Here is a 72,089-nt window from a genome sequence, read left to right on the forward strand (position 1 = left end):
AATAGAACTTCCATCTGATTTTTATGCATTTGACATAATGAGCTTTTCCTTACCACCAACTTCAAAAGATTGTTTTGTAGTTGGAATCGAAAGGTGTGGATTTGGATTTGGTATTATTAGACGTGGTGAAGAGAGTTGGAACATTTTCGATTTCAAACAGCCTCTTCCAAAAGACATTTTTATATCTTATAACAGTCCTGTATTATATAAAGGGCGGTGCTACTATTTGTGCATGAGTGGTGAGTTGGGAGTATTTGATCTTAATGAATACTTGAGAAATCCTGAAGGCCAAAACTTGTTTCGTTGGATTCATATTATTCCTAGAGGATTTTCAGAAGAGTTGGTTGATTCAATCATACAGTGTTACTCGGTGGAAAGCAATGGGCAGTTGTATTCAGTGTTTGAGTTTGAGGATTTTAATCCATGTTTTCTTGTTTTCTCATTGAACCCGAACAAGTCTCAATTGAAATGGCATGCAGTAGAAAACCTGAGAAGCCAAATTTTCTATGTAGGTGTTGTGGGTTCCATTTCAGAACCGGCTATGGCGGGAGGAGTTGGCAATAAGATTTACCTACCGAATGTCCAAGGCAACAGATGTGTATTCTACAATCTTAAAACCAAGAGGTGCCAATCATTTTACAGTGATTACTCGACCAATGTTTCACCCCATGGAAAGGAACATAGCAACTACGTTTGGATTAAACGCCCGCTAGCAAACTCTGGATGAAGAATTGAAGACTTCAGATGGTGACATAGAATTTGAGAGATTTAATTGTTTTGCATATATATATATATATATATTGTTCATCCCAACTTTTCACAGTTTAAGATTTTATTAATTGTTCATTCTGTGTCAACATATTTGATTCATTGTTCGTAAGTTGTAAACTCCATGATTTACTAGTTTAAATTTAAGTACTTGCTTTTTGACTTCTTTTTCGCAATATTTTCTTTTAATTAATACTAATTGTCAAAGCAAATCAAGAATTGTATCTTTCGAGTTAAAATAGGGTGCATAATAAAGAATAAATTCATTTGTCTCACTCACACATAGTATTCCATTTTATGTTCCACTTCCACCAACTATAATATGTCACATGTTGAATTTTTTTTTTTTTTTCATATTTTGAACTTTAATTAAATTAGAACATCTGATAATAGGCATAGTTGATAGTTCTATAGATTGGATAGAAGCGCATAAAGTGTGCAAATTTAATTCAGGATCCAATTAATGGCTGCACAAAGTGCAATGACTCTACCTACTAAAGGAAAAGAGAAAAGTATGAGCAAATGGGTGTCATTTAGAGCACTTTCAGGATGGGTTCATTTTATCACCAAGCAAGGAAGCAACTCTCTCTCCCTCTCTGAGTTTACGTATCCGTTTTTTTCTTCTTTCTTTTTGGGGGGTTTCAATTGAAGAAAAAAAAAAAAAAAAAAAAAAGTTGGTTGATTCAATCATACAGTGTTACTCGGTGGAAAGCAATGGGCAGTTGTATTCAGTGTTTGAGTTTGAGGATTTTAATCCATGTTTTCTTGTTTTCTCATTGAACCCGAACAAGTCTCAATTGAAATGGCATGCAGTAGAAAACCTGAGAAGCCAAATTTTCTATGTAGGTGTTGTGGGTTCCATTTCAGAACCGGCTATGGCGGGAGGAGTTGGCAATAAGATTTACCTACCGAATGTCCAAGGCAACAGATGTGTATTCTACAATCTTAAAACCAAGAGGTGCCAATCATTTTACAGTGATTACTCGACCAATGTTTCACCCCATGGAAAGGAACATAGCAACTACGTTTGGATTAAACGCCCGCTAGCAAACTCTGGATGAAGAATTGAAGACTTCAGATGGTGACATAGAATTTGAGAGATTTAATTGTTTTGCATATATATATATATATATATTGTTCATCCCAACTTTTCACAGTTTAAGATTTTATTAATTGTTCATTCTGTGTCAACATATTTGATTCATTGTTCGTAAGTTGTAAACTCCATGATTTACTAGTTTAAATTTAAGTACTTGCTTTTTGACTTCTTTTTCGCAATATTTTCTTTTAATTAATACTAATTGTCAAAGCAAATCAAGAATTGTATCTTTCGAGTTAAAATAGGGTGCATAATAAAGAATAAATTCATTTGTCTCACTCACACATAGTATTCCATTTTATGTTCCACTTCCACCAACTATAATATGTCACATGTTGAATTTTTTTTTTTTTTTCATATTTTGAACTTTAATTAAATTAGAACATCTGATAATAGGCATAGTTGATAGTTCTATAGATTGGATAGAAGCGCATAAAGTGTGCAAATTTAATTCAGGATCCAATTAATGGCTGCACAAAGTGCAATGACTCTACCTACTAAAGGAAAAGAGAAAAGTATGAGCAAATGGGTGTCATTTAGAGCACTTTCAGGATGGGTTCATTTTATCACCAAGCAAGGAAGCAACTCTCTCTCCCTCTCTGAGTTTACGTATCCGTTTTTTTCTTCTTTCTTTTTGGGGGGTTTCAATTGAAGAAAAAAAAAAAAAAAAAAAAACTCTGCAGTTCTTCTAATGTATTTTCCATCTTAATCTCACAAGTTGGAAATGAAACCTTAAAAAAGGGAAAGTTTACATATGGAGGAAAATTCTCTCAACCCATTACATGAGACATCAATACCCAGGCCATGGATGGTTTTATTAAAAGCACATCCGGGAAGAAGGAAAAAAAAGAATACTTATGAAAGATAAATGCATATATGAGTAACAAAGGCCCGCCTACATCAATATTGAAAATAAAATACTATATTATTGCAAAACCAAATGAATTTTTATATTAAAATAAAGCATACTGGAAGTAGAATCTGTGAAGCACCGACGCGGCTCCAGAGGAGCCGAACCGAAGTCGGACATGGCCGGACGCGGGGACGCAGCAGGGACGCCGCTGACCGCGAGTCCGTGCCGCGTTAGGACGCGTCCTGCCATGTGGCATCGCCAACTCGCGCCGACGCGGCGCGAATCGGGCCGTATCGGCCGATTCGGCAGAAATCCGAAATTTCCGGTTCAGGCCAAAATTTAAAAAAAAAAAAAAACGCACCGTTTGAACCTAACCTAAAAATCCCTCAGACCCTCACAGTCTCACGCACTCTTCACTTCTCAAAAATACTCCCTCACTCCGTCCCTCTTCTCTCTTTCTCTCTGCGCTCTCCGCGGCTCGCCTCCGGCCTCTCCCTCTCTGCCGTGTTCTCTCCTTCAGGTGTGCTCTCTCTTCACAGCTTCCCTTAGTCTTTGTTTTCTAGTATTTCAGTATTTCTCTCTTCTTTGTGTTGTGTTTGTGTGCTTGCTAAAAACTGATTTCGTCCAAACTCCAAACACTCTCTCTTCTCTGTGCTGTGTTTGCTAATATCTTAAACGCCCACATGGAATTAATTGATCCTAATATATTTAGATTCAGAATATTCATAAAATTTTGCCCACTTGCTGTTTTTAGTTTTTTTTATTAGCCTTTTGTATTTTGCTTTTTGTTTTGAGTGTGGACTAGTTACTGAATTTTCTGTCGTGCCTACTGTAATACTAATATCTTTTTGATTGAATGAATAAAACGATGGTGGGATTTGTGTGTATTGTTATTCTACTTATAAAGTATGCTTAGCAATATATTAAAAATATAAATAAAAATATTTTTAATAATTTTTTAATCGCCGAGTCCTGCCGCACCCGCACCCACCTTTTTTAAAAATTGCCGAGTCCCGCACCCGCACCCAAGTCCCGAAACGCACCCGTACTTCCTAGAGTAGAATCAGCAAAAGCTACAAACCTCAAAGTAGAGAACAGGAAACATACCAGTGACCAGTGCAGAAAAACAGACACTGCCAAAAGGTTCGATTGTGTTACAAGAAGTGGATTGACAGCCAAAACATCACCAGTTCCATCCTATTTTATATTGTCTAGCCTCATTATGCAATAACCTGAAAAGCCTGAAAGACACATTCTTGTATTTGTATATACCAAATTCTATGAAAAGGAACACTAGAGTTGCAAGGCTCATGATATCTAATATGTGCACCAGTATAATACTATAATCCACTGATAGAACGTGTTTGACTAAACAAATACCAAAAAAAAAAAAAAAAACGCACCGTTTGAACCTAACCTAAAAATCCCTCAGACCCTCACAGTCTCACGCACTCTTCACTTCTCAAAAATACTCCCTCACTCCGTCCCTCTTCTCTCTTTCTCTCTGCGCTCTCCGCGGCTCGCCTCCGGCCTCTCCCTCTCTGCCGTGTTCTCTCCTTCAGGTGTGCTCTCTCTTCACAGCTTCCCTTAGTCTTTGTTTTCTAGTATTTCAGTATTTCTCTCTTCTTTGTGTTGTGTTTGTGTGCTTGCTAAAAACTGATTTCGTCCAAACTCCAAACACTCTCTCTTCTCTGTGCTGTGTTTGCTAATATCTTAAACGCCCACATGGAATTAATTGATCCTAATATATTTAGATTCAGAATATTCATAAAATTTTGCCCACTTGCTGTTTTTAGTTTTTTTTATTAGCCTTTTGTATTTTGCTTTTTGTTTTGAGTGTGGACTAGTTACTGAATTTTCTGTCGTGCCTACTGTAATACTAATATCTTTTTGATTGAATGAATAAAACGATGGTGGGATTTGTGTGTATTGTTATTCTACTTATAAAGTATGCTTAGCAATATATTAAAAATATAAATAAAAATATTTTTAATAATTTTTTAATCGCCGAGTCCTGCCGCACCCGCACCCACCTTTTTTAAAAATTGCCGAGTCCCGCACCCGCACCCAAGTCCCGAAACGCACCCGTACTTCCTAGAGTAGAATCAGCAAAAGCTACAAACCTCAAAGTAGAGAACAGGAAACATACCAGTGACCAGTGCAGAAAAACAGACACTGCCAAAAGGTTCGATTGTGTTACAAGAAGTGGATTGACAGCCAAAACATCACCAGTTCCATCCTATTTTATATTGTCTAGCCTCATTATGCAATAACCTGAAAAGCCTGAAAGACACATTCTTGTATTTGTATATACCAAATTCTATGAAAAGGAACACTAGAGTTGCAAGGCTCATGATATCTAATATGTGCACCAGTATAATACTATAATCCACTGATAGAACGTGTTTGACTAAACAAATACCAATGCTATAATCTCAAATGAGTGGAAAACGCTCAAGAAAATACTTTCCCTTAATGCGTATAATAACTAAAATAATCGTGCCCCAATGCAATTTATAAAAAGATATAGATCTCTACGCATTTTGAAGATATTATGTGCAATTCTTGCTAAAAATTAAATGTTCCATCAATTTTTTAACATTCCTCCTATCTCACGCCAAAGGTTCCAGGTGACTGGAAAATGCTTATAAGACATGCTAATGGCTTGCAAAAATTGAGATTAAGTGCCAATCAAAACAATCCAATACTTAAAAGTAGGGGGGAAGAGCTCAGTTTTGATATTGAATCAAAGGTCTCTTAGGTGTGTAGTTCATGCACCACAGAGGTGGTTGAGAACGAATTTGGTACCTCGGAAGCATGATGATGAAATCATGGGATGCTGGGAAATAGAAGTGCCAAAATATCAGCCCTCATAAATTTGCTATAATAAATGGTCGTAGTGATTTTTTTTATAAAGTTTTACAGTTACAAGTGGGAGATGAAGGGCACATGACTTTCTTGAAGAAGTGCAGATACTTGGAGAGCAAAAGGTGAAAACTCCCAACAGGGAGAAGTTACAAGATCTTTCTGAAATCTCAGAGGATAAAGAAGCTTGGGTGAGAAATAACAACAAAGTTGGCGGAGGGAGGATAAGTTTTGTCAGCACCTTTTTCAATATAATTTCAATTCCTGGAATTAGAAATTGTGCTATATTTCTTCAAAACTCTTTCTTGAAAGTCATGTTAAAGCCCAGCGCCACGATCACATGTTTATATAAAACACTGAAGTAAATGAAAAGGCGATGAACCATGAGATATTTGTTAATGATCTAAGCCCAAGAAGACATATACCTGCCAAAAATTGATAAGAGTACATTGACATAATTTTGCATCTATTTTTCCAATTTTGAATGATTTTGGCAATTTTTAAAATTAGCATCTTCCAAGTGCAATGTACCAGCACCTAAAGCATATAAATAGCCATTAACAAGCCCAGTGCTGGATAAAAAAAGCCATTAGTGTTGATCCTAAAGGAAATTTTCTAGAATAACATGAAAGAAAAATAATGAGATGATGGAAAAGGAGGGCGTTAATGTTAATAATACATTGATTATGTCATATACATAATACATGAACAAGCTTTTTGAGCAATACGAGAAAACCAAGATAAATTAATAATCAAATGTATATTTTTTATCCTACTTCCACAAATATTTCGAATTGGGTCAGCCAGGGTAACCCTCAAAGAATTGTCTCCCCAGGCACAAACTAAATACCATATTAAAACATATAACCCTCATAAAATAAACTATTTTGGACAAACTCCTTATGGGTGACTCAGCTGAACTTAAAAGAATCATGGTAAAATGCAATTCCACACATACATGGATATCATATCATAGAATTTCGCTACAGATTTGTATCATTTGAAATTTTGAATATAAAAGGCACTTTGCAATTTAAAAAATGAGAGCGAATGCTATTTTGAGTATTAGCATTAAGGTTCTCATTAAGATAAATCTTTGAAGAACAGAAAAAAAAAAAAAAAACAATATGAAGGGAACTGATTTTCCTTCATGGACTATTTTTTAGAATATAGGATTATCTATAACAAACTCCTTTATTTCCCTGACATTGCAAAAGCAGGAACCTTGTGCACGACATATGACCTTTTAATCTCAGGACATTCTATGGATAATAGTATCCCACTAACATTATTGACTTTAAGATGGGCAATGTTGCCAACAACCTATTGAAGACTATTGAGAGATCAACTAGGGCTAGTCCCATTGCTAAAATGTCTGATTGCCTCTTTTCCTAGGTGCAATTGCTTAGGAAACCTGGGACTAATTATCTGAGGCTTTTATTTTATCTGTCCTTTTCTTTTTCCTTTTTCTCGTTTGTTTCACTTTGCTTTTTCCCCTTATTTTCCTTTGAAAACTTAGGTCGGAGCGCGGCTTTCAGCAAATCAGAACTAAACCCAATTAAACTATTCATGAAAATCCATGTTATGTTGAAACTCAACCCCCACCAAATTAAGTGTAAATACCCTGGCCCTTTCTGCATTATACCTAACTTTAAATATTAAATATCCAGTTTATAGTTCTTTAACCAAAGGATCATGTATCACTTAAGAAGTGAGGGAAATACAGAGTTGAACTAGGAAATCTGATCCATTGTAAAAAAATTCATCATAGATGTGTATGAAAATAAGACAAGCATATATAAAAGTCAATATCAACATTATGCTTATATAAAATTCATTAAAGAAATGTCCTAATTTTCACATTCAGCAACAGATTACAGGTATGTATTCTCTAAAACTCTACAGTCTACACACCTTACCACTTCCTTTGTTTTAATCTTTTTCAATTTTCATTGTTTCATTTTTGGCAGAAGAAACATGAGCATAAAAAAGGAGCAACACCAACGATGAAGAAATTTCTAAACTTCCTAAAAGTAGAGAAAGGACAAGAAAGCCAATCAGGGCCAGCTCAATGAATTTGGGGGGCCTAGGCGAAAGTTTTAAATGGCGCCTTTTATTATAAATTCATATTTTTTTTTTCAATTAAAATTTATTTTTCTTGCTTTTTGAGAGGCAAATATACTAATTAAATTTTTGCATTCAAGTTCCGCTAACATATATTCTTTTATTTTTTTTTTTTAGTTTTTCATGTCCGGATGAATATTTTCTAGTAGACATTTGTAATTAAAAAATATTTATGAATAAATGAAATACAATCTATAATAAAAAAAATTACAATTTAACTAGAATAATATAAATTTAATGTATAAAACAATAGAACCTGGTTTATTAAAAGCACAATTGTAGTTTTACTTAATATGATCACTTTACACTTTAAACCTGCATAAAAAAAAAATTAAAATTAATATTAATACAAAGTAAATTATTCTAAATTTATAATTTTGTTATTAATACTCTTTTTTTTTTGTGTAGCAATAAACCTTTTTTTTTTTTTTTTAGCAAAATGTGTAGGACTTAACTTGATTGGATCCACTAAGACTAGCCCACTAGTAAAATATGTAGGACTCAACTTGATTCACTAAGACTAAGTCCATCACACTAAATCTGATTTCTTAAAAAAAAAAAAAAAAAAAGGCAAATTGTGTAAGGCTAAGTCTAAAACGTGTAAGAGTCTAANCTAAGTCTAAAACGTGTAAGAGTCTAAAAACTAAAACGTGTAAGAGTTTAAGTGGCTTCTAGATAAATCTAAAGAAATCTAAGAGTCTAGAGAAATCTAAGAGTCCGGATCATTCCATTGGCTTCTAGAGAAATCTAAGAGTCTCTTTTTCACTTTTTGTAAAGTAAACTCTTTTAGTCTTTTTGTTTGTTCTCTTGCCGGCACTGCTTGTGCTCTTTACTCAGCAGCAATGAGCAATAGCAAAGCAAACTCCTCTTCAAAAAAAAAAAAAAAAAAAAAAAACCCAGACACCCAGCAACAAACCATGAAGAAGACGAAAGAGGCAAAGGAGGAGAAAACAAAAAACAAACCTGAAATAAAGATCTATGAGCACACCAAGTCTATTGCTAACACCAATTGATGAGTAAGTCAACTAAAAAGGGTATTTTTTTTCTTTTTTTTAATCAAAATGGAGACTGGAGAGAGTCAGAGAGTGGGCGTTTTTTCTTCTTTTTGCCTTTTGTAATATTTTCTTCTACAAGCTAAAGATTTCTGCCTTTTGTAATCGTTTCTTCTGCAAGCTAAAGATGTGGTGATGGGATTTCATGTCACTTCAGTGTAAGAAACGGGCCTTTTTTTTTCCCTTCAAGATGAGAAACGGACTTTTTGTAATCTTTTCTTCTGCAAACTAAAGATATGGTGATTGCATTAGCCTTCATGTCACTTTAGTGTGAGAAACGGCCTTTTTTTTTTTTTTTTTCAAATGAGAAACGGGCTTTTTGTAATCTTTTTTTCGGCAAACTAAAGATATGGTGACTTCAGTGTGAGAAACGGGTTTTTTTTTTTTAGACAAGAAAATAATATTATATACTATATATTACTACTTGAGGGCCTCTTACAAGTAGGGGCCTTAGGCGGCTGCCTAAGTCGCCTATAGGTTCAGCCAGCCCTTAGCCAAGCATGAGTAGATGATTTAATAACTGCAAAGCACAATTTGAAAAAGAACATAACACAACATATATATATTACACCTGTTCAAGACTCCCTCACCATCATGATCACCATTGTCCATGGTTATCCGTCACAAGAAGAAACGTATTCTCGTGTAGGGATTGGGAATACCTGAGGCTATCAATGGTGGGCTTGGTCCGACATTGCGAAGAAGAAGAAGAAAGGGCTGAGAGAGTGAAGCTCTCAGTTCGGGTAAGAAGATAAGAAGGCTGTTAGTGAATATGAGAAAATGGCAACGGACCCTAATAAGGTTTTTCTTTTTCATTTTTGAATGGGCCTTTTTGTTGAAATTTTGTTCATTTTGTTGGGCTACTCTTGTTATTGTATGGGCTAATTTTAATTTTTTGGTGGGCCAAGATTATTTTTGTGATTAATGTCATTCAACAAAATAACACAATAATTTTACAATATTTGCATTACCAAGAAAATTTTAATTAAATTATCAAAAGAAAACAAATAAAGCCGAGTTTGCGTTAATAATAAGTGGGTAATAGCTTAAAATATCGCACTTTGTTAATTGTGGGCTTTTAGTATTCGTTTGGAATCCGCTTATTTTGCCGCAATTAAATTTTTTTTGCTGAAAGTATAATAAATAAAGGTAAAAGTTAACTGAAATAGTATATTAGAATCCATAAATAGTATCAAAAAGTGCAGTGCAATGATATATATACTGTTGCAATAAACAATTTACTATTTCGAATATCTTGTAAGTATAGGCTATTACTTCATGAAACTTATTATAATATATTGCAAATAATTGCACAAAATAAGTCGAATTAAATTACTGCAATGATATTTTTATTGTAAAAGATAATTGATTCATTTTGTCACTGCGGTTGACTGTGAAATAATTGATATCAGATTATTACAACGAAATATTCGTTGCAATTACGTGTTTGTCATTGCAATAGATCGTAAAAGAATTAATATCAAATTATTGCAATGGTAACTTCGTTGCAATAAGCTATTAGTTTGAAATTTTCGTTGCAATAGATTGTAAAAACAAGTTATATCAATTTATTGCAATGATTCTTTCATTTTAAGTTATTGCAACAATTTTTCCTAATATATTATAACTTCTATTGCAACTGAAAATTATAAGTTATTGCAACTTATTGTTGTTGATGCAATAGTTTAACACTTTTAAGTTACTATTGCAACCATTTTAACTTGTAGATGGGATATTTTATCTAAAACTACTATATACATATTTTGTTGTATTAACATTTAATGTAATAGACATTTTTTGATGTAGTGGTTATACAATATGAGTCCCGGTAAATGTGTATCAAGAATGAAAGTTTAACGTTTTTAGGAAAAAAAACAAAAAACAAAAAATAAAACGTTAATCACTTAAACTTTCATTCTTCCAGGTGTAACTAACAGCTTACACCTGGAAGTTAGTACACACTAAGACCAACGAGAGGTCTAAACTAACAAAAACAACTATTGTTATTAGTTATTACCAACTTATCAAACAATAAAACCTTTATCTAAGAAAAAAAAAAATCAAACAATAAAACCTCAACCATATAAACACACCAACCAATTACATTAACTCTCTCTGTCTCGATTATTATAACATAAAATCCGACTTTGGGTTTATAATAAAAATTACTTTCTACGTTACCCACTTAACTTTGAATCAATAGTACTTCCTTTAATGACTTAATTAATTCTATTTGCATTTTTTATATTCACTTAACTTATAAGTTATATGGGTTTCATTTAGCTCAATTGGTAAAGTGTCTAATAGTTGAATAAGAAATTTTGGGTTCAATCCCCACATACTTCAAAAACTGATTGGTATTTTGGTTGATAATAAAAAACTATTATCAGGAACGAATGCCATAAGTTGAAAAAAAAAAAAAAAAAAAAAAACTTATGAGTTATAATTTTGATTTATGGTCATATAGAATTGTACAAATATTATTTTTATATATTTAATTTTTTTAATTCTTTGTCCATATTTGATTAAGAATCAAAATACTAAATTAGGGTAGAGTAGAATTTCTATCTTGTATAAAAAAATAGTGTTGATATTTTTATGCATATATATATGCTTATTAGGATTTAATAAGATAATAAGTTTTCTTTAAAAATTATGTATTGAATAAGTTTTTTTGCAATATATTTATAAGTTATGCAATGCTAAGAGTTTTGCATCTCAAATAACGCCTTTAGGTGTTTTTAATGAAGACATTCAGAGTTCAATTCCCCCTATTCCTAACTATTCATATAAGTCATGCAATATGTTCACATGTTAAACCCTATTCTAATTAATTCTATTATTAAAAAGCAAGATATATTTCTTTTAATGTATATTAATGCACGTATGCTATACTTGTGTGTGTTTTTAAGTTCGTTGGATTTAGGACAAATGCTTGTACCTTGGTATATTACGCTCCAAATCCTAGTATTTTCTCTCTTATTTTTTTTTCTCTTTTCAAAAAATAATTTATTCATCAGGAAAAATTAAAAAAGTAGCAAATGATTATTAAACATTACATCAGTTAGTAGTTTGCAAGTAACGTAGGGAAGTCAATAAAACAACTATTATTGATACATAACGAATCTTCCTTTTATCAATGCAGCTAATATTGAACGTCTTCACTCGATTCCAGCTATTATTAAACGTCTTATCTCGAATCCAACTGTTATTAAGCGTCTTGATGACGTAGACAATTATAAAGATTGGAGTCTTCAAGTGAAAACCTATTTGACGGATCAACAACTCTGGGACATTGTGGAAGGAACCAATGAACCTTCCAAAGCAGAAAATGATGAAGATGCTTTTAAGGCTTGGTCCTAAAAGAATGCCTTGGCTTTTCGAGTGATCGTGTTTTCATGCGGATACCGCTTACGTTTCACGATTTGGTGGATTACTTTGGCCAAAATTGCTTGGGATACTTTGGCAGAAATATGCAAATTCCCTAAAAGTAGTTACATAGGTATTTCTAGATCTCTCTCTAAAAAATGCACATGCTCATAGTCAAACATTTTTAAGGTTGGATATGTAGTCTATATATATATCAAGAAAGAAAGAAAACTTTTTATAAAAAAGAAAGAAAGAAAAGAAAACTTGGCAGCTAGCTCACCTTGGCCAACCCGATCTAAACCAAGCAAAACAATTGTAGTTATTACAAACCAAACAACAAAACCTCAACTATATATATACACACCCTCCAAATTAAACTAACTACATTTTCTAGGGTTCCTACTTAATTTTGAATAAGTAGTACTTGTTATAATGACTAAATTAATTTTATTGGCATTTTTTTATGGAAAAAGTTAACGGATGTCTTTAAAGTATAAGTTTAGAAACTTTTTCTAGAAATTTTTTACGAAAAAAAAAAAGTTATTAATTTTAGAGAAATGATATATCCATTTTCACAAAAAAATTTATGCAGCAAATTGTTACTAATAGTTACTAGTGGGCGAAAAAATAATTTTAGGGGTGGATTCATATTAGAATCATTAATAGCTTACCACTTAAAATTTGTTGTAAAAATGTTGTAATCATAGCACTTCTCTTTATTTTTTATACAGCGTTTTTATATTTTTTCTATAAAAATGATATTAAAATTTTACTAAAATTGTTCATTAACAAATATTCTAAAAGCATCCGCGCGTTAACCAAACTTTTTTTTTTAATTAATTCACTTATTAAGTTTTTTTTTTTTTAAAGAGAATTTCGACCTATAACGTTCACTTTTGATGATAGCTCTTTATTAAGTTTGATGAATGGACATATAGAATTGTACAAATATTTTATCTCCACTAAAATTTTTAATTGCTTGTCTATATTTGATTGAGAACCAAAATATTAAATTAATTATAGTTAATGATCAAAGGAATAACTAAATTGGTCTAATTTAATGTTACAATAAAATAGTATTGATATTTTTGTGCATGTATATGCTCATTAGGATTTAATAAGATAATAAGTTCTCTCCGACATTATGTATCAAAAAAAAATTGTTTGCAATATATTTATAAGTTATGTAATACAAAGTTTTGTGATTTAACTAGCATTTTTTAGTGTTTTCAATGAAAACATTCAGGATTCAATTCTCTTCATCCCAACTAATAAGTAATGCAATGTGTTTACAAGTTATGACCTATTCTAATATTAAAAATTAAGATATATTTTTTCTAGTATTTGCACATGCACTAATGCATGTTTGTATATTTATGTGAGGTTTTTTTTTTTTTTCCTAAGTATCTTGCAAAAGATAGATAGCAAAAGTTTCGTATATGTACATAATACATCTAATTGCTTCTACCAAAAAAAGAATATATAGATATAATTGCTGTTCTTTTACTTTTAGTTCATGTGGAATATGATTATGTGGCTTGGAGTGTCCGGATGGAAGCTTATTTGAAGGCCTACGTTCTTTGGGACATTGTTGAAGCAACCACCAAACCTCCTAAACCCAAAGATGATGAAAATGCCTTTAATGCTTGGAGAAAGAAGAATGCCATAGCTTTATATTTGATCTGGGAATCGTCAGATGCTTTTTTTAGCTTTAAGAAAAGTACAAGCACTGCCCACATTGCTTGGGATACCTTGGCAGAATTTTACAACTCAGGAGGTAGGGCCAAAATGGGTAACTAGCAATAATTTTCCAATTATATAGTTAGCAGTCAATATTTGCAAACTATATTTTTTACTAGTATCTCGAGTCTAAGAGAGTCAATTTTGGCATATAAATCGAGTCTCAAAGACTCAATTTTCATGGTCTGATCACGTCTGATGTGGCATCTTTTTCCATGTGATGACCACTTGAAAATTGAGTCTCTAAGACTCGATTTATAATCCAAAACTAATTACAAAATATACTCAGAAGACCCAAAAGACAGACACAGCAAAAATGTGGAAAGAAAGAAAAAGAGAGAGAGAGAGAGAGAAGAAGAAGAAGAAGAAGAAATGGAAATGAAGAAGAAGAAGAAGAAATCAGATGCAGCGCAACCCAGGTCGGCGCATGACCCAGGTCGTTGCGCGTGACCCAAGCCTCTCTGATGAACACATATTTTCTCTGATGAACACACATTTCTATTTCTGGGTTTTTTTTTTCCTCTGATGAGCATCTGATTGTATTTCCGGTGAGGTGAGCTTTAGATTCTTCCTCCCTCTCTCTGATCTTCTGATCTGATTGAAATTTTTTTTGGGTATTTCAGCTTGTACATGGGCGACTTGAAACTTAAAATTTTTTTAAATTTTTTTGGTTTAAAAATCGAGTTTTAGAGACTCGAATTTCAAGTGGTCGCCATGTGGAAAAAGATGTCATATCAGAGGTGATTAGACCATGAAAATCGAGTCATTGAGACTCGATTTATAGGCCAAAATAGAGTCTCTTAGACTCAAGATGCTAGTAAAAAATATACTTTGCAAACATTGACTGCTAACTATATGGTTGAAAAATTATTGCTAGTTACCCATTTTGGCCAGGAGGTAGCTATCCCTCTTTTAATTTCTTGTTGTACTGAATAGTAGCTATCTCTCTTCTCTCTCTAGAAAGTGAACGTGATCAAACATTCTAAAATATACTTAATCTGTAGGACAACGACAAACTTATATATAGACTGCAAATTCATGAAGACAAAGATATAACTCACAATATTTTAAATTTTAATTTATTAATAAAATCATTTTTTATCTGACTTTGGTAAAATTATGGGTGCATTATTTTAATCTATAAAAAAATTAAATTTGAACAATTAATCAATGACATAACTATTGATCTTTAACTACCACGAAATCTTGCAATGACAGAGAATATAGGAAGATAATATAATCCAACCGTAGATTTATCAAAAATTGCATTCAATTGAAAAATATTAAGTGATGTACCACCGCACGCCTTTGGTGCGATGGTCACTTTACAAGTATAAGTGCTTGTGGGATGCAAGGGGTAAAAGTTGGAGTTCAAGTCTCCAGGAGGGAGTTTCACACACATATATGCTTAGATTAGGCTAAAATAGAATTTGTATCTTGTATAAAAAAAAAAATATTGAGTGATGTAATATTCCTTAAAGTTACATCATGTGTAATTCTATAATCGATGACATAACTATTGTTCTTTGATAAATAAAAATCTTCTGTACCATTTTTTGTGTACAATTCTATATTCCACCAATTATAACTTGCTACATGTATAATTTTTTCCATTTTTAACCCCAGTTATTTTATAAGGAACGTAAAATCAATACATAACAAATTGTAATTTGTGGAACATAGATGGTACACAAGAAAAGGTACAATGGATTTGTATTCATCTTTAATCACCACGAAATAAAATGGAGACGATGTGTGAATAAAATGGAAAGATAATAATTATAGTTATGATTTATTCTAGGTAGATTTTCATTTTTGATAAATATGATGGTATTTGAATCTATGTCGTCCATTCTTAATGATCACTCTTTATCACCAAATTAATTTTTTTTAGTATTGACAAAATTTGAGTCCATGTCTTTTATTATAGTTTGAGAGAAAACATAATACCATCAATAATCCATACTGGTTTGAAACCACGATATTGGGGTGACTTTAAGAGAGAGTGTTTGTGTGTTTGTTTGTTTGTTTCTAAAAAAAAAGGGTAATTGTCTCACATTACTTAAGAAAGTGTGTTGTATGTAGTATAACTTGTCACACCCTCCCTTAAAAGTTACCGTGACTTTGAGTAAAGTTGTGATGTGCCTTTGTATTAAAACCACTTTCCCTCTCCCTTGTGTGTGTGTGTGTGTGTTTGTTTCTTAAAGAAAAGGGTAATTGTCCCACATTACTTAAGAGAGTGTGTTGTGTGTAGTATAACTTGTTTCACCCTCCCTTAAAAGTTACCATGACTTTTGAGTAGAGTTGTGGTGTGCCTTTATGTTAGAACCCATTTTCCTCTCTTTTATTTGTGTGTATTTGTTTCTAAAAAAAAAATAAAAAATAAAAATATTGGGGTGACTCTAGAGATAATATCAAGAAGCCTTTCTCACTCTCTTCTTAATAATTATTTTTATTTTAAATTTTGAGCAAGCATCATAGTGTCCATAATAGGACACCCTATAAAAAAATTAGTTTTCTTTCTAAGTAGAGTTGAAAGCATGAGGCAATTACAACAAATATTCAAATTCCAACCATACAATTAAATATAGCAATATTACTGCAATCTTAATATAATCCTCACAAAATGATAGCTATGTCACTTTCTTTTTTTCTAAGCTGCCACTTTCTTTGTTGTCAAATAAGAAGGAAAAATTACACTTTAACCCTAAACTATACGTCATTTTACACTTATCTTCTTAAACTATCTAAATGTACACTTAACATTCTAAACCGTTATCTATGTAACACTTGCCCCCCTAAATTATGAGAATATATACTTATCCCCCCTAAACTATTACCCATGCAACATTTTACAGCACATCCCATGTGTGACTATGTTAGGGAAATAAATGTGTATTATCATAATTTATAGGGTTATGTGTAAAAAGGAGTATAGTTTAGGTGGGTAAGTGTAAAAAAGTGTATAATTTAGGGGGTAAAGTGTGCATTCTCATAATTTATGAAGGTAAGTGTAAAAGAGGGTATACTTTAGGGGGGGTAAATGTGCATTCTTATAGTTTATGAAGGTATGTGTAAAACAAGGAATAGTTTAGGGGGGTAAGTATGCATTTAGATAGTTTAAGGGGATAAATGTAAAAGAAGAGTATAGTTTAGGGGGGGAGGGGGATAAAGTATAATTGCCCTTAATAAAGAAAGAAGAAAGAGATGCCCCAACCTTTAAATAGACTATTTCATTCTCTATCCATGAGATGACACACTTTAGAAATCTTATGAACCAATTGTGTAGTGGATTGAACCTGTGACCTCCAAGTTTACATTATACCTAGCTTAGACCAATAAACTCGCTGCCCACCACCTAAGTATCCACTTGGGGTTGATCCTTGCTATGACCTTGATTGCTGTTAATAGAAACTATATTTTCATGTCAAGAGTTTTGTAATTGATTGATATCTCTTAATATTTCAATAAAGATATCTAAAGTTCACTGCTCCTCTTCCAACACTAACTATAAAAATCTTTAAAAAGTATATAAATAAAAATTTAAATTAAATTATATTTTCACTTACTTTGCACTATATGTGTTTTGGGTGGAGTTTAGGGTATGACCCCTGTGCAAATATGATTATTCTTTTAGTGTATTTTTTTTTATATATATAATTTGATAATTTAAATCGTAGATATCTCTATTAAAAATACCAAGAGGAGGTATAAGTTGAAATCTAGATAAAAAAAATCTTGTAATTCCTATTGGATACTCTGAATCTTTTAATTTTTAAAGTATTGAAAAACATGGCAGGGATAAAGAATAGTGAACTCCGTAAGTATGTATCATTTAGGCAGAATCTCCGTAATGGTAATTGGTCCGCTGCTAAACAGTTCATTACCTCCTGTCCGAAGGCAAAGAGTGTAATAATCTCAAATACGGGAAGTACGGCTTTACACATTGCTATCCTTGCTGGACATTGGCATGTTGTGAAGGAGTTGGATAACATGTTGCCGACAAAGAAATTAGAAGTGAAAGATAAAGATGATAATACGGTTCTTGGTTATTGTGCTCTTGTTGGAAACACCAAGATGGCAAAATGCATAGTCGAAAAGTGTCCGATCTTACTTGAGATTGCGAATGGACCACATGGACTCATTCCAGTTGTGAATTGTGATGGCCCTTACGCATAACTCCAATTCAATAGCATAACTCCAATTCAATAGCTATGGCTCAATATCTCCTTTCTAAAACAGATCTGAAAATTCTAAGTCCAGGAAAAGGCAGCAAAGGTGCTACGTTTGTTACTCGATGCATTTATTCCAAAGCTTTTGGTAAGAACTTTTTTTTTTTTAAAAAGAAGATGGCAAGAAATTTAATTAGATTTTACTATACACTTGTTATAATTATTATTTGGGTAAAATATAGTTAACACGTTTTAAGTTTGGGTCAATATCAACCAAGTCCAAAATTTTTCAAAACTAACCAACTTGGTTTCTAATCACTGTGAGAGAGGAGAAAAAAGAGTACTGGTTTAGAATCCAAGTGAGTTTAGGAACTTTGTTTTATTCTATTATTATTTTGACAATCACTGATTATTTCTATGCTTTGAAACATTATTTATGATTCCCTTTCAATTAGTTCCTTCTGTTTGTGACTCAATAGATATGGCTTTGTATGCACTGGAAAAATTCCCTACTTTGGTGACTGCTTTAGATATTGAGAACGAGTCCCCTGTGCTAGCATTAGCTAGCATGTCTTTTGCATATACGAGTGGAAATCAGCTCAGACTTTGGACACGATGGATCTATAACTGTGAGTCTCACTCTCTTTTCTCTACCGCCATTAAATTATGGACAAAATTTAAGGACAAACTATGATGTAGCTAATTGTTACAACTCTCACTAAAATCTTTAACATGACTACATATTTTGAAAATCTAATTGTTAGATTTTATGTTTTTTATGATTTTAACATGTATGTCAAATTTTTTGTCAATCAAATGTTATTTACTATTTGATCCATAAATTTATTTTTTATATTTAATTTTAAGAAACTTGAAATTTAAACATTTGACTAATGACATAATTATTAATCTTTGATATTTTGGAAATTTTGCAACCATAAAGGACAAGAAAATGTAATCTAATGGTGAATTTATCAAAGTTCATATTTATCTATAATATATTATAAAAGTTAGATCCCTACAATTGGTAAATGCATAAAATGGTGATACATGTCTCTTTGACAATGCATAAATCACTTACAAGTATCATCTTTTGTAACTTCATCTATCTATTACGTTTGATAAGGTTGTTCCTAACATCATATGGCAAACAACGATCGGAACATGTCATTTTTTTTTTCTATGTATTACCAGTAAATATATAAATAAACATTAAATGCGCATTATAAATTCAACTGTCTATAATAAATATACACTATAATGTCCTTTAAATATCCCTTCAATTTTTTTCCTTTCCTTTTTCTCATGGTCTTTTTTTTTTTTTTTCCCTTTAAGTAATCTAAAGGGCATATTTTTGAAAAAAAAGAAAAAAAGAAAAAAAAAGATCTAAGTAATGTTTGATTTGAGGTCAAAAAACATGTAGGTGAAGAAGCTAAACAGTTAATAATGAACAGCTAAGTACAACACCATTGCATTTGTCAATGCATAAATCATATATATATATATATATATATAAGTTGAATCCCCAAAAATGATGGATACACAAAATGGTAACACGTGTCCCTTTGTCGTGGCACAAACAAAAAAATTTCTTGATCACTGCTTCTATGTCGTGGCACAAACCCAACGGCAATTTGAAACATCCCATGGCATAAGTGGGGATGGCTTGAACTACTGATTTAATCAAAACCTCTATACCTACTCTAGATAGTAATTTACCTTTCCACCCTTGCAATTTTCTTCACACCATTTCTTTTATGTAACTAAAACTTGCTTTTTTCCCCCTACCCACCAAGGCTAGAAGCCCCAAATATTTCTCGTAAAATTTTATTTCTTGAACCCCCTACACTCTTTTAATCTCCTACTAAGTTTCTTATTGAGTGGACTTGCTGAAAAAGAGGGTCGTCTTCTCTCTATTTATTTTCTTACTAGATGAAACTTCATAATTAGATAGAATTTTAGGAACATTACCACACTCTTGGGAGTTTTCCCTGCAAAAAAGGAGGCTATCATCTACAAAACAAAACAAAACAAAAATAAATAAATAAACAAACAAATGGGTTAGCTTTGGGCCTCTCTTGCAAAGAGAGAAGCCATTAATCTCCTTACCTCTTGTTGCTTGCACAATCAGCCCATGTAGTCCTTCAGTACATAATAAGAAGAGGAAGGGAGATAGAGGATCCCCTTGCCTAATCTCCCTAGAAGGGTGAATCATCCCCCTTGGCTCTCTATTGACAAGTATTGAATACGAAACTGTGCGTACACATTCCATGATTAGATCAATCCACCTTGAACAAAACCTCATTCTCCTTGTTAGCATTTCCAAGAAACACTACTCCACATGGTCATACGCTTTGCTCATATCAAGTTTGAGCGCTATAAAATCATGTTTCCCTGAATTATGTCTCTTCAAACTATGTAAAGTCTCAAAAGCCACTAAAATATTGTAAAAAATAAGGTGATTCTTAGCAAAGGCATATGGAAGCCCCATAATGAGCTCTAGCAAGAATTATTTTAGCTTGTTTGCTATTTGAAAAAACCTTATACATTACATTTGCATAGGCTAATTGGGTGATATTCAAAAACTAAAACAGGGCTTTTAACTTTAGGGATAAGGTTGGTAAAAGTATGGTTTATGGGATTAGGTAATCTACTTGAATTCAACCAAGAGAGAATAGATTGTGTTACCTCCTGGTTCATAATTCCCCAAAAATGTTGAAAAAACAAAGGTGCCATTCCGTCCGGCCCCGATGCTTTAAGTAGAGCCATTTGTTTAAGAGCCTTATGAACTTCCCACACCATAAACTCACCTATTAAATGGGAATTTACTTCAATCAAGACCATTTATGGAACATACCCCAAAGTTTTGAGTAGAAGGACTGGACTAGATGTGGTGAAGAGCTCCCCATAAAAATCAATCAGAGTTTGCCCAATCCCATTTGGTTGGTCTTGCCATCGACCCCATTTGTCTCTAATCCCCAAGATAGTGTTTTTTTGGTGTTTGAGTTGCTTTGTTGTGAAAATATTTGGAATTGCTATCACCTTTGCTTAGCCACAAAACCCTTAATCACTGACTCCACATTCTGATTTCTCTGTCCGAAAACACATTAATTTTAGCCTTGAGTTCTCTGACTCGTGTATTGATTCCAATCCTTCCTGCTTCAATCTCAGATCTTTCCAAAATCTTTTTCCTCTCCTCTAGGTCACGTTTAACATTGCCAAAAGAATTCTTATTCCACAACTCTAAATCCTTGCTGCACTGGTCTATTTTTTTAAAACATCATTATCTACTAGTATTTCCCTAGTAGAAGTCCATGCTACCTCCACTGTTTCTGCACACCTTGCATCGGGCAGCCATATCTCTTCCAAGTAAAACACTATTTTCCTTTGTGAAACTTTCAGTCCAGTTGGATTAATGAGGAGTGGAGCGTGGATTGAAGAAACACAATGCAGATGAGTAACCCGAGAGCTTGGAAATTGAAGAAACCAGTTGCTTGTCACCTTGCCAATGTTTTACCTCTCCCAAATGGAATGTCCATCTTCAAAGTGCTTTCTCCAAGTGAATTTAGGACCAACGAATCCTAGGTCCATGAAACCACATTCGTCAATAATGTCTCTGAAGCTTTGTATTTGACTATGGCTTCTTAAAGCACCTCCCAATTTTTCTTTTTACTTTGTTATCTCATTAAAGTCCCCATCACAAAGCCAAGTTATATTTGATATGGAATTCAGACTTCTCAATTTTTTCCAAGCCTCGTGTCTCTTGTGAGTTTCTAGTTCGCCTAGAAACTTGTAAAACGTCACTCTATATCCAAATTCTTATCAATTGTTGTATCTATGAAATACCCCTGCGAATCCTCCACTGTAACATTTACTGTCTTTCCAGAAAAGCACCAAGTCCCCACCCCTTTTTCCTCTTGGCACCTCCCACTTGTGATCAAAATTTACGATATGAAGCATACAGTTTAGCCTTGCTTCATCTATCCATGTTTTGGCTATAAACACAACAGATGGATCTTTTGCCTGAATTTGAAGATGAAAATCCAAGCAACTCCTCTGCCATGATTGCACCTACTGAAGATAAACTTTCATGGTCTCCGAATCCCCGCGGAGTCTTTGATCTCAAATCTGCATATAGTCTAGCCACTAATAATGAGCCTTGCCAGTTTGATGGGGAGTGGATTTGGAAGGTGAAAGTTCTACCTAAAATCAAATTCTTTGCCTGGAAATGCATGCATAACAGTGTCAGGGTTAAAGCCTGCCTCGTGGAATGGGGGATGAGTACAAATATGTTGTGCCCTTTGTGTGGATTGGAGGTGGAAACCATTGTCCATGCTCTTCGGGATTGCAGGACAATGAGAGAAGTGTGGTTCAATTTAGGTGTAGCAAGGAATGATATGGAGTTTTTCAATGGAGAGTTGAAATTGTGGATGACTAAAAACGTCAGGGCAACCCTTCCCCTTCATTGGGATACCACTTTTTCTATTTGCCATTTGGATATTATGGCAGAGAAGGAACTTGGTTTTATTCCAAAACAAACCCGTTTCTCCCAACACGCACATTGAGATTATCCAAAGAGCTCAAGAATTTATTCACTGTGGCATTAATGCTGTGACTGAACACAAACGGGTTCTCAAAGCCATTCGTTAGGAGAGGCCTAATAGAGGATGGGTTAAGCTAAATACTGACGGGTCATCTTCAAGGAATCTAGGACCAACAGGGTGTGGTGGGATTCTTCGTGATGATAATGGAGATTGGTTGCTTGGGTTCTCCAGGAAAATCGGGATTACCACGAGCTTTATGGCAGAATTATGGGCTGTAAGGGAGGGACTATCCCTTTGTCTGCATAGAAACTTCCCTGTTGTAGAATTAGAGTTGGATGCTAGAAGTATTTTTGATGTGCTAACCAACCTAAACCAGTCTAACAATATCATATCTGCCATTCTTGATGACTGCAGGCAGATGAAGGTCCATGTTCCTCAGCTTAGAGTTAGACACTACTATAGAAAGGCGAACCGTTGCGTAGACAAGCTAGCCCAAATGGGAGTGCAGCAGCTTGGTAGTCTTTTGCTTGTATGAAGATTCACCTCAGGAACTTCAATCTGATTTAGAATTTGATAATTCCAAATTGTATGTTAACAGGCGATGCCCTGAGACTTTGTCTTTTGTTTAGTTTAATGAATTTCCATTTTCACCAAAAGAAAAAAGAGATGTTTATATTATTTTATTTTGCTGAAAATTAAAATAAATCTAATTTAGCTTTTTGTAGTGCCAAATAGTTAAAATACAACCACAGAGTTAACAGAGTATTGATATGGACTTGAACAAGCTATTTATTTAAAAAGTTTTGGACATGTGGCACAAAGTTATTGGCACACAAGGGAATGGAAATCTGATGAAATTCTCTCCGCTTAAAGTAGAACCTAACCTTATTCTAGAACCACGCAACCCAACACCCAAACCCCCATAGCGGCAGCCTCAACTGGTGACCCCAATCGGAAACTCTAAGGCGGCGACCATAGTCGGCTATTCCAAGGCGTCAACCCCGACTGGCGACACTAATTTTGGGTGGCTGGTTTGAATCTTTATGTCATTGTGAAAGGTTTGTGTGAAGCTTTAGGAAATTTGTATTTGGACTTTGGCGTGATCTTTTTTTTTTTGAAAACTTTGTTGCTCAGTAACTGAGATGCCATCTTTGTAGGTTGGTATGGGGTTATTTTGTTGAATCTTGAATCTCTGAGATGCCATCAAAGCATCATAAAGTTTTCTTTGTCGTATTTGCATGCACACTTCAAGGACCTACAGTACTAAGCCAAAAGAATTGGAGAACCTGCAAGGCTGCGATTACTTAGATTTGAACTGATTTCAGTTTTTCCTAGTCTTCTTTGATAGATTGACAGCCCAAAGAAAATGAATATGATGGTCCAATTCCATTGGGTAGGGGGCCCGGGCCCCCTTGGACCCCATACTGGATCTATCTCTGCTTGTCAGTATGGTAAATTTTTGTCAAGAATCTTATAATTCATAATTCATCAAGTTGATATCTATTGGTATTTGCAATGTTTAAATCTCGTGTCCCAACCATCGAATTATCAATGACAAAATGTACCGTATAATTTTCCGTTTAATTGGCGCTACTTTTTCTTAAAATTTAAGCATTTTCAAGTGAGACTGCTTCAGCAATGTGGGAACACAAGAAATTATAAACAATGACGTATTATAGTCATTTGACTCAATTTATAGTCCTCTACTGACTGGGAAAATGGGGTTGGTTGTAGAAAGTGGAAAGTGGTTTAAGGCATGTTACGCGTTTAAAGCTTTTACCTTTTACTCGTTGACTGACTCTATGGATTGACTAGATGATGCTCAATGATTTATACATGGCAGTCTCATAATAATAGTTAGTTAATATCATACTTGTTAACTGTTACTCTCACTGTCTTTACTTACCTCTCGGGTTTTGCATTCTGGGATTTCAATTTCATTGAAAAGAATTCCAGAGTTGAACTCGTACTTCTTAACGGTAAATAGAGTGCGTCCAAATCACAGGTCTGTCTCTTCATGTTGGACATCTAATGGGGTGAAGGAAATGTATTCCAAGCGACTTAAATTTTTCAGGTTAGTTTGCTTAAGCCTGAATTTTAGCAGTCCCTCCTTCAGGGGGTTTTTGAGAAATTAACTACAAAACCCAAACAATATTATTAGTTAGGCAACGTTTCAAACATATTGCATTTCTAACAATTCGACTTCAGAGGAGTCGATTTTACTGTTCATATAGCCTATTTTTACTCATTTTTTATACATAAAAATCGACTTCAGTGGAGTCGATTTCAATACAAAGAAAACGACTCCAGTGGAGTCGTTTTCTTTGTATTGAAATCGACTCCACTGAAGTCGATTTGCCCAAATATTAACCTTCAGTTGTGTTGTCACAGAAGAAGCAAACGATCTCAGAAGAAGCAAACGAACCCAGGTGAAGCACGAAGAACCCAGGCGCCGACGAACCCAAACACCGACCAGCAACACCGACGAGCGAACCCAGCAAACGAACCCAGGCGAAGTACGAAGAACCCAGGCGCCGACGAACCCAAACACCGACCAGCAACACCGACGAGCAAGCAGGCGCCGACGAACAAGCAGGCGCCGATGAACCCAGGCGCCGATTTCACCAGACCCCGACGAACCCAGCAACACCGACGGCGAAGCACGAAGAATCCAGGCGCCGATTCTGACCAAACCCCGGCGATCGCATCGGATCAGTGGAGGACTCCGTTTTGGATTTGAGGGTTGTGAGTTTTGGATTTGAAGGTTGTGAGGTTTTTTTTCAGGGAGCAATGACGTGAATGGATTTCTTTGAATTTTTATACAGTAAAATCGACTTGAGTGGAGTCGTTTTCTTTGTGTTGAAAACTGCTCAAGTCGATTTCTATGTATAAAAAATGAGTAAAAATAGGCTATATGAACAGTAAAATCGACTCCTCTGAAGTCGAATTGTTAGAAATGCAATATGTTTGAAACGTTGCCTAACTAATAATATTGTTTGGGTTTTGTAGTTAATTTCTCAAAAACCCCCTCCTTCTGTTGCTTTTATTTCTTGCACACAATTTTGTCAGCATGTCTTTGTTCTTTCTTTGAGTATATGCACGTGTCACGAACATGGTTTTGAAATCCAGACTAGATTGTACGGTCCGATCCAGTTAACCGTGAATTATTTACCAAACAGTTTTTTTAACTTCCAAAACAGGTAATATATGTAAATAAGTCAATGAATCGTGTGAACCGCGGTCGAACCATCTAGTTTTAAAAACCATAAACAGTTCTCACGGTTCAAATCAGAACTTTAAAAGGCAAAAATTAGCCTTAGTAATTAATTACAGCAGCACCTTATTATTACCATTGTTAAGAAAACCCCAAAAGGCAAAAGAATGATCAATTGATACAAAGAACCAAAATTAATATTTGTTATATTTAATTTTTAGTTTTGTTGATATTTGTGTACCACGGTAGCTTTTGACTTCATCAACTTTTACTTTTTTAATATTTTAGTAATATTTTATGTTAGATTTAAATTTGATACCGGTGATTTATTATTTGTTTACTTCAATAGTAGTTTTGATAAATCGATTATGTTTCTTTGAGGGAATAATTATTGGTTTATATTATAGCAGTCATGTGATGCATATTTGTATAAGATGTACAATATTTTACATATTTGTATAAAAATATATAATATTATATATGTTTATTTAGTTTATAATGTAAATTTTACCTGAATATTACAATGTAAAACAATTTTTACTAATTTAATATATATATATATATATATTTTAAATAATTATAAAATTAATTATGACGTCATTATGGTTTGATTTCGGTTCAACCTTCGTCTAGCCTCAAAAATCTTGAACCTCTTTTATGGTTTATTAAACAGTCTAGACTTCAAAACCATGGTCACAAATACTATCATGCAATATTTTTTATTTTTATTTTTTTTGAAAAGTCAGATGGTGTGAAACTATCATAAAATATCCTAATGAAGGAATCTAATTTTATACCATCATTGTATGACATTCTAGTTTAGGAAAAATAAAATAAAAAGCAGAATTGGTGAATTGGTAGTGTTGCAAAAAGCTGAATTACTGAATAATAGTCAGTCGTTCTCTGATATTCAGTTTTAGTGCAGAATTCCATAGTTAGGGACCATTCAGATGTGTCAGTTTATGGAAGAAACTTATTAGTAGACTAAACTGCAATCGGTTATTTGATATTGTGCTACTTAGACTCTCTTTATGCTACTTTAATCTATATATTGTGTTGATCCATGTTTAAGGATCAGAGTTCTGGGCAGAATTATGACTTTGAACGTGGACTATATCCAAGAAAGTTTAGAACAGCAGTTGGCATAGTTTTGGAGAGACTTCGGGAAGGATTTGAGAGGGGTTTCGAGAGGATTAAAAGCTTCAAAAAACTGAAAAGCATCCCTTATGCAGGTGATCGGCCAAAAAAAGAGGCAGGTCCTCCTCCTAAGAAGACAATTCTTGATCCTCAGGGTCAATTTCTTCAAACTTGGAACAAAGTATTTGTGCTCTCTTGTGTGATATCTGTGGCCTTGGACCCTTTGTTCTTTTACATCCCAATGATCAGTGAGGACAATAACGGCGAGTACGAACACAAATGCCTTGGTGCAGACAAAAGACTAGCTAAAATTGCTTGTGTTCTTCGATCACTCTTTGATGCCTTTTATGTACTTCATATAATCTTTCAGTTTCGTACTGGATTTATTGCCCCTTCTTCTCAAGTTTTCGGAAGGGGTGAGGTGATTACTGATCCAGTGGCTATAGCAAAAAGATACTTATCCACATACTTCCTCATTGACATTCTGTCAATTCTTCCATTGCCACAGGTATGCAGGACATTCAGTCAATTTGAAGCATCACAAAATCTTATTTAGTGCATTTTGATGTAGCTTTTTATTGAAAGCTTATTGGTTGAAAAATAGTTAAAGTGTAGTTACACCTTAAAAAAATAAATAAATAAATAAAAGCAAGGCTTGCAAATAAACTATAAAGCGACAGGGGAAAGCTCACGAAACAGACACAAGTTTTTGTGTGTTCATAACAGCATTCAATTCTGTAGTCATAGGTTTTATAGTAAGTGACTTGCTTCCCTAATTGTTACTTTGCAATTAGTGTATTAGTTCGTTTGACAAGGAAATAATGGAAACGAGTCTCTCAAGGGAAATTTACCATATGATGAGTACCACAAGTCTTAAGGTTATATTTCACAGGCCCCAACATATATTTGACCATTATTTTTAATTTTAATTTTCTGATAATTTGATAGTTGAGGAAGGGGGGATTTGAACCATGGACGTCTTCAATGGAAATACCAAGATGTGTTTGTTGATCTCTTAGCAATCTTTGACATTTATTAGTTCAAAATGATACTTTGGACGCACATGGACACATAATGCATCTATCAAATTATATGTAAAAGAATTGGGTGTGCAGGGGAATGTCAATTTTACACTTATGGATGTGTTCTGCTTTTCAGGTGGTATCTCTTGTTAGCATTCCCAAAATCAAAAGCCAAGCTCCATTAATAGTGAAGCAAAGGTTGGAGTTCGTAATATTCGCACAATATGTGCCTAGAATTACTCGACTCTATCCGCTATACATGGAAGTAAAAAGAACCTCAGGGATACTGACTCAGACAGCATGGGCTGGAGCTGCTTATAATCTTTTTCTCTATATGCTAGCCAGTCACGTAAGTTGATTTTGGAGGTGGATTTTAATTTCTTTACATTAATTACTTGCAAGATTTTATGATCAAAAATAAATTTGACAAATTAAGCAGGTTGTTGGAGCTTTTTGGTACTTGTTTGCCATTGAACGAGTGGGTACATGCTGGCAAAAGTACTGTAATAATTCTACCGCTTGTGAACATAAATATCTTTACTGTGATGATGAAGAACGTAAAAGCTTTACAAGTGTATTTGAGAATTGCCGTTTTAAAAAACCTGATGATATTGAAAATCTAACGGACTTCAACTTTGGAATGTTTACTGATGCTCTCAAGTCCGGAATGGTACTAAAGTCAACAAGATTTAGAGTGAAATTGTCTTACTGCTTTTGGTGGGGTTTTCGTAATCTTAGGTAAGTAAATATATAGAATCCTCCAAATATATATAATTTAATTATGTACAACTAAACTATTTAAGTTTCAAATATATTATTTAAATTTCACATTTTCTTAAAAGAGATTATCATTGTAAGGACACAAAAATCAAACAGTCCAATCCCACTTAGGATAGTGAGGATTGTGCAGCTCAACTAGGCCCAAATCAATAGATATTTGTAAGAAACTGGGTTAAACAAAAAAGGAGGGGACTTAGCCCAAGGACAAAAATAGGGAGAGAATAACTAAAAATCAAAGTTTATGGATAAATAAAGCTTATCACACGCTTGCCCAAGGAGGCAATTCTTACACAGAATGATACGCTGTTCACTTTCTTCTCTCAATACTCTTGTTTTGGATTCTCTCTCTTTCCCTCGACCTAGAAGTTCCTTTTCCTTATATACCTCTCAACCCTTTACATCTTAGCCCTCCATCTCCACCTACCCAGGCTCTCACTATGACACTTGTCCCCTTAAATTTTTGTTGAAGGTGGTAGAAGGAGCTGCTTAGCTGTGAATTCCACCATTCAGGTCACTTCCTCATCAATGCAGCTAATAAAGCTGTTGCCAGCTATTTAATGTGGAGGCAATAGGATAACTCTCACTGGAGACTTCCCCTACTTTCCATGATTCTCTCTCTACAACTCATCCTCTTCATCTGAACTTCCTAGAAGTCTTTTATCTCTTCTCATACTATCCTCGAGTAGATCCCCTCTTCTTCTCAATCCTCGAGCCCCCACAATCATTATAATAAAAACTTGTAAAAAAAAACTTTATATTACTCAAATAATTGATAGGCACGTTTGAATATATATCCAAAATTGTATTTTGATATAAATTCAAATTCTCACTTCCAAAATAACTAAATATTATGTTTAACAAAAATCAAGCAAATCCTATAAGAGGGAAAAAGAAGACATGTAATGGAAAACTCAAAAAACACCCCACCAAATNCAATAAGTAACGAGAATAAAACCAGCCCAAAGGTGGAAATTCCGACGGCAAATACTATCTCCCCAATAAAAGTGCTTGTGTTCAAGGTTTTGGCCAGCAGAGCTGAGGAAAAACAAAATGATTCAATATAAAAATGCCTTTAGCTCCTAAGCTGTAACTCGCAATGTGTTAGATCTTGTTATAAGTTGACAAGCCTTGATTATATATAGGAATTTAAGTAGTTAACCCAAATTTTAATAGGAAAATATTCACTCTTGGAATTAAAAACCTATGCAGATGACATTTGAAATAATATTTGAGGCGATACAACTGAGTTAAGGGGAGTAGACACATTTTTCATGAAAAAAAAAGGAAAAAGAAATTAAAAGAAACTAAATATTGCCAAAAATTTGTAGTTCAATTGGTATTGTTTGGTCTCTTTTATCAAAATGAACACATAGAAATAGACTGGAAAGCTGCTACCATCAGGGTTCGAATCTTTTATCCTCATTTATTATAACAAAAAAAAATAATAATAAAAAAAAAAAAGGAAAATATAATGCACCATAACATAACATAGAAAAATGTGTACCACCTAAAAAAAGAATAATATATTCAATAAAAAAAATCCAAATAATAAAATGATGATGATATATTTTTTTAAGATAAATAAAAGAAAAATAATCTTAGAGAATGTTTAATTTTTGGAAAAAAAATTATATTATATTACAACTATAAAATAATTATATATTTTCACGCATTGTTTGGGTTTACTACTAGTAATAATAATAATAATAAAGTTTACATGAGTGTTTAATGCTTGTTTAACTCAGTTTACAACTAAACTTAAAATCCTACACACAACTGTCAGACATTCAAAAATGAGTCTTTCTATTCTCTAGTAGTTCAGGTCTTCCATTATGAAAGAGCAAATTCAAGGGGCTTTGGCAACCCGGGTTATTATGCCTTGAGCTTGCTTGGTCTCGGTTAGGACCTCTTTGAAATCCCCCTCCTTTGCTTGGTATTGGACTTCTCCGACTGCTGTTATTTGGGCATGGACTGTGTTGTATACCTGTAATGAATGCCATCCTTCAAAAAACTAGTTTCCCATATCTACTCTTTGCCTGATGATATGCCCGTGTTTTAGCTTTTATGCACCGCCCGCCCCCCCTCCCCCCTCACACGCAGAGTCAGCATTAATTGCTAATACTCTAAATTCTTGTTGTAGAGCTGTGAAAGTCATCCTTACCATTGCTATCTCCTTCTCCTTCCTTTTAGTGAAATCCTTATACTAGTGATATCCAGAAAACATGCATATTTATTCATCCAATAAATATGCATAATTATTGTATTAATTTCTCTGTGGTGTCTTTTTCTTAAAGATATACTGTTCTATTTTAGCTTCAATAGAAACATGGTGTTGGTCAGTTCTCACTCATTCTATCCAGTCTTATGACTTATGAGTAGAAACCTTTCCACAGATAGTCCTAAGATTTGATTAACTAAAAGTGCTATATTATGAATGTTATAGAGATATCTGCAATCCACAACAATGAGAGTAGAAAAAATGAGAGTGAAAAGGAATGATGCGGAACAGTGGATGTCCCACCGCACGCTCCCTGAGGAATTAAGGGCACGAGTTAGACGATACCAGTAGTATAAATGGCAACTAACCAGAGGTCTTGAAGAAGAGAATCTACTTCAAAGCCTTCCTAAGGACCTTAGAAGGGACATAACACGCCATCTTTGCTTAAATATTCACAAGAGTGTGAGAATTTTTCTTTGATTTCTTTTTTTCCCATACACCTTTTTGTCCAACTTCTAGCTATTGTGTTCATCAAGTAAATTTTATCTTTTAGGTGCCGATGTTTGAAAAAATGGATAGTCAACTATTTGATGCACTTTGTGATCGTCTCAAACCAGTGCTTCACATAGAGAAGAGCTGCATTATCCTTGAGGGGGATCCAGTGGATGAGATGCTCTTTATCATGCGAGGAAACCTGAGAACTATTGATAGGCCAAGAATGTATTGACCTTTTGTGATGAATTAATTAATTAATTAATTAGCCAAGTTTATTAATTAATCAAATTAACTTGCAAGATGCGTGGTAGCACAAACAAATCACCAATTAAACTAAGTATGTAGCGGAAAATAAATTGATATGGTGATTTGTTTACGAATAGGGAAAACTTACTTGGCAAAAATCACACTGGGTGATTTTAAGGTCACCACTCTGAAAATCCACTATTATCAAAACAAGCGGTTACAAGTAAAAGAATTCTAGTACCTTATACCAATCTACAGTTGAACCCTTACCCTAATACCAAATAGACTTGTTCTATAGTGACAATCTCTCCTTTCAATGCACAGCTCCCAGTACATAACTAACTAATTGTGCAGATCCCAGTATGTGACTTAATCACCAACTTAAGAAGAATGTTAGCTGCAAAGTTCTTCAGGTCATCATACGATGAAGATCAAGAAGCTCTTTGGTCACAAAACCCTACGGTGTACAAACACAGCAGGTTTTTCAAGAGAAAGATGAATTATGACAAACTAGGTTTCCGGTCACATTTTTCTTCACACTTATGGAATTGTGCTGTAATGCAACTTGTGTAACCTTTTACAGCCCTCAAAATAATCCTTATATATGTTTAGGGTTGTGAGAAAAGAAAGCCTAAACAAATACCCACAGATTGGATGAAAAACAACTCTGAAAAACCGAGTTTCATAAACCTCGATAGACAGCCATCAATCGAGCTAGCTGTCGAGCCACGGGCTTCAGCAGCTTTTAAACCTTGATAAATGCTAACTGTCCAGCACTTCATTACTTGATTCTTGGACAGACTTGCATGGCTTTTACACTTGTACTTGAAACCTTGTTTCTTGAAGTATTAAACACATCCTAGATCTACCCAATTATAAGTAAAGTGCATTTTGTCAAAAGATTAGCCAATTACATAAAATGTTGACACATGTTCCTAACATTGAATCACATATGTCCTAATAATCTCCTCTTTTGGCAATCCGTGACAAAACCACAACAAACAAATGAGATATGAGAGAAGTCATAAATCACTCAACTCATATTCACTTGTTGAATACAATAAAATCTATCCTAACACAAACTCTTGAAAAACTTTGTAAAAAGAGAGTTTATGGCAAGTAGACTTTGACAACTTGTATTTCTGAAACAGTTTAAACAAAACTCATCATGACATCTTAGTGTCAAACATAAATAGTAGATTGCATAGACTAAATAAGAAACATGTATATAAAGAAAGAAAAGAAACAACACATAGAGAGATAGGTGAATAACATACATCAATATATATAAAAAATCAAACATAAGTACAATGTATATCAAAATGGTCACAAGACCCATATACAAGAGATAATGTATCTAAAATAGAAAGAAGAGAAAAGATACAAGAATCCTCATTACATCCCTCAATATAAACACTCCCTCTATCTCCTAAACTAACCCTCCCCCTATGAGTATGACTACTCTCATCTCAAAACTACTCCTCCTTTTTGTTAAGACTGACAAAGGACAAGTAAATCAAGTAGACATCTCATTATCACTAAACGAGCCATCATCATCATCCTCAGCATCATCAGCACTATCGGAGCCATCGTCACTCTCATCCTCAGATGCCTTGGGAGTGGAAGCCACTATGTAACCACCCATCACAGCCTGTCATCACGCGATACGACTGACATGGGTGTTCACCTAACACAACTCATCGCTGAAAGTGTCAAGGCGAGCATCCATGTGCACAAGATGTGCCATAATGGCCTCAAGTGTCACTCCACCCATTGAAGAAGAAGGAGCGGAGGTGGATAGAGTGGTAGAAGCTGGAGGAGCTACTGTTTCTTTCTGAGGCTGCCTCGAGCGAAGCTGTGCAAGACTCTACTTAACGATTGCAGCGTCAGTGGCACACATATACGGGAAGTGGGGAGACTCGGAATAGGAGATAGAAAAGTGGTGAAGGAGTCTCGTGATATCAGAAGGAAAAATAAGCTTATTACAAGTCGTCGTGTCCTCATAGACATCTATAAGGAAAAGTATAAAGTGTGAGGGGAAGTCAATAGAGAGATCCTCAATGAAGGATAACAAAAACCGAGCATGAGGCTCTGTGATAGTGTTATAGTAAGACAACGGATGAAGAAAAAATGTCATCACCATGTTTAGGATTCTTGGACCTTTAGCTAAGGCTGAGCATGATGTGTTTTGATGGTCACCGCATGAAGAAGGTTCATCTTTGGACACTGTCCTCAAATGCTGACAACCAAGGTAGTCAAGATGCGCCACCTAAAGACGTGTAGTACCTCGGATACAATATTTGGAATAACTACCATGCGTATACCCCAAACGCAAGTAGAAAACTGAGGTATAGAGTAATCAAATCCATGTATATTGGAGTAGAACTCATGTATGATCATAGAAGGACACGTGACTGGGACGCCACAAAGTGACTCCCAACCCCTACTCTGGATGACAGGGGGTAGGTTAGTGTCAGAGAAGTCTGACAAAACGACTTGGCATTTTGAATGAATGCCACGTCGTGAAAAGTTCTCCAAGAAGTCCAATTTGACCTTTTCATCATGGAACCGGACATGAGAAGGAGTGGGGTTAAATGAAGAAGAAGAAGAAGATTCCCCAGAACGAAGAGGGTTCCGGGATGGAATGAATTTACGTTTAGGTGCCATGATGCAACTAATGTAAGAGGGAAAGAAAGAGAGAAAGAGAGAGAGAGACAATCAAAAAAGTACCAAACAAAAAATATATCAAAATATATAAAATTGAAGGTACGTATGCATGAGAGTGCATGAACATGTGACATGCAAATCTAAATTCATCATGGGCTCAGCCCAATCCAAACCTACCAGCACACGACATAGCAACAAAGCAAACACACATCTAAAATGCATAAAACATTGTCATAATGCATATGTGATGCAATGCATGAAGTTTAAAGATCATTTTAACAAAAACCCATCCCAAAATTTTAACAAAAACTCAAAAGTTTTGAAAAATCTCAAACAATTTCAAAAACCCCAAAAGTTAGGTCAAAGATCATGAAAATGCATGATAAGATGAAGAAAGTATCATACTAGATGAGGAACGAAGATCTTGAGACCGAAAATGATGTGAGGAAAATGAAAAGCTTGAGTTTTGGGTGATTGAGAGAAGGAGATAAGCCTGTCTATTGAGAGAGATCGAGGAGAATTGAGAGACAAATCTCGAGAATCCTATTTATAGGAAAATCATAAACCTCGATCGATCGAGATCTATCGAGAAGCTATTTGAACACTTGAAAATGTGTTGAAAACACACGAGCTATTTAGACCCTCAAATTAAAATTACGGTTCGATAGATTTTACACTAAGGCTCCATTTGGTTCTCGTAAAATATTTTCCGAAAAATATTTATTTTCCGAAAATGCTATTTTTGGGAAAGGAAAATATTTTCAAGTGTTTGGTTGCATTATGAAAATTTTTCTAGAAAATATTTTCATGTGTTTGGTTCTATTTTGAAAATGCTATTTTCTTATAAATTTTTCACATTTTCTCAGCTATTTTCTTAGCATCCAAACAAATTTTATTATAAAAAATTTCAAAATCACAGCCAAATCCCAATCCACAGAACAAATCATAGTCAAATACCCATCACTTGCAACCACCAACAACAACCCACAACCACCGAAAGTTATACCCACCACCGAAACAACACCACACACCACCGAAACTCCAATTCAACCCACGACAGCAAACTCTGGCAATCAAAAGCCACAACCGACAGCAAGCAAGCAAAAGCCACGACCCACGGCAAGTGAACTCCAGCGAGCGAAAGCCATAACCCACGACAACAAACCCAAGCAAGCAAAACGTCACCTTCAAGATCGGAGAGGGGTGGATCGGTGATGGCTGGCGATCGATGATGAGAGAAGGGTGGATCGGTGATAAAGGAGAGGCCCGATTGGTGATGAGGGAGGGGTGGATCAGTGACGCTGAGCGGTGACGGCCAGATCACCTAGATCGGGAGAAGAAGCATTGAGGAAGTAGAAAGAAAGAAAGAAAAAAAAAAGCTTGGCCGACGCGTGATCTGGGCGGTGGGGGCGGCACGATTTGGGCTAGCCGAAGGGGTGTGCTCTCTCTTCTTGTTCTCTCCCTCTCTTTTTCTCTTTGTCTGTGTTTTCCAAAATCCATTTGAAGGTAAAATAGCAACTAAAATTGATTTTCAGCTTGAGAGGATATTTTACAGTCAAAGCTGAAATTAATTTCGTTGACTCTATTTTCCTATGCTTACCAAACACACATATTTACAGAAAACCATTTCCAAAAGTGGTTTGAAGCCAAACCAAACGCAGCCTAACTTACTACTAAGTGCAGAATAGTGTAAAAGTGAGCGAATAAACAAATAAGCTACTCTAATCCATACTCTAAGCAACACAGCAGTATAATGGAATATCAAAGAGTAGGGAAGAAGGATGCAAACACAAGATAACACGCCGATGTGTTATCGAAGAGGAAATCGAAGAACTCGGTAAAAAACCTCTCTGCCACCCTCCAAATGGAAATTGATCCATTAAACAATCAGTTGGGATACATGGGTTAGCAAGAGACCCTCCAAGCCTAATCTACCCGATGTACCTAAGCCCTCTAAGCTCCTACTTCAACAAGGCTTCTTAGAACCATGTCTTGTCTAGCTCTCTGAATCTTGCAACAAGCTCCATGTTGCATTTGCCATCCTTGGCTTCTTCCAATTATTTCCCAACAGCACCAAAACGTCACTTGACACTCTCAAAGGGTGTGGTAAGTGTTTGAGCTATCAACCTCTCAAATGTATGGAAATGGAGAGGTAGAAGTTGAAGAGATACCACAAGCAAGTGTGTAGAGAATTGTGGGCATAACAATCTCTAATTCTCAATGTGTTTGGCTAGGGTTTTCTCTCAGAAGCACTCCTCAACATTTGTGGGTAATGTGGGTATAAATAGTGTAGGCACAGAAAGTGTGTGTCAATCTGGACAGGCTAGCAGAATAGAATGCCTCGCGGGAAGGCTTTACCCGTGAGATACTCACGAGACACAGCTGTCTCGCGGGAAGGCCTAACTCTTTGCATTCCAGCATCTGCAGGGCACATGTGTTACTTTGCGGGAAGCTAAGTAGTGGCATACCCGCGAGAAATCTTCAGTCTTCAAATGCTTGAGTCTTCACACTCTCTCTCTATCACACAACCCTTACAATGAAATCTCATAATAAATACAGGTTATAAAAGATTGAAAGCAATTACAATCAAATTTGACATGAAATAAAAGCCAACAAAATACATAGTTGTAAATAACAACTTTACACTATCAAGGTTTAAAACGCGCCTTTTAGCTATCGAAAAGCTAATGAGGAGCTATTGAGGATCAAAAGAGAGGTTTTCTCAACAAAGAAGCTTGATGGATCGAGGTAGCTATTAAGCAGCTATATCAAGCAGCTATCGAGAAGAAAGAAAATTTCTCTATTGATCAAACTAGCTATCGAGAGCTATCGAGAATGCGATAAAAAGAAGCTAAAGGGTCTCGATAGATAGCTTATTTGTCAAGAGCTATCAAGAAGCTATCGAGATTGCTTAAAAACAGTTTTTCAAGGAGCAGAAAAACACATATATGAATGCAATGAAGCATGCTACTTAACCAAAGATCCAAATAACATTTTAAGCTCTCAAAAACATCTCTCAACACACACACACAAAAAAAAAAAAATGTTAAGCATAAAGGTCCCAAAACACACGCGCATACACACAACAGGTCTAACCAATTTTATATTTCAAAAATAAGTTAAGACAGTTTAGTGAGCATACATTAACACAAGTATTCCTTATGATGGCCAAATCAAATTGTACTTGCACATGTATCAAAAGTAGAAAAGAATATTGCATGTTGTGTGTTGTGTGTGAAAAACATCACAAGATTGCATAAGTGTCTACATGCTATAACGATTTGAGATATAAGAAAATCAATTTAACTCACACACAATCATAACTGCTTGATGGAGATAATCACTTTCGAGGTACATCCTATAACTCCCATATCTCCTAGAATACAGGCTTGCAATCATATATAAAGCATTTTGATTCTTTTTGCTTTTTACTTCTCTTTGCATATTTTTCTTTTAAACAAACCATGCATGGGCATATAAGAGATAGAAAAGAAATACTCAATTATGTTAAGCATTTGATATTCCACTTTTGCTATGCCGAAGCATACAAATGTCATTTCATGATTGGTGGGCAACAGTGGTAAGATGGTTATTTATGCCTTTCTCTTAGGATTTTCTAGTCCTTTCCGTCAAAAAGAGTGATATGAGTGTTAAATACAAGAGATTTCTTAACCTTACTCATCACAAACACGAGCCACAAATCTCACTTGCTTAGCTGTGCATAGAGATGCTTATCTAAGCTACAAAAGATACAAAGTTTAGAAAACTTTGTTTCAATGGCCATCCAAGGTACACAAGTACCAATGTACACAAACACACACTGTTTTTGTATTTTTCTGATTTTTTTTTTCAATTTTTATTTTTATTTTTATATGAAAAACAAAATAAAACAAAACTGAATGGTAACCAAACAAAAACATGTTAAACAAGACAAATCAATGCCTAAAACTAGACTGACTCAAAACATGAAGGCAAAACACCCAAGTAATGCACAAGCAAAAACATGAAAGGGAGAGAGAGTATAAGTGATAGAATCACTTGGAACCCTTTTCCTTCCACACCTTGGAAGAACCTTTTTGTTTAGCAAACCCTTGATCCAACGATGAAGGGGATGAGTTAAACTGTTCAAGTTCAAAAGGAACATGAGGGCTTTCAGAAGATCTCCAAGAGAAGCAAAAGAGGATGGAAACTGATTCTGGTCTCCCGAAGCGATCATGCTATTGCTCTTTTGAGTGGCTAATCACTTGTAGCAATTAGGTCGAGTATGTCCAACTGCACCGCAGTGATGACAGAAATGCTGCTTTTTCTGCTTAGACTTTTGAGAGTTTCCTTTCTTAGCCCTAGGGTTCTTACGCTCTATTTGTTTTGATGTAAAATATTTTTAGATGTAAAATATTTTACATTGAAAATATTTTCCGTAAAATATTTTCATTTTACAGTGTTTGGTAGCATTTGTGAAAATGTTTAGGAAATCATTTTGTAAAAATTTTCTAATCATAGAACCCATTGGATCAATATAAGTCCAACTAGAATAGAGCAAGTCAAAGCAAAATTTTGTCTAGTTAGAGCTATTGAAGCATCACCAGCAAATCCAAAGTCACAACCCAGTACAAAAACTGCAACAATCATCAAATCCCACCAAGCTACATAATATACACGAAACCCATCAAACAACCTAAGTCATCCGTGAAGCCACAATCAACCCACCACCATGACAAATGAAACCCATACCTGAAACCCATCAAACAACCCATGCCGTCCGTCAAGGCACCATCACTCCGCCTCCACCTCCGCCACTGTCGACAAACACAAACCATACCCAAAATCCATCAGCACAAAAATCATCCACTCACCAAATCCACCGTAATCTGACCCACCAAAAGTAGCTCCACCACAATCTGACCTCTAGAAACTCAACTCAACAATCTTAGATGAATGGTTTTAGTCTCTTCAATTTGGGTCTTGAAGGGCAATTTTTGAAGCTGAATAATTGGGTCGAATTCGGTAGGGAGTGGCGCCACCGATGGTCTGTTGCTGGTGGGTGTTGTCGCTGGTCTCACTGGTTTGGCTAAGGAGGGAGTTTGAGAGAGGGAGAGAAGAACTGAAAAGAAGAGGGAGATAGGATCAAGTGAGAGGGAGTGAGCGTTTTGTAAAATGTTTTACCATTGATTTTTTGGTAAAATATTTTACAAGTTTTTATGCACAAACTTTGGTTAAACTGAAAATATTTTACGGAAAATATTTTACTTCAAAACAAACGGAGCATTAATCTCTTTCTTATCAAGCTTAGGGGGTGCTCTTAAGATAGATTTACCCTTCTCAGTTTCAACATTATAAGTAGGAGGAACAAAAATAGTAGTACTAGTAGAAGCAATACTAGGAGAAGAGAAATCATACTCTAAACCGTTTTGATCGGAAGTCGATTTCTAAAGACTAAGCATCTCATCGAGCTTAGCGCTTGAAGTCCTTTCTAGTTGAGCTCAGACTTGAAATAGCTCCACTTCAAGTTTTTTGGTCTTCTCAGCCAAGAAATTATTCTCAAACCTCAGTACTCCAATAGTCTGATTGGTTTCATCAAACTTTATGGGAAGCTCTTCACGATCAAGCAAAACATCACTGAGCTTCTTGGTGGCCAACCTATACAACTTCTCATGCTTTTCGGAGACCTTGTATAACTTTGCATAAGCTGTGTGGATGTCATCTTGTTCATCCATCTTCTCAAACTTAGACTCCACCAATTTCTCTTCTGCATCCACATCTTCAACAATCCCCTCAATAGGATTTACAGTGGCAGTGAAGGCATTTAGGATTCCATCATCCTCATTATCAAAGTCATCCTCAGGCTTAGTGATGCTCAAGGTAGCAGTAAGTGCCTTACTTTTTCCGATGGCCTTGAGATAAGTAGGGCACTCTTGTTTCATATAACCAAAATCTTGACACCCAAAGCACTTTGGTCTTGAGGAAACAGTGTACTGACCGCCATCCCTAGCATCCTTTTTCCCTTTATCTTGGCTCTTGAACTATGAGGAATTGGATTGCCTACAGTCCTTGTCGAAGCCCTTCCCATTGTCATTCTCTTTGTACTTCTCAAAAATATGATTTCTAATGTGAAACATCCAATCAGAATAGCGGTGTTTCACTAATTCCACAAATGCCTTCTTCACTTCCTTATCTGGCTGCTTATGCTTAAAGCATTGAGCTTTATATCGAGCATATAAAGTCTCTAGCTTAGAATTTAGGTATTCTGTAAAAGTTGTTCAAGCTCCATTAAGTTTCTGGTGAAAAAGAATGGTAATCTCTCGAATGGCTTTTGGTGTAACAATTCTGAAAATTGAAATCAAACATGTTAACAATATCATATAGCTATGATACCATAATTAATCTCAATAAACCAACATAGCAATAAGTCACTCATTTGCCATCATAAATCTCAACATCTATTTCACCATCTCCTGCATTGATGCCTTTAGCCTTTCCTCAACCCCTCTTTTTTCCAACATTAGTACGTATTGATAAAATAAATAATAATAATAATTTGATAAAGAACGTGTACCTATTGACATAATTATCTAGAATTATGTCAATTGTTTAATAAATAATGCTAGTGCCACGAGAAATTGATTCTTCTAGTCACTTGGAAGAAAAAAAGAAAAGAAAAAGAAGCTCTCCCAATAAGGGAAAGAATCGTATAATAATATTGTGAAATAAGTTAATAACATAACATATATCACATTTAACATCTATTGTTATCCCTCACACATTCAAGCACAAGAATATTATTTTAATAGCAAAAGAAATTAACCCAAAAAAAAAAAAAAAATTCATGCTTAACGCTTTTTGATTCCAGCTAAAATAGAGATGACAATTTTGCCCCGCCTCACTTAACCCGCCCCTCCCCGCTTCACCCAATGTGGGTTTTCCTTGTCCTGTAAAGGTGGCGAGGCGGGGATGGGGCAAGATTTTTGCCCTGCACCACAAGGCGGGGCGGGGATGGGTTTAGACTCTTTAGACCCACCCCTCTCCATCCCTACCCACCCCACGTTGCTAAGGGTTATAATTGTAAATTTTTTATACTCTAAAACCTTACTATTTAAACAAAAATATCAATATCAGTTTATTTTATTCTACTTGATATAGTTCTCTGCCTTAATTTTATTATGTGTCATACTATGAGTTTTTTTTATTTTATTTTTATTTTTTATGATTGTCTTGTTAAAAACTTGGATATATTATTCAATTTTTTCTAAAAATTGATTTAATTTGATGAGATAAATTTAGTTGTAATTTCAAATATATTTTTATTAATGAAATAAGATTCATTAAAAAAATTGCACTAGTTGTAGGGCAAATTAACAAAAAGAAGAGTTTTACGGGGTGGGGCAAGGCTTCGCAGGACCTTAAGGGGTGGGGATGGGGTGAGAAAGTTTTCGCTATCTTGCACCGAGGGTAGGGGGGTGGAGGCAGGGATGAGGCAAGACAAAACCATGCAGGCCGGGGGCGAAGACCCCATCCTTCTGCCCTGCCCCGCCCCATTGCTATCCCTAATAACATTTAATTTGAGTGCATGGTTGCATACCCTACTACCAGATTGAAGAATTATTAGGTAGCACAAGAATTTCAATGCTATTAAGGATATTTTACCTCATGTTAATAATAAAATTCCCACTCACATTATCTAATTAATGAAAACTATGCCATGAAAAGAAAGCTAGAAGAATTATTTTTCCCTCCAAAAATAACACAATGATTTCATCAATTTCAGTTGGGTATGATACAACAATTCAGTAGATGTAAAATATGGACATCCAGCTGATAGATTTTAACCAGAATTTGAGCTGCCTCATTTTCATAACTTCTCCATTTTTTTTGATAGGTAAATGAACCATTGAATAAGCGCAAAGCACAACCCAAGTACACAGGAAATACAACTTCTTAAAATTTGCATGTGTCGTGAACAATCTCAGCAAAAGGTGCATAACAAGAGAGATAAAAAGTCAATAAGATGGAAATTGTCTTCAAAACATCATGTACCAGAGGAAAATGAATTTTAATAAAAATACTAACATACAACTTTCGACACTAGTTCCAAGATTGCAGAAGGGGCAACTGAACCCACTATCAAGCTTGTCCACTTTATGACTGAACTTCTACTCCCTCCCCTTTATGGATCTAAAAGTCCCTTCATACTAATGTTATCATTCTATGTACTTTAATTTCCCACGACTTTTTTCATTTCATCCTCTTTGATACATTATTTACCTTGGTCATCTTAATTCTTTGAATAAATCAACAATTTTTATCATAAATTGGATCACTATTATGAAATTCAAACTTCCAACAAAGAAACATGTAAAATCATCACAATATTCTGTTATGCATGATACAGATCCTTGGTGGAAGTGCAATAATGAAGGTGCAACCAAATCACAACATAAATTATGAATATAAGTAAATGCGATAAAAAAAAAAAAAAAAGGTATATAAATTTAATGTAAATACTACCTATTATAATGGAATTAGAAGCATGATGTGCTCCTTCATTAGTTTGAGGCTCAGATGATGGACATAGAATTTGTGAGGGACTACCATGGTTAAGAGGAGCAATCTCCTACTCAGAAACTTCATTATGATCAAAGGAAGGCCTAGTTGACAGAGTTTCTTGTAGTTGAGAGTCTTGAGACTCACTAATGCCTTTACCTTTCCTTTTATCTTTCCTTGCCATGCCTACCTACTATTAGAAAAACTAATATTTGTAAACAATACAATGAAAGTAGAATATAAATATGTTAAACAAGATTTTGTCTAAAGTAATATTGTGATCACAAAAAATAAAGGACACTAGCAGTTATGAATATTAATGTGAAATTACACATGAAACACAGCTCTACCTAACTCACAAAACTTTTACTTCAATGACATTACTTTGAAAAAAAATATAATTTACAAAATTTTCAGAACTAAATACATGCACATCATCCTGTCACATTGATAAATTGAAACAGAAAATTTTAATTGACAACTATAAAAGGTGCAAACTAATTAATATTGATCTTTATTGTGTACGTCATGAATCAATGATAATTCATAGCCACCAAAATGAGAAACATGTTGATCAGATTTGTACCCCAATAAAAATCATGGATAAGATTCAAATGAAAACAAGAACATGAAAATTTTAACATTTTATATAAAGTAATGTAAACAAAAGATCAAGAACATGAAAAGTAACATTTTATAAATTTTTTAACATTTTAGAACAACAAATCCAAAATCAGAACAACAACAACAGATCAAGAACAGGGAAAAAGACAAATTTAATTAGAACAACAAATCTAAAACCAAAACAAAAACAACAGATCAAGAACATGTATAGAAGCTGATCTGAACCAATCCCGGTTGCATGCACTTGGCAGTGGACAGTGAAACCAATCTAAGTTGGCTAATCTTCAGGAGGCAGTAGTGACGAGGCGGTAATAAGGGAAAAAGAAAAAAAAAAAGAAAAAAAAGGGTCTAATGTGTGGTAGACACTTTCACGTTGACTCTACTTTGCAATTAATAAGACATATTTTTTTTCTTTTTCTTCTCTCTTTTATATGAAAAGAAAAAAAAAAATGCCGTAGATGGTCCACCGTCACAAGTTCTGTTATGCTAAGGATCCTTATTTATTATTATATTTTTAACTTATAGATATGCCCAGTTTTGGGAATAGATGCATATATATTTTTATATTATATTAAGGTAAAGATATTATTTGCCTTTCTAAAATATATATATATATATATTTGTTGGGAAATTTAGACCCCAGTTGATAGAATTAACAAGTTTTTAACCTAAATTGTTAATTAGATTTATTATGAATAAACCTTGTTAAAAAAAACTAACATCAATATCATGCACAGCGGAAATGTAAATAAGACAAGATATGATGACTCGAGAAAACCAATGAAACAAACTAGTTTCATAGTAAAACCCTGGGGGGAACCTTCCCAAAAAGCAATCTACTATAATAAAGAGAAGTTTCAGATCTAGTAAAAAACTTTTGTCTTTAGACTCTACAATCCCTGTAGATAAACTTACAGTAAAAACTTTCTACCGTTTTAGAAACTCTGAACTCTTCAATATATAAATGCCACCCTTTTGCACGGATCCCAGTACATGACTAACCAATGATGCACGACTCCCAGTACGTGACTAACTCTAGCAACTTGAAGAGGTTGTTGGCTGCAAAGTTCTTCACTTCATTAACAATGAAGATCAAGAAGCACTTAATTACAAAACCCTAAGGCACAAAGACGTAGTAGCTTCTTTCAGAGAGAATCAGGCATTCAGTCACTTTTTGCATGTGTTCTCCCTATATTCTCTTATGTGACGACCTTTAAAATAAGTCTTATATATGTCTAGGGTTGTGAGAAAAGAAACCCTACACATACATGTTAGCATGGGCCGAAAATTAGATCTAGAAATCTGAATTTCATAATTCTCAATAGATACTATATCTGTCAATAGCTATCGAGATCTCGATGGATATATCTGTCGAGCTATATATCGAGATTCATTAAACCTTGATAGATATATCTGTTGAGCTTCTGTCGAGAATCTATCCAACTTCTGTCCAGAATCTGTCTAGCTTCTGTCCAGCTTTAATAAACAGCTTTTCTTCATTTGTTTCTTGGTCCAATCTTCATGGTTTTAATACTTGGCTTGAACAACATGTTTCTTGAAGTACTAAACCCATCATAGATCTACCTAATTACAAGTAAAGTGCGTTTTGTCAATGATTAGCCAATTCTATATGACATATGTTCATAACATGTTCCACATATGTCCTAACAATATCATTTGTCTCATGATATATACATAGGCAATTGTATAGTACATGAGTTAAGTTTTGCCAAAGAAATAGATATACAACATGTTTATTTAGAAGGGGACTATCTTTCAAAATAATTTATGGTTTGAAGTATTTAAAGTCAATCTTATTTATACTTTTTTTTAAAGAAGACTTTTTTTTTAAAAAAAAAATTTATGAGAGAGTTTCAATCTTATTTATACTTGAATTAAATAAAAAAGATATAAATACTTGGCAAACTCATTAATCCAAGATTTTAATCACAAAAGTACGTAAAGTCCAAAATTTATTGATGACATTATAAGTAGTTGCGCACGCTATGTAACAAGTTTTGGACTTCCAATATAAGTCATTGTACGACTATTTTTTATGTTCCTATAATCAAAACTTGCTATGTATTTATTTAACTTTCTTTATAAAATAACTAAAGTTTTTAATTGAAAAAAAAAAAAAAAAAAACAAATAAATGGCATATCATGATGGGCGAAATTAACTTTAGTTTGTTTATTTTTCTCAAATTAAAAAAAAAAAAAAAAAAAAAAAAAAAAAAAAAAACTTTAATTGATATGTCATGTTTTACTATATCTTCTAATATTATTTTCGGACTTCCTCAACCTTTTTTGATTGCTTAACTTGAATCAACTCACTCTTTTTTACTAATGCATAAGCTACCCACGTATGAACATGATCAAAGCATCTCAATTCACTCTCCCTTTTTTTTTTTTTTCATCACTAGGGGCCTGACCATATTCAAGACCTAATTTTGATTGTCCCTTTAAAATGTGTGCAACATAGATTAAACAAGACACTTGCCCAATCTTGAGGACATATGTCCCATGATATCATACACGCATTTAGAATAATACATGTGCTTAGATATAAATGGTTTGATTTAAGTGGGGGAAGATGTCCTTACTTTAAATTATTTTTAAAAAACCCATGACTAGAGAGGGTTAATGTTGAGATAAAATAAAAATCTCAATGTTTCCATATCCCAATCACGTTTTAAGGTTGGGGGGGGGGGGGGGGGTGTCCTAATCATTGCAATGGGGTTTTTTAAAAATGGAAAACCTTTGAATTGAATTTAAAACAAAATTTTGAAGGAATTACTTTGGGTTAACTCTCCTATGACTCCCATATGTGATCCACGAGAACACCTACAAGCATATTGTATTTGGTGAAAAACTTGGTTTAAAACAAAATTTTAAAGGAAGTACCTTGGGCTACCTTGGTCACTCTTATGTGCGATCCATGGGATGCCTACTAGTATCTAGTCGTTAAAAGAGATTTTTCAAAAATCAAGGTGAAAAAATGGATTTTGGACAAAATTTTAAAGAATGTATATTGGATTTTGTGGTCAAGGTAGTCAAAGTTTTTCCTTAGGGAATAAGGTATAGGGGCGCAGAGGTGGCTTAACATAATTTGGGCCCTAAAACAAAAAATTCATGTGAAGCATTTTATATGCAAATATTAGTTAAATAAAATCATTTAATACTAATCAAATCGAGGTTAATTTGATACAATATTAAATACTTAATTTGAAGAATAATACTAATTTAATTAATTTTAATTTCATATAGAGAATTTAATATCTCAGTTGAACCATAAATTTTAATAAAAAGAAATAAAAATATATGTCAATTAAAAAAGATACTTTATTTTCGATATATGACAATGTGTAGTTAAGTAAAATTGTAATCTGTGCAAGTCGCGGGCACCATTATGTGCTAATGGTACTCACAGGCGATGTATTTGTGGGGTGTGGTCGGCTATGATATCACACATTAGCCACCCTTTTTTATTCTAAAAAAAAAAGTAAAATTGTAATCTAATTTTTAATTTTATTACTTGTATTTAAGAGAGAGAGAGAGAGAGAGAGAGAGAGAGAGAGATTAATCTATAATTGGTGATTTAACACATTTGTAACATTTTTTTGAAACATTTTGGGGTTTCAATTGGATTAGGTTGCTATTGGTCTCATATTTTGGAAGTCTTAATAGAAATGAAAAGGAAAAATGCATTAATGGTACTACAAAATATTCACAATATAATATGAAAACGATTATGATCAATAAACTTTAACAACCTAATTATGAATGTTTAAATTTCTTTTATATGATAGGTAACATGTCAATTTGTAATCCTATAGTAAATTTGTGTTATCCTTAGTATAACTAATGATAATAAAAATGGTAAACCACCATTACACACACACACACACACACACACACACACACATACACATATATACATACATACATATACACATACACACACATAATTTTATAAAATTTTGAGCCTTTTATAATAGGGGACAATGCCTTTTTTCTTAGGAGTAAAATTTTGAGCCTTTTTGTGGTGGGGGCATTAGGCGTAGGCCTTAGGCCAGCCCTACAGGGGCATGAGTCTAGAATTTGATTGTTTTGAAAATGGCACCAAATTCAAAGTCCAACCATTGGATGGGAAGAGCATGGCAAAATATGGGCATTGGTGAAATTAGGGTGTGATCAGATGGTTTGATTGTGAGAGCGGATCAATCAAGGTACAGGTACACGACATGTAACCATCATGTGCCAATTTAGACTCCAATTCTAATTGTTGGAATTGCATAGCATAGTAAAATATTAGAGTTGATGAAATTTAAGCTCAATTGAACAATCAAATCAAGCTCAAATTAAACCATTTTTACATATAAGCAAACCCATCATTTGTTTTAATATTTAATAGCTAAACTGTAATGTCCTCGCTTTTTGAAAATGTAATGTCCCAGCTTTAAAAAAAAAAAAAAAAAAAAGAAGGTAATGGTCAGATTTTATTTGGACCACATATGCCCACCTACCAAATTTACCCCCCACCACTCATCTCACAAATATCTCTACTCTTTTGGCTGGCCATGCCTTCTCTTCTTTTTGTTTTCTTTCTTTTCTTTTCACTTAAACACGCACTTATTTCCCACACTCTCCCACCAGGATCCACTCCAAACCTCCATCTCACCATCATTTTTCCGACAAGATCACTGGAAAATCCTTAGGAATTTCTAAGCACCTTCACATCTTTTATTTGAGGTTAATATTTCTAATCTTTTTGGTGGGTTTATATGCTTTTACTTGAGGTTCTTTAGTCTAAGCTTTGATAATGATATCCATGTGATTTATGAGTATTGGAAGTGATATTTATGTGTTTATATGTATGGGTTTTGTATTGGTGGAATTATTTGATGAATGGGTTTTGGTTTGTGCTAATGGTGGCTACCTAATGTTTATTTATGGTGGAAATTTAGGGGTTTTGAGTTATAACATGTGATAGTTAGTTAATCTAATTTTTCCATTGCTATTGGGTTTATTTGGAGTTAGTTGAAGTTCTAAATTTCTTGTCTTGGAGGATATTTTGATTTTTCTTTCATGGGTCTCTTGATGATGTAGCATAAATCTTATGGAAGCTATTCATAATGTTGGAGATTGATAGGCCAATCGCGTATTGACCCCTTGTGATTAATTAACCAATTAATTTAACCAAGTTTAATAATTAAGTTAATTAACATCTAATTGCGTGGCAGCACAAACAAATCACCAAATAAGTAAATATGCAGGGAAAATTAAATGACACGGTGATTTGTTTACGAATGGGGAAAACCTTAACGGCAAAAACCCCATCAGGTGATTTTCAGGTCACCACTCCCGAAACTCCACTATTATCACAACAAGCGGTTACAAGTAAAGGAATCCCAAGTACCTTACCAACCTACAGTTGAACCCTTACCCCAATACCCAATTGAACTTGTTCTGTAGTGACAGTTTCCCCTTTTGATGCACGGCTCCTAAGTACGTGACTAGCCAGATGCGCGGATCCCAGTACGCAACTCAATCACCAACTTGAAAGAGGGTTGGCTACAAAGTTCTTCAGTTCATCCTACACGATGAAGATCAAGAAGATGCTTGGTCACAAAACTCAAAGGTGCACATACACAACAACTTCTTCAAAAGAGATGAACAAGGGCAGAACTTTGTCTTTGGTTACAAATTGCTTGAATAGAGTTTGCTCAATGCTTGTGCAACTTGTATCTCTGTTGATGGCCCTTAAAACAATCTTTTTATATGTCTAGGGTTAAGAGAAAAGAAGGCCCAAAGACACATCCACGGATCCCAAAAAATCATATCAGAATTCTGATTTTTATAAACCTCGATAGATAGAAGTTGTTGAGCAGGTGTCGAGACACAGGGCTTAAACCGCTTACTGAAACTCAATAGATGAAGCTGTCGAGACAGCTGTCGAGCTTTAATGAAATTGCACTTTCAGCTTGTTTTCTTAAACAAACTTGAAGGCTTCAATACTTGATCTTGAAACATGGTTTCTTGAAGTATTTCAACACATCCTAAATCTACCCAATTACAAGTAAAGTGCGTTTTGTCAAAGGATTAGCCAATCACATAAAAGTATGACATATGTTCTTAACATGTGAACCACATATGTCCTAACAGAGATGATATTGATGTTAGGATTAGTGCCCTTAAATCCTATTGTATGATACTATGTATGATATTAAGTTTGACATTGTGTATGACATTATGTATGACTTAATATTGTGTTTAATGAATTTGTTTTATTATTATCTGAAATAATGGTAACATGAATATTAGGGCATTATCATTTGGTCCATGAGATGCATAGTATGTGATTTATGTGAAAAGTCACAGAAGATATAAATCACAAGTTCTTGGTAAACTCAGAATTATAGTTCGTAGTCGATGATGAAATTGGGCATTTCATCTACGAAGACTATAACATATCAATCACGATGATTTGTCTTGATCATGGAAGTGGAGACTTCTGGTTGATGTGTTAATATGTTTTAAGAGTTAAGACATATTGAACTGGACCGTTGTGAGATTTATTATTTTCCTAATGACTGTCATATGAATAATAAATCTCACGACTTGTATTTGCATGAACTCTTAATCCTGAGAGAATAATGGACCTGATCATAAGGTGTAGGTTGCTTTGATATATCAGGAGTGAGATCTATAGTTATGGTCAAAATCTCAGTATGTTGGGCAGCCACATTTAGTGTTGATGGATAATGTATTCTCAAGATGGAATTCATAGTCTCTTAACGGAGATATAAAGTATTCCCTTGAGATAAGTTTAATGAGTTTGTTATTCAAAGAGTTAGGCCTAACCACTTTAGTAAGATTAAAATATATATTTATGGAATTGGATTTCATAAATATATAATGAATAGCATTAAAGGATTAAACTGGGTACTCAAGGATTAAGATGTAGTAATTTACAAAGTGGCAGTTTACATTAATGACTTTGTATTTCTACGAATATTTTATGAAGGGGTTACATGTATAATAACGTCATGGGATATAATTATAGGTAAGGCCTAGAGTGCAACTATATTTATATAGTGGTATTAAATATAGTTAATGGTAACTTTGGACTTGTCAAGAGTTGACAGAAAAGCCCAAGGCCCATTAGAGCTAGTGTCTTATTAGTCTCTTTTGGTCCCACTCCAAGCCACACACTTAAGCCCAATTGAAAAGGCCCAAAAGGCCAGCCTAATTAGATAATTGGTTAGATAAAAAGGGAAAAATGTACAGAATTTTGTAAGTGAGAAAAACATCATTGAAAGGTGGTGTGTAGGAGAGTGTAAGTCACTCTTTTGATTATCCATTTGTAACCTGATAATCCTGGAAAATCAGTGGGTTGAAAATCTTCGGGCTTCGACAATCTTGAAAATTTTATCCTGTAAAACCAAATTTAGTCAGAGAAAAGACCGGTGGAGGCCGGCCTATGGTCCTCCGATGATGAAGTTAGTGGTCTGGAATAAAGGAAAAAATTTCTAAGAGTTTATTCTTCTCCTCTAAAATGGAAAAATCAGAATGCCTTACCTCTACGTAGAGAAGCGTTTATATAGTGCACATGGAACGGTTATTTGCTCTGATAACCGTTCCTATTGTCAAGGAATTCACAAAAGTCGGAGGTAACTTCCATAACTTCCATGGAAGTTACTTTATCTGAACCGGTGCTTTATCACGAACAATGGAGGTTTCGGTTTATGGGTAAGGTCCAAGTTTAAAATATTTGGCTCGTCCGTCCCTAATTAAGGACGGACGTGCCTCACCCAATTTATGATGGACGAGGGTTGATGGGTACGGACGAGGTAATTTGGCAGCGCCCTTCCTTCGTTCTTTTTCCTAGGACGAGCCATATGGACGATTTTAAAGGTAGCATTTTATAGCATCATCAGTTGCCCCCTTGTCCATGGGTCATCCAAAGAGATGTAAGACGTGTGTTGGTAACAAATTGGTGTGCCACGTGTCATGAATTCGTTGGTGGAAAAATCTCGTCGATTGATCTAACCGAGGAGTATGCCACGTGTCTCTTGCTGATTTGGTTACGTCACTTCAGATGCCTGAGTTTGCTCCCTATAAATAGTGGAATACCTCCGGTACCCTTTTCATTTCTAAAATTTCTCCCCTTGTCCTTCCTCGTCCTAGATACTCGTCTAGAAGCTTCTCGCGTCTATAGCTTTCCTCCCTCTTAGATACAGGTATTTTTCTTTTTCTCGTCCTTAGTTTTCCTGTTAAGATGGTAGACATTGTACTTTCCTCTTCTAGTGATAGTGTAGATAAGCCTATAGATGAGTATAATGACGAGAGTAGTTATGATAGTTCCAGTAGTAATAGTGACAGTAGTGGGGGGAATACCACGGACGAGGAGTATGTCTCTGGCGTCCCTAGGCTTCCTATGGAAGTTATACAGGAGCAGCTTAGGAAGGCCTCAGGGTCTCAAGCTGGTACCTCGTCCACTGCCCCTCATTCTGGTCCTTTGGACGAGGAGGAGATCATTGTATATAGTTGTGCAATAGATATCCCTTCCAGGACGGACGAGCAGAGACTAAAAAACCTTAGGGAGTGGTACCAAATCCCAGACGAGTTTAACCCTAGGTTGCCTGTCCAAGGAGAATGGTGTTGCAACCCTCACTTCGGGATTGGCGTCTATGAGGCTTACCTCTTGGGGGGTTTAAGATTCCCTTTAAACGCCTTTACTAGGGAGTTGTTGATTAGGTTAGGTTTAGGAATATGCCAATTCAACCCAAATGCATGGAGACTAATCGTCTCAATGCAAGTTTTGTGGGGTGAAGTGCTGCAGAGAAGGACGCTCGTCTTGAGGCCCTGCAAAAGAAGAATGACGAGTATGGCACTCTTCTCTCCAACGCGAAGGAAGACGCAGTGGCTGAATTTAAAGTGTCCAAACAGTATACTGATGTTTTGGACACTAATTACGCAACAAGGTTTGAAGATTTCAGAATGGTGGTTGTGGAAAAGTTCCTTGATATAGACTTCAATTCCATTCTTCTTAACCTAAATGCTGCTGCCACTAGCTCTCTCGTCCAAACTGGCTCCGATGACGTCAATGTTGAAGACGGTGCTACAACCTTGCCCCCTCAGGACGCCTCCAACGTTGCTCCTCCTACTTGAAAAACTTTCAATGTATTTCTATTTGGTCCATTTTATGACCTCATGTAATTTCAATACATTCGCCTCGTCCAAGGTTTTAGGACGAGGTTTTAAACAATTATCTTAGTTTATTTAGCAAGGATGTTTTTTCTTCTTCTTTTTTTGAACGTTAGATATCCACTCTTGACTCAATATTATTTTCTTGTGGCATATGTATGGACGAGTTTTATTTATTTTGTTTGCATGACTTCGTCCATCTTTTACATATATTTGTCTACCATTTTCTTTAGAATTTCAAATGTAGTTCATCTATGTGAAATGGTATCAATCAACATTACTGGTCTAAGGACCTGTTGAAAAATGACAAGAACCAGCCTGCCTTGTCCATGGACTTGGCTGATTTTTATGCTCTGAAGTTTTAAGGCCTTTTCATTTTACTCGTCCATGGACTGGATTGTTTTAACGAAGGCCTTAACAGGATTGAAATATAGCCATACATTTCTTTCGTCCATGGCTTAATATGCACTCATCTATGCATTCTTGCCCATGAATCAGACATGTATTGTGCTTTACTTCGTCCATGGTATGGACGAGTATGTTTGGGGCTTTATCGCAATTAGCTTTAAGTACTGGCTTTGCTTCATCCTCTGATTTGGACGAGCATGCCTTAATGTTTTTCCCTTGGGAAAGCTTGTCATTATATCCCTGCATTCAGAGAATTGTCTCATCTTATGTGTTTCAAACTTTTCAAGGGTAAACTCAAACAAACGTAGTATGGGAATCAGTGAATTACACAACATTATGTACATTCCACGAATACCATTCATAACATAAGTATTGTTCATAGACGAGGCAGGCACCTTAGAGGCCAATGCCTTTATTTAAACACAAACTATAACGTCGTCCATAAATTTAACATAATAATAAAGCCACACCAAACAATATGATAATAAAGTTTTTAATTGCTGAGCTCGTCCAAAGTCATGCTCCCCCAGGCTGTCATTCTACTGATAGTACTTCCTCAAGTGCTCCACATTCCAAGGATGCTCCAACTTCCTCCCATCAAGGGCTTCTAAGTAATAGGATCCTTGTCTTTTGCAGTTGACGACTCTGTAGGGGTCTTCCCAATTTGGTCCCAACTTCCCATGAGCTGGGTTCTTTGTTGCTAAGGAAACCCTTTTTAGGACGAGGTCCCCTATGTTGAATCGCCTTGGCTTTACCATTGCATCATACCGCCTAGCCATAAGGTTTTTATACCTTGCCATCCTTTGCTCAGCGTCCGTCCTTACCTCGTCTATCAAATCAAGGTTCAGACGTAGTTGTTCCTCATTAGCTTCATCCTGGTAGGTTGTCACCCTATGATTGGCCACGTGCACTTCCGCGGGTATAACTGCTTCAGTTCCATATGCCAGCTTAAAAGGAGTTTCTCCCGTAGGAGTTCTCACTGTCGTTCTATACGCCCACAGAACACCTGGAAGCTCATCTGGCCATACTCCCTTAGCCCTCTCAAGCTGAGTCTTGATTACTTTCAACAAGGATCGGTTTGCAACTTCTGCCTGGCCATTAGCTTGCGGGTGGGCTGGTGAGGAGTAGTGATTTTGAATTCCAAAGTGTATGCAAAAATCTCTGAAAATTGTATTGTCAAATTGTCGTCCGTTGTCCGACACCAGCACCCTAGGTACTCCAAATCTGCACACAATATTTTTCCACATGAAGTTCTTGACATTTTGCTGTGTGATGTTGGCCAAAGGTTCTGCTTCTACCTACTTGGTAAAATAATCAATACCAACTACAAGGAATTTCATTTGCCTTATACCTAGTGGAAATGGACCTAGAATGTCCAGTCCCCATTGCGCAAAAGGTCACGGGGCCGTCATTAGAGTCAAATACTCTGATGGTTGCCTGGGGATGGTGCTAAACCTTTGGCATTGATCGCAGACTTTGATGTAAGCCTTAGCGTCAGCTTGCATATTTGGCCAATAATATCCCGCACGGACGACTTTGTGGACGAGCGATCTGGCGCCTGAGTGATTGCCACATGCTCCCTCATCAATTTCTCTCAATATGTAGTTTGCTTCGTCTGGGGCCAAACACCTGAGATAAGGCTGGGAAAAACCTCTTTGGTAGAGAATCTCGTCCATAAGAACGTACTTGGCCGCCCTTGCCATCAACTTTCTAGCTTCGTCTTTTTCTTCCGGGAGTCGTCCGTCTTTTAAGTACGACACAATTGGAACCATCTAATTCACTCTATTTTCCACCTGTTGTACTTCTAGGATGTCTATACTCGGCATATACTGAATTTTGTCAAACTTGTCTACGGCTTCGCTCGATGAGGCTTCTTTCGCCAAGGCATTAGCTTCCATGTTCTCCTCCCTTAGGACTTGAACGAAGCTAACTTCCTCAAACTTCTTTATAAGGCGCGTCACTCTATTTAGATACTTCCTCATTCGTTCTTCTTTAGCCTCAAACATTCCATTCACTTGGCCTATGATCAACTGAGAATCTCCCAAGACGAGGAGTGACTTCGCTTCTACAGATTTGGCCAATTCCAGTCCTTTAAGAAGAGCTTCGTACTCAACTTCATTATTAGTTGTCTGGTACTGCAAACGAACCTTGTGCTTTAATTTGTCCCCCTCTGGAGATTGCAAAACCACACCTATTCCGCCTACGTGCAGGGTAGACGACCCATCCACATGGACGATCCACTTGCTGTTTTTCACTTCACCTTCATCATCACAACTTAAGGTAAATTCAGTAATGAAATCTGCCAGAGCTTGAGCTTTTATGGCATGCCTTAGCTGGTACTTTATGTCAAACTCACTGAGCTCGACAGCCCATTGGATTAAACGTCCTGCAGCCTCTAACTTGTTCATTGCCTTCTTGAGTGGGTGATTTGTCATGACGTTAATAACATGAGCTTGAAAGTAATGCCTTAGTTTTCTGGAAGCTGTTATCAACGCAAAAACCAATTTCTCCATTAACGGGTACCGTCCCTCTGCTCCCCTCAATGCTTTGCTAGTATAGTATACAGGTCTCTACACCTTGCCCTCTTCCCTCACCAATGCTGAACTCACTGCGTGTGGAGTGACTACCAAATATAAGTACAATTCTTCTCCGGGCACAGACGGGCTCAATAGCGGGGCTTTGGTAAGATATATCTTCAAATCTTCAAAAGCCTTCTAACACTCGTCGGTCCATTCAAATGCTTTTTTAAGAACCTTAAAAAATGGCAAACATTTGTCAGTAGCTTTAGAAACAAACCTGTTGAGGGCGGCAACTCGTCCAATGAGGGACTGAACTTTTTTAACATTGCTCGAAGGCTTCATATCCAATATTGCTTGAATTTTGTCAGGGTTTGCTTCGATTCCTCTATAGGAAACCATAAATCCTAGGAACTTCCCCGATGATACTCCAAAAGCACATTTGTTAGGGTTCAACTTCATATGATACTGCCTCAGCGTGTCAAATGTTTCCTGCAAATCGACCAAATGCCTCTCCTCGTCCTGAGTTTTTACCAACATATCATCTATGTATACTTCCATATTCCTCCCGATCTGCGGACGAAACATGTGATTGACCAGTCGTTGGTATGTCGCCCCAGCATTCTTTAAACCAAAAGGCATTACTTCATAACAAAACAATCCCTGACTTGTGATAAAGGACGTCTTCTCTTGGTCCACTTCATCCATCCTAATCTGATTGTAACCAGAGAAAGCATCAAGGAAACTAAGCAACTTGTGGCCTGTGGTGGAATCTACCAACTGATCAATACGTGGCAACGGGTAACTATCCTTGGGACAAGCCTTATTTAAGTCAGTGAAATCAACGCACATTCTCCATTTGCCGTTCGCCTTCTTGACCATGACCACATTGGCTAACAAGTTAGGATAGTATACCTCTCGAATAAACTTCTCCTTAATTAACTTCTGAACTTCCTCCTTAACAGCATTATCTCTCTTAGGGGCGAACACCCTATTCTTTTGTCGTACTGGCTTGGAGGAAGGGCATACACTCAGACGGTGGGTAATGACATTAGGATCTATACCTGGCATGTCTTCGTAACTCCAAGCAAACACATCTCTGTTTCTCTTTAAAAAACAAATGAGGTCCTTCTTAATCTTCGCTTCCAGATCTGCTCCTACCCTGGTACACCTCTCAGGGTTATTTTCATCTAAGGGAATATCTTCCAACGCTTCTATAGGTTCTGCCACGACTTTCTTCTCTTCAATATTCATTGCTTGAATTTGCTCGTCCATAGCCAGCATGGCTAGGTAACACTCCCTTGCTGCTAATTGATCTCCTTGTACGTGGCCTATCCCATGCTCCATCGGAAACTTGACTGACAGGTGGTAAGTAGAAGTAACTGCCTTCCACCTGTTTAGGGTTGGCCTTCCAATTATTGCATTGTAAGATGACGAGCAATCTACTACTAGGAAATTCACATTGGTAGTCAACTGTCGTGGATATGCTCCTACCACCACTAGTAATGTAACAGTACCTACAGGCTGTACCTTCATTCCTCCAAAACCTATTAGAGGTGAGTGCACTGGACGGAGCTGATCTCGTTCGATCCTCATCTGCTGAAAGGCTGGGTAATACAGAACGTCCGTTGAACTTCCATTGTCTATCAACACTCTTCTAGTTGTGTAATCAGCAATGAGTAGGGCGATGACAATAGCGTCGTCATGTGGTTGATGTATTCTCTTAGCTTCCTCGTCCATGAAAGTAATTGGTTGTTCGTCCACGGACTTTAGCTCCTGGCGATCGTCCTGAAATTTGGACGCTTTGCACTTCCTTCAAGTATGCTTTCTTCGTCTTGGATGACCGTTCTGCTAAACTTTCCCCAATGATAACTTTTATCTCGCCCAGTGGTGGTCGTGATGACTCCTCTACTTTCCCTTTTAACTTCTCATCTTTGTGATCTCGTCGAAGGAAATTTCTCAACTTCCCTTGCCTTATGAGATTCTCAATCTGCTGCTTCAGATCAAAGCACTCATTTGTGTCATGGCCATGGTCTTTATGAAAGTGACAGTACTTGTTCCTGTTGTGCTTGTTGGGATCTCCCTTCAATTTCTTTGGCCACATCAGGGAAGGCTCGTCCTTGACTTGCATAAGGACCTGTTCAAGTGGCATGTTCAATGGGGTATATTGCTGGTTGCGTGCTGATGGTCCCGTCTTCTTATCTCGGTCTCTTCTATCGTCCGTCCGACCCTTCTTTGGACGGGGGCCGTGTTCTGAGTGGCGATTTGCCTCCATTTTCTCTGTCCTCTTTATTTTCTTAGCTATAATTGCATCTTCTGCATTCATGAAGTTTTTAGCTGAATGGACGAGCTCCGCCATGGTTTGTGGCTCTTGCTCATAGAGTTTGTGGATGAAAAAATCTGAATGGACTCCGTTGTGGAAGGCTGCTAACAGCAATTTGTCGTCCATCTCGTCTACTGTCAAAGCTTCCCTATTGAACCGGGTGATAAATGATCGCAAACTTTCATTTTCCCCCTTTTCTATCGTTAACAGACTAGAAGTAGAACGTCTGTGACGCTGACCCCCTATGAAGTTATTGACAAACAACTTGCTTAATTCTTCAAAAGAACTTACTGAATTCGAGGGTAATTTGCTGAACCATATTCTAGCCGGACCCTTGAGAGTGGTAGGGAAGGCTCTACACATTATTTCATCTGGAACTCCTTGAAGATGCATAGTGGTCTTGAAGGTGGCAATGTGGTCAAAAGGATCTTGATTCCCATCGTATGAATCTAAAGAAGGTATTTTAAACTTCGGTGGCAGGGATGGCCATTAATGGAAGCCGTAAAGGGAGAGTCAGTTGTATGAACCAAATCTTCTACTGGGTTCGCCCTCCTCATATTCTCCTTCATTTCGTCCATGGCCTTCTTCATCTGATCCATCTCTTTCTTCAAGTCAGGTGCTCTTCGCGAAGTGGTATCCCTCGATTGACTCCCATGCTGAAAGTTCTCTCTGCCCTCTTGACTCTGAGTTTGCCCTTCTTCTTCATGCTCTCGATGTGTCTGCCTTCTTAAATTAACCTCTCTTCGTAAGTCCTGATTCTGGCAAGTTAACTCCACCATCACAGCCGCCATAGAGTGCATATGTTGGACAGACGGGGCCTGCATATCCGGTGCAGATTGGCGATCGCGATGAGGATTACTCGATGCATCTCTACTCTGTTGAGGGCCTGGGCTAGTTGCCCTTGATCTAGTCTGAACCATTTCAACCCTTTCACGAGAGAAAGAAATCGCAGAACTAAACAAGTTCAAAAGCGACAAATACTTTCCCACAGATGGCGCCAACTGATAATCCTGGAAAATCAGTGGGTTGAAAATCTTCGGGCTTCGACAATCTTGAAGATTTTATCCTGTAAAACCAAATTTAGTCAGAGAAAAGACCGGTGGAGGCCGGCCTATGGTCCTCCGATGATGAAGTTAGTGGTCTGGAATAGAGGAAAAAATTTCTAAGAGTTTATTCTTCTCCTCTAAAATGGAAAAATCTGAATGCCTTACCTCTGCGTAGAGAAGCGTTTATATAGTGCACATGGAACGGTTATTTGCTCTGATAACCGTTCCTATTGTCGAGGAATTCACAAAAGTCGGAGGTAACTTCCATGGAAGTTACTTTATCTGAACCGGTGCTTTATCACGAACAATGGAGGTTTCAGTTTATGGGTAAGGTCCAAGTTTAAAATATTTGGCTCGTCCATCCCTAATTAAGGACGGACATGCCTCGGCGTAAACATGCTTGCCTCGTCCGTCCTCACCCAATTTATGACGGACGAGGGTTGATGGGTACAGATGAGGTAATTTGGCTGCGCCCTTCCTTCGTTCTTTTTCCTAAGACGAGCCATATGGACGATTTTAAAGGTAGCATTTTATAGCATCATCATAACCAATTGAGAGTCCACACTTCTTGGGCGTTAGTGGAATTGGAATGAAGATCAAAAGTATTCCTAAGTGCTTCAATCTTCAGTTTTGATATTCACCGCTTCAAGGTACGCTCACTTGTTCTCTAATTCTGAAATTTACTTTGTGCATGTTATCAATATCGAATGATGTAGATCCGTTTTAAAACTTATTTTTCCGCTGTGTTCATCTCTAATTCCATCATTTGGTATCAGAGTGGTCTTCAATTTCGTATTGTTTAACATGTTTTGTGAGTTTTAGAATTGGAGATGATAGTTTCATATTGTTAGAAGATTATGTTTTAATTTTCTGCGTGTTATTGAAACTATGATTTGATGAAACCTGAAATTGATGTTATGATGTTGTTTAAATTTGAATTTAAGTATGTTAAATTGATCTTTAAGACTTTAGCATCAATGAATTTCAGTTTTGATATCATTCTCTGACCATCATGTTCGTTTGAAAGTTGTTTGTTCATGAAAACACGAAGAAAACTGCCTTAGAAAATTTCTGAAAATTTGAGTTTCGCGATTTTCGATCGATCGAAAATCACTTTCGATCGATCGAATGAGACAGTGATCAGAATTTTTAGAACGATTGATTTTCGATTGTTAGTCGATCGGTCGAATTTATTTTTCGATCGATCGAGAGGCGATCGAGTATCAATCGAAGGAGTTAGAGGATCAAGTTTGAACTTCTTAATTTTTTCGATCAATCGAGGGGCACATTTGATCGATCAAAAGAAAGAAAATCAGAATTTTTTCTAAGTGTTTTCACATGTAAAAGTACTAAGACTATGTATAATTATATTATGCATGTTTTGTAATTAAAAACCTTTTCTTTAAAACATCTAGTGGGAGAGAGATACAAGGGTTGCATGTCACGGCTTCCATTGTTGGTTCATAGTAGTGTGAGATATATACTTTGTCTTAGCCTCGAGCTTTGCATTCCATGCGGAGAGTATTTATTTCATGGTCCTACAAGATTGAATTTCTTGGTTTATAGTGGTATGATCAAACACCTTGTCTTAGCCTCAAGCTTTGCATTCCATGCGGAGGGTGTTTTGTATCGTAGTACTACAAAATAAGCCTGTTAAGGGAATGAAATGTGGCTACACATGATTTTAGACAATGATATACACTAGACTAAATATTATAGTATCCTCTATGCTGAGTTCTTACTATCATTATTTAGAGGCCAAATGTATAACGGCATATTATTAGTGTTTGATAAGAGTTATCATGATAGCACTAATAATGATAATTGTGCTCAATCAATCATAGTATTTTATATTCACTCTATGCTGAGGGATATTGAACATATGATTGGGTTGTCGTTGCATATATTATATTATGGTTTTATTAAGGTTCCATATTATATGTTTATATGCTAAATTGATAATGTCCAGCTTATTGATTATATCCATGTTTATTGTTTTCAGATTTAGAACATGGCATCATTTAGCCCACTTGTAACTATTCTTAATCAAAACAAACTGACTGGATCCAACTATGTTGACTGGAAAAGAAATTTGGACATTGTTCTTACTGCTGAAGAGCATAAGTATGTTCTTACTAAACCATGTCCAAGCTTTCCTTCATTAGATGCTCCTCTTAAGGAAAAACAACGATATGATTGTTGGCAGAAATCTAATGAGATGGCCAAGTGCTATATCCTAGCATCTATTTCAAATGTTCTACAGCATCAAATGCAGGATGTAGAACTAGCTTCAGACATTATGCTAAGTCTGAAGGAGATGTTTGGTGAGCAAGGTCGTTCTGCAAGGCAAGAGACCATGAGGCAAATTTATAATACCAAAATGGCTGAAGGTACTTCAGTGAGGGAGCATTGTCTTACAATGATCTCTAATCTGAATACATTGGAAGTTTTAGGTGCCGATATTGATGGAGAATCCCAAGTGGATATGATACTCCAGTCGCTACCAGAATCATTCAAGGAATTCAAACTTAACTATAATATGAACAAAAAGATTTATACCTTATCTGAATTAATGAATGAATTGGTAGCGGCAAAAGGCATTCTTGGTACTTTCCATGTTGAAGCCAATGTTGGTGAAGCTTCTACTTCTTAACCTAAGTCGAAAGGCAAGGGTAAGAAGAATAAGAAGAAGGACTTCACCAAGCATGAGGGTAAACAAATTGCCTTAGGGGTTGCTGATAAAGGAAAGAAGATCAAAGGAAAATGTTTCCATTGTGGTGAGAAAGGATATTGGAAGAGAAATTGTCCAATATTTTAAGCTGCTAAGAACAAAGGTATGATTAATACATTCCTTCTTGAAATATGTTTGGTACAGAATCCCACGAATTCCTGGTGTGTGGATTCAGGTTGTACTAATCATATCTGCAATTCCTTGCAGGGGTTCCAGGAGACCAGAAAGCTTAAAGAAGGAGAGTTGTTTCTTACTTTGGTTGATAGTAGCAAGATTCCAGTTGTAGCTGTTGGTGTTTGTAATTTATGTTTTGAATCTAGAGTTTTAATATTAGAAGACTGTTTGTATGTACCTAATGTTCGTAGGAATTTAATTTCTGCTACTTACTTAGGTAAACATGGATATTGTGTTATCCTGAAAGACAATGTTGTAATAAAGAAGGATAAAGTGTTTATCTGTTCTAGCAATATTGTGGATGGTCTTTATATTTTAACTCTTGATAAGCATGAATTATATAATTCTGAATTAGATAATAACTCTCTTGTAAAATCATTAAAGAGAAAGTTTCCTTCTACTAGTAATGCATATCTTTGGCACTTGCGTTTGGGTCATATTAATTCAAATAAGATTTAAAGACTGATCAAAGATGGACTCTTAGAGTCCATGGACTTTGATGAATTTTCAGTTTGTGAATCTTGTTTGGAAGGTAAAATGACCAAACGATCTTTTAAAGCAAAAGGTAGAAGAGCTCAAGATTTGCTAGAGCTAGTGCATTCTGATGTATGTGGTCTTATGTCTATCCTAGCAAGAGGTGGCTATGAGTATTTCATTACTTTCACTGATGATTACTCAAGATTTGGTTATGTGTACCTAATGAAACGGAAGTCTGAAACCTTTGAAAAGTTCAAAGAGTTTAGGGATGAAGTTGAGAATCAATTAGATAAACGCATAAAGGCCATTCGATCTGATCGTGGTGGCAAATACCTTCTTGGGGATTTTAAGGATTACTTAACTAAGAATGGGATTGTATCCCAATTGACTGCACCTGGAGCTCCATAACAAAATGGTGTAGCAGAAAGAAGGAATAGGACTCTTTTAGATATGGTTAGGTCCATGATGAGTTATTCAACTCTACCTATTTCTTTTTGGGGATATGCCTTATACACAGCAATGTATTTTCTGAATTTAGTACCTTCGAAGTCGGTTCCTAAAACACCTGTGGCGTTGTGGAATGGGCGTAAGCCTAGTATGAGACATCTCCATATTTGGGGTTGTCCAGCACACGTGTTAAAAGGAAAGTCTGACAAGTTACAGTCTAAAACAGAAGTGGTTTTCTTTGTTGGGTATCCAAAAGGAACTGTTGGAGGTTTATTCTATAGTCATAAAGATAATAAAGTGTTTGTTAGCACAAATGGCAAATTCTTAGAAAATGACTATATGAATAATTTCACTCCTAGAAGTAGAGTTGTGTTGGCTGAAATAAATGAACCTGTAAATGAACAACCAATAGATGAAACTAGGGACGATGTGGCTGTATTAGATACACCACAAGATTCTACTCATGAGATGTCTAGTACTCAGGTGCCTCGTCATAGTGGGAGAATTGTTCGGCCTCCTATAAGATTCATAGGTTTGGGAGAAACTTATGAAGCTATCTCAGAAGAGGCTGAATCGGATCCCTATACCTATGAAGAGGCAATAAATGATATAGATGCACATCATTGGGTCCAAGCTATGAAATCTGAATTAGATTCCATGTATTCCAATCAAGTTTGGGATCTTGTAGAGGTGCCTAATGGCATTAAACCTGTTGGTTGTAAATGAGTTTACAAGAGGAAGAGAGGGATAGATGGAAAGGTTGAAACCTTTAAAGCAAGGCTAGTGGCGAAAGGGTATACATAAAAAGAAGGTATTGATTATGATGAAACCTTTTCTCCAGTAGCAATGCTTAAATCTATCAGAATTCTCTTATCCATTGCTGCTCATTTTGATTATGAGATTTGACAAATGGATGTCAAGACTGCATTTCTTAATGGCAATCTTGAAGAGAAAATCTATATGATGCAATCGAAAGGTTTCATAGCTAAGAACCAAGAGCATATGGTATGCAAGTTGCAAAGGTCCATTTATGGACTTAAGCAAGTATCTAGGTCATGGAACATCAGATTTGATCAAGCAATCAAGTCATTTGGTTTTGAGCAAAATCTTGATGAACCATGTGTGTACAAAAGACATCATGATAAAGTAGTAATGTTCCTAGTGTTTTATGTTGATGATATTCTACTCATTGGAAATGATGTAGGAGTAATGTCATCAATAAAGATTTGGTTGTCAAGTCAATTTGATATAAAGGACTTGGGTGAGGCTAACTTTATTCTAGGGATCAAGCTTTGGCGAGATCACAAGAATAAGATGTTAGGCTTATCACAAGCTGGATACATAGATAAGGTTCTAGAACGGTTTAGCATGCAAAACTCTAAGAAAGGATTACTTCCTTTCAGACATAGAGTTCCTCTATCTGATGACCAAAGGCCTAAGACCCAAGAGGAAGAAGATATGATGAGACAAGTTCCTTATGCTTCTGCAGTAGGAAGTCTCATGTATGCCATACTTTGTACTAGACCAGATATCTGCTATTTAGTTGGCATGGTCAGTCGATATCAATCAAATCCAGGGCCAAAACATTGGCAAGCTGTAAAGCATATTCTCAAGTATCTACGAAGAACGAGAGATTATATACTTGTTTACCGAAGTGAGGATTTGATACCAATTGGCTATACTTTCAATCTGATCTAGATTTCAGAAAATCCACATCAGGATGTGTTTTCACCTTGGACCATAAGTTGGCGAAGTATTAAGCAATCTTGTATTGCAGACTCTACCATGGAAGCAGAATATGTTGCTGCTTGTGAAGCAGCAAAGGAAGCTATATGGCTCAAGAAATTCCTTTCTGACCTTGGTGTAATGACAATGGAGCAAGTTCCAATGATATTGTTTTGTTACAACAGTGGAGCAGTTGCACAATCTAAAGATCCAAGGAATCATAAGAAAGGAAAGCACATTAAGAGGAAGTACCATATCATTCGAGATATTGTTACTAGTGGAGATGTGGTAGTAGCAAAGATTGAAAGTGCAAATAATCTAGCAGATCCATTTACTAAAGCTTTACCTCGAAGGACTTTCGAGTCACATTTGGAGAGAATGGGAGTTAGATTAGAGCATAATAGTCTTTAGGGCAAGTGGGAGATTGTTAGGATTAGTGCCCTTAAATTCTATTGTATGATGCTATGTATGATATTAAATTTGACATTGTGTATGACATTATGTATGACTTAATATTGTGTTTAATGAATTTGTTTTATTATTATCTGAAATAATAATAACATGAATATTAGGACATTATCATTTGGTCCATAAGATGCATAGTATGTGATTTATGTGAAAAGTCACAAAAGATATAAATCACAAGTTCTTTGTAAACTCAGAATTATAGTTCGTAGTCGGTGATGAAATTAGGCGTTTCATCTGCGAAGACTATAACATATCAATCACGATGATTTGTCTTGATCATAAAAGTGGAGACTTCTGATTGATGTGTTAATATGTTTTAAGAGTTAAGACATATTGAACTGGACCATTGTGAGATTTATTATTTTCCTAATGACTATCATATGAATAATAAATCTCACGACTTGTATTTGCATGAACTCTTAATCCTAAGAGAATAATGGACCTGATCATAAGGTGTAGGTTGCTTTAATATATCAGGAGTGAGATCTATAGTTATGGTCAAAACCTCAATATGTTGGGCAGCCACATTTAGTGTTGATGGAACATGTATTCTCAAGATGGAATTCATAGTCTCTTAACGGAGATATAAAGTATTCCCTTGAGATAAGTTTAATGAGTTTGTTATTCAGAGAGTTAGGCCTAACCACTTTAGTAAGGCTAAAGTATATATTTATGGAATTGGATTTCATAAATATATAATGAATAACATTAAAGGATTAAACTGGGTACTCAAGGATTAAGATGTAGTAATTTACAAAGTGGCAGTTTACATTAATGATTTTGTATTACTACGAATATTTTATGAAGGGGTTACATGTATAATAAAGTCATGGGATATAATTATAGGTAAGGCCTAGAGTGCAACTATATTTATATAGTGGTATTAAATATAGTTAATGGTAACGTTGGACTTATCAAGAGTTGACAGAAAAATCCAAGGCCTATTGGAGCTAGTGTCTTATTAGTCCCTTTTAGTCACACTCCAAGCCACACACTTAAGCCCAATTGGAAAAGCCCAAAAGGCCAGCCCAATTAGATAATTGGTTAGATAAAAAGGGAAAAACATACAGAATTTTGTAAGTGAGAAAAACATCATTGAAAGGTGGTGTGTAGGAGAGTGTAAGTCACTCTTTTGATTATCCCTTTGTAACCAATTGAGAGACCACACTTTTTGGGCGTTAGTGGAATTGGAGTGAAGATCAAAAGTATTCCTAAGTGCTTCAATCTTCAGTTTTGAAATTCACCGCTTCAAGGTACGCTCACTTGTTCTCTAATTCTGAAATTTACTTTGTGCATGTCATCAATATCAAATGATGTAGATCCGTTTTAAAACTTATTTTTCCGCTGTGTTCATCTCTAATTCCATCAATTGAATGGGTTAACTTTATATATTGAAGTTTATGCCTTGTGAATTAATTTGTTGAGAAACTTTGGAAGTGGAATATATTATTATTGATGAGGTTAAGAGCTAGGCTTGCCTAATTAAGTGCTTATTTGGCAATTCCTAATTTGTAGCTAGATACAATTTCAAGCTTTATGCTTATTGTGATAGGTTTACTTGATATTGTTTAGATTTTAGCTAATCTCCTTTGGAGCTTGGAGAATTAGATTTTTGCGGATTGCAAGGTAAGTAGTTTTTTAATGGGATTTTTAAAAAATAACCATGTTGCATAAATGTTGTTTTTGGATTAGACACGTTTTTGAAAACTACCTATGGAAACTATATTTTTTTAAATGTTGGGGAAATGCATGAATTGTTGACATGGAAAAATGAGCATATTTTATTTAATCTTTGATAAGGAAATCATGGATTTTATGGTATATTAGAAAATTTAAAGATGCTTATATTGTCTTGTTATGTTGGAAATTGATAGAAAATCTCTTGACAAGAATGAAGTTGAAAATCTTACAAACTTTTTGGAAGTTAGATTATTTAAGGTTTTTCTGAAATTACCTAGATATAAACTATGTGTTTCAAAGTATATGTAACCTGTGAGTTTTATTAGGTTTTAACACCATGCCATGTGTGATTTTCCAGTGATCACCCAATTTGGTTTTCGTAATTTTTGTGACAACGGAATTAGATCTAGGTCAGTGTCCTTTCACTTTGGATGACGCGTTCTTCCTTCTACCCATAAGGGGAAGTGTTTCTTTGATTGTGTGTGGATGAGGTTGTTGCCCATGGGGTCAAAAGACCACATGCAAAAGAGGTCATATTTGATGCGCTTTCCCTACTACCCATGGGGGGGAGAGAAAAAGTTTGAGGGTATAAGTGAGGCTGCTGTCCATAGGGCTAAGAGATTGCATACCAAAGAGGACAATATCATGCCAATTGTGAATGAGTAGATCCCCTGACCGGTCAATGTGGTAATGTGGTATATTTGTGATAAATTACCTCATGTTAGATTCTATAGCTGTGGAATTATATTGTTAGTGCTCACAGATTATGGTATATAGTTTCAAGATATTTATTTTGAGAAACTTTTTGTTACATTATTTAATCATTCTTGTCATACTATTATGGAAATGATCCTCCAGTATTCAGTTAGAATTTCCCAAATTAAAACATGATTTGTAAACTGTTTATCATCATGAAACTTGCATTTCCCCCACCCCCATTAATTATGCTACTTATTGGGCTTTAACTCATCCCACCCTCTAATAGTTTTTAAGATTAATTAGTTATACCTTGGGTATGGAACTTACTTCATTGATGATGATTGAAGTGCTATGTTAAATTTGGAGACTTTTGCTGTAAATGGTTGGTGACTCAATCTTGCTATGTTCAACGAGACCTTAATTAATTCTATTGGAGGTTTGTCACTTGAGGTTTGTTAGTTTTAGGTATGGTTAGCCTAGAATCGATGTTAAGGTTCCTTATTCTTGGTAAGATATAAGATTGTGACTTTGTGTAATCCAATTGGAGTTTTGTAATATATTCATGTATTATGTGGAGACACATGATTTTTAGTTATTGTTTGTAAATGTGTTATAGAGCTTTGACTTGTAATGTGGAGATTTTAGTATGGTTATATATTCTTATCTTGTAGAAAAAGAAAGGAAATAAAGATCTCTTATAGTTTGATTTGCCAAAAAGGAAAAATCTACAAATACCTTTAGGATGTATTTCTTATGTTTTGGACCATTTTGGGTTTGGGGCATGACATGAACTTTATTGTTATTTTATAGTATTTGACAAGGTTTTGAAACCCGGACCGTTCATTGAACCGAAAAGAGAGAGGTTCAAGGTTTTTGAGGTCGAACCGTGATGACGTCATAATTAATTTAATAATTATTTTAAATATATAAAAATATTAAATTAATAAAAATTGAAAAATTATTAGAAAAAAAGTAAAAATTTCATCTTCATCATCGGCAAATGGGCGAAGAATAGCAGACTTCATAAAGAGTAAAAATGCAGAGACGGCAAAAGCACAGAAAAAAAGAAAGAAAGAAAGAGAGACAAAGAAGAAAAAGAAGAAGAAATGGAGATGCAAGTTCAAGCTCTGATAACATCTCATTGTGGTTGAGAAGCTTCAACAATGGCTGTAAGTATCAAAAAAAATATTTCTGACTTGAAGTTGAGCCTTTGAGAACTGTCCACGGTTCTTAAAACCAGCAAGTTCAATTGCGGTTCGCTGCTTTTTCTACATATATCGGTTTTGAAAGCTTAAAGAACCGTTTTGATAAACGGTTCTCAGTTACCCAGTTGGACCGTACGGTCTGGTCCGAGTTTCAAAACCATGGTATTTGATATAGTTCACTGTGGAGATTTCATAATTATTCTTTAACATGTGACATATAATCTTTTTATTATCTAATTTTGGGGAGCTATTCAATTTATGAATTGTATCTAATTTATTTCATTAATTAACCTATATATTCATATACATACTCCTATTTGTTCTTGTTTATTATAAAAAATTATAATTGTTTAAACTCTAAACCTTATAAACTTCAAACCACATGCCGCTACATACATTCTAAAATTTAAAATTAAAAAAAAAAAAAAAAAAAATCTTATAACCCTCGGAACACTATTTCCCTATCCCTCTAAATTTTTTCACTTTTCCCTCTAACACTCCCTACTCCCAACTCCCTCGGAACACAATTCACCTATCCCTCTAACTCTCCCAACTCACGCCAACTGACAACACGCAACTGCGCAGCAAGACAACACCAAAAAAAAAAAAAAAAAGAAATGATCAAGACAATTGAAAAAACAGAATACCTAACTTTCTAAGTGAGACCTGGGAGTGTGAGAGGCAGGGTAGCGGCAACAGAGCAATAGCAGAAGCAGAAGCAGAAAATAGACCTGAAATTGGAACCCCACAGGTCTCTCAATTTTTTTTTTTTTTTAAACAACTATCCTGATAAATATGAATTTATTTAACATATTATTGGAGCTTTTCGCATTGGATTTAGAATTTTTATTTAAACTTTTGGACCAAATTGAAAACGTTGATGATGAACAATCAACGCATGCATTGCGAAAAGCTCCAATAATCAATGTTTACAGAGTGTTCAATATTTTATTTATATATTAAACTATTTCATGATGTGAGTTTTTTTTTTTAATAAGCGCAGGAAGTGAAGAGCATTGTCCATCCTTCCTTAGTTGAAGTTGAAAACGTCGATGGTTTTACACCTCAAGATTTGTTTGTTGAGAACCATAAGGGCTTCGTTGATCAGGCAAAAAATTGGGTCAAGGAGACAACCTCTTCTTGTACAGTGCCAGTTATTTTGATTGTTATTATTATGTTTGCAGCAGCAATTACAGTTCGAGGTGGTAAAAATCAAAATACAAGCTCGCCAATGTTCTTAAAGGATAAGGTGTTTATGCTCTTTATGCTATCCAATGCACTGTTCCTAGTTTCTGCCACAACATCATTATTGGTGTTTCATATCATCACATCACGTAATTTAGAGGAAGACTTCCTTATATCCTTACCCCAAAAAATGATAATAGGCCTTTCATCCCTTATCTTTTCCATTGCACCCATGATGGTCAACTTTTGTTCCTCACTTTTCATTATTCTAGACGGAAATTTATGGGTGGTCATTTCTATCATTTGTCTTGTTACTGTTCCTGTCATCCTATTCGCATGTAAACAAGTTCACCTTCTTCTTGCCATGGTCGCTTCAACTTATAGACCAAGAATCTTCAACAGGAATTTGAAGCCTTGGATGTAAGCTATTTCATTGTGCGTACTGTTCCTTTAATAATTGGCTTAGGGCCAAAAACTACGCTACTTTTTTTCTTAGAAAGATAACTGATGAACTTTCAGTTTGTGATTGATATCATGTGTTTTTTTTTTTTTTTTTTTCCCAATTTAGACCTTTTGTATTTAAATCAAAAAATCATAACTCCATTATATATTATCGGTTTTTATTATCTAAATTCATTTTCTAATTTTGTTATTTTGTTTTTAGCAAGGATAGTATAATGCCTAATCCACAAAATCACATACGTAATCTTTATCTCTTTTTTGGGAAAAGTTTGCAATGTAAATATCGAATTTAGATCTTTACCTTTTGAAGCAAAAGAAGTCAAGTCTATATTAAAAAAGCGGTCTAGTTAAGTCTGGTAAGATACTTTTCTACCATGGATAATAAGGAAAGCTATTTGAGGGGAATCTAGGTAACTAATTTTTTTTTTCTAACTATCTAGTTAGTAGTTAAGGTTTTGAAACTATATTTTTTACTAGCATCTCGAGTCTCTCAGACTCGATTTAGGGTCTATAAATCGAGTTTTTAAGACTCGATTTTCATGGGTTGTTCACATCAGATGTGGCATTTTTTCCACGTGGCAACTACGTGGAAATCGAGTCTTAGAGACTCGATTTACAAAGCCCCCAAGAAAATTTTAAGTCTCAACTCTCAGCCATTTCCAGAAATACAAAAATAAAAAATAAAAAAATGAAATCCAAGAAGTCGCCACGATCTCAGTTCCAGAAATACAAAAAAAAAAAAAATGAAATCCAAGTCAGAGACAACGATCTCAGTTCCATAAATACAAAAAAAAAAAAAAAAAAAAAAAAAAAAAAGAAAGGGAGAGAAGATCGAGATCGAAGCCACCGCAGCACGACCCAGGCCGCAGCATGAACCTCACCAGATCAAAGAAGAGAGAGAGAAAGATCAAATCAGAGAGAGAGAAAGAGGCCGCGCGGCCTGGGGCTCTCGCGAGGCCTGGGTCGCACAGCCTAGCCCTGGGTCGCGCGGCCTGGGGCTCGCACCACCTGGGTCTCACCGGCCTGGCCCTGGGTCACGCCAGCTTGGGTCGCTGTTGCCTGGGGCTTTCTTTTCTTCTTCGGCTTTTTTTTTTTTTTTTTTGGGCTCTGATTTCTGATATCTTTCTTTGCTGGTGCTGTGGTGAGATTATATATGGGCTTATAAATCAAGTTTTAAAGACTCGATTTCCATGTGGACGCCACGTGGAAAAAGTGCCAACTCAGATCTGATCAAAACATTAAAATCGACCCTCAATAAGTCGATTTATGGCCCTAAATCGAGTCTCTTAGACTCGAGATGCTACAAAAAAATATAGTTTGAAACTATTGACTACTAAATATATAGTTGAGATTTTATGCTTATTTACCCATTTCGTCTGCTATTTGAGGACAAACTATTCAATATTATATAATTTGTGTCTGAATTCCAAGTTTTGGTGAAAGTCAGCAATATATCGTTGTATATATAAAAAATAGAAGAAAGTTAAATTTAAAAGGTAAATTAAAATGCATATTTGTTCCATAAATTTTGGTACAAGTTTTATTTTAGACCATAATTTTTTATTTTCTTTTACAGGAAACAATAACAAAATTGAGGCCAAAATATGCTGTTGATTCCTAAAATTTACCTATTTTAAACATTTTTAGCTCCTTAAATTTTGAATGAGTATTATTGGTCCCAAAATTAAAAAATGAGTGCTATAGGTACCTTCATTAATTCTGTTAACTTTCTTTCATGTGTCTAATCTATATCTATATAATTAATACTAAAAGCTGAAACATAGCAATTAAAGTTGCTACGCTCAC

The 72,089-nt window shown here is 35.4% G+C and overlaps 2 protein-coding genes and 1 pseudogene across 2 annotated transcripts in view; 2 read left to right on the top strand and 1 right to left on the bottom strand.

Annotated features, from left to right (window-relative positions):
* The window catches only part of LOC111991976 (F-box/kelch-repeat protein At3g18720), a 1,350-nt gene extending 623 nt beyond the window's left edge, over nt 1–727 (top strand). The window contains exon 1 of the mRNA XM_024023782.1: nt 1–727. This exon is cut by the window's left edge and continues 623 nt beyond it. Within this exon, the coding sequence (XP_023879550.1) occupies nt 1–727 (727 nt within the window).
* Nucleotides 728–26,688: 25,961 nt separating this feature from the next.
* Nucleotides 26,689–31,684, top strand: LOC111999125 (cyclic nucleotide-gated ion channel 1-like; annotated as a pseudogene).
* Nucleotides 31,685–54,917: 23,233 nt separating this feature from the next.
* Nucleotides 54,918–55,658, bottom strand: LOC136065760 (uncharacterized). Its single transcript, XM_065769372.1, has one exon. The coding sequence runs from the start codon at nt 55,656–55,658 to the stop codon at nt 54,918–54,920; it is 741 nt and encodes a 246-aa protein (XP_065625444.1).
* Between the last annotated feature and the right edge of the window lie 16,431 nt (nt 55,659–72,089).

Source organism: Quercus suber, unplaced genomic scaffold, assembly GCF_002906115.3.
Source record: "Quercus suber isolate HL8 unplaced genomic scaffold, Cork oak 2.0 scaffold_1129, whole genome shotgun sequence".
Taxonomy (NCBI): Eukaryota; Viridiplantae; Streptophyta; class Magnoliopsida; order Fagales; family Fagaceae; genus Quercus; species Quercus suber.

Coding starts and splice junctions, on each gene's coding strand:
- LOC136065760 (XM_065769372.1), bottom strand. CDS start 55,658: ATGGAGAAATTGGTTTTTGCGTTGATAACAGCTTCCAGAAAACTAAGG.